Source organism: Lytechinus pictus, chromosome 12 (assembly GCF_037042905.1).
Source record: "Lytechinus pictus isolate F3 Inbred chromosome 12, Lp3.0, whole genome shotgun sequence".
In the NCBI taxonomy this organism is placed as follows: Eukaryota; Metazoa; Echinodermata; class Echinoidea; order Temnopleuroida; family Toxopneustidae; genus Lytechinus; species Lytechinus pictus.
In genome coordinates, this window is record NC_087256.1 from 10,729,829 (window position 1) to 10,801,917 (window position 72,089).

The 72,089-nt window shown below is 36.7% G+C and overlaps 2 protein-coding genes and 1 long non-coding RNA gene across 3 annotated transcripts in view; 2 read left to right on the top strand and 1 right to left on the bottom strand.

Moving 5' to 3' along the window:
• The first annotated feature begins 11,812 nt into the window (after positions 1 to 11,812).
• LOC129272926 (uncharacterized) lies at positions 11,813 to 18,254 on the top strand. Its single transcript, XM_054910008.2, has 3 exons — positions 11,813 to 12,127; positions 13,830 to 13,949; positions 16,436 to 18,254. Exons 1-3 carry the CDS (start codon positions 11,893 to 11,895, stop codon positions 16,720 to 16,722), a joined length of 642 nt encoding a protein of 213 aa, XP_054765983.2. The 5' UTR covers positions 11,813 to 11,892; the 3' UTR covers positions 16,723 to 18,254.
• An 8,010-nt stretch (positions 18,255 to 26,264) lies between these two features.
• On the top strand, positions 26,265 to 36,819 carry LOC129273297 (uncharacterized). The gene is made up of 4 exons (XM_064107672.1): positions 26,265 to 26,401; positions 28,992 to 29,300; positions 35,187 to 35,312; positions 35,880 to 36,819. Exons 1-4 carry the CDS (start codon positions 26,341 to 26,343, stop codon positions 36,128 to 36,130), a joined length of 747 nt encoding a protein of 248 aa, XP_063963742.1. The 5' UTR covers positions 26,265 to 26,340; the 3' UTR covers positions 36,131 to 36,819.
• A 34,176-nt stretch (positions 36,820 to 70,995) lies between these two features.
• Positions 70,996 to 72,089, bottom strand: part of LOC135156119 (uncharacterized) — an 8,068-nt gene continuing 6,974 nt past the window's right edge. Inside the window, exon 2 of the long non-coding RNA XR_010295247.1 lies at positions 70,996 to 72,089. This exon is cut by the window's right edge and continues 1,207 nt beyond it. This is a non-coding gene — a long non-coding RNA (uncharacterized LOC135156119).

The window sequence follows — 72,089 nt, forward strand, 5'->3', positions numbered from 1 at the left end:
AGTCACTCCCTCCCCCGTTATCCAGTTCTCTTCAGCTCCTTCCTCCCCAAACCCTTCCACCCCTTCTTCGTTGTGGGATGACACCCTGTCTGACGACGATTCGGTCGATTGGGCGTCATCTTTTCCGTCAAGTCAGGGCCCATTGTCTGACAAAGATTTGTTGAAGTTTCTAAAGACAGTCAAAGCAAGAAAAAAACCAATTGAAATTGCCCGGAAATTCACCTCGAATGTACCCGGCCTTGTTAGGCAATTGATTCCTTTACGGAATAGTTCAGCCTTCAAGAAAAGTACCCAGCAGCGGGTACAAAAATTAATCAGAAAGTTAGAAGACTGTGCTTAGTTCTTTTTTTACATGCTTGGTAAGACCCTGTATGCTCTCCACCTTGCAATGACCTTGTCATTCCTCACGCTGAACACTGGAGGATGTTCTGGTTCAGTGAAAACTGCCTCTATTCATTCTTACATTGAAAATATTGCAATTAGTCCTGATGTTATTTTTCTGCAAGAAACTTATGATTTAACGCCACGTTCTTCTTGTTGGAATTTATGGAAATCATATTTGATAAATTGTTCTTCCGGTATCTCTCGAGGTTCCGGCATAACCACCATTGTAAAGAAGAATCTTGTTGGCTCGTTTGATAGCTTAGCTATAGTTGACAGTCATATACTATATTCGAAAATTTGCATTGATGATACATTTTATCACTTGTATAATATTTTGATACCACAAGATGATAATTTTGCTTTAAAAGCCATTAAATCACTTCATGATCACTTGTGCACGATAAATAATGGCGTTATTATGTTAGGGGGAGATTTTAATTGTACCCTTAACCCCGCTCTTGATCGCCTGAGCATGCCAAAAGAACATAGACATAAAATCTCTACACAACTTGGGAAAACGATTGATTTTTTCACCCTTTGTGATGCATGGCGCAGACTCAATCCTTCTCAAAAAGCTTTTACCTGGCATAGGCGAAACCCACGAAGCATTCATGGCGTCTCGCGTGCAAGACTAGATCGCTTTTATCTGCCTGTTGGTCTCACCCCTTCTATTCACAAATGCGGCATTTTACCATGCTCTCTCTCTGACCACGATGCGGGTTATTTAGAATTAAAACCTCCCAAACACAAACATAGGGGAAGTGCATACTGGCATTTCAACAACTCTTTACTTGATGACGAGAATTTCAAAAATATTATTGTACATTTTTGGACCGATTGGAGGCTTCACAAAAATGAATTTGTGAACATTTTGATGTGGTGGGATGCTGGCAAATCCCATATTAAAAGAATTACTCAAATGTATGGAAAAAAGATAGCTGATGAAAAACGGGCTGCCTTTGTGAAAATTAATAACACTATTGAGCAGCTCCAATCCAATTTTAGTTTGTCAAGTAATACAGAACAAGAGATAATCAGAAACAGAAAGGAACTTAATAATTTGTTAAAATATGATGCCAAGGGTGCTTTGATTAGGTCACGCTTTAAACTAGTCCAGGAGGTTGATACGAGCTCGTCCTTCTTTTATAACTTAGAGAAGTCGAACTCTTCACGGAAAAGAATTTCTCAGATCCGCCTCCCCTCAGGACGCACCACAGTAAATGAAAATGAAATTAAGAACCATGTGTACTCTTTTTACAAGGACCTTTATAGTTTTTCTCCCATTGATGGTATTTCTGCTGAACTTTTTTCCAACATTAAACGCTTGGATAAGGATGAACAGAAAAATCTTGATTCGCCCTTTTCAGTAGAAGAATTAACACAAACTGTCAAACAATTAGGAAAAGATAAAACACCGGGTATGGATGGCCTCACTACGGAGTTTTATCAAACTTTTTGGCCCACGTTTAAGAATGATTTCTTTGAAGTCTTACAATTTTCTATTTCAAATGGCATTTTACCACGTTCTTTTCGTAGGGCAATCATTAGCTTGATCCCCAAAAAGGGAGATCTTGCTGAGATTACCAACTGGCGTCCTGTCTCACTTCTTAACGTGGACTATAAAATATTTGCAAAAACCCTTGCCAGTAGATTGAAACTCTGTATTGGGAGCATTATTCATGAGGATCAAACTTATTGTGTCCCAGGTCGTACCATTTATGATAACATCATTTTAATAAGGGACATTATTCATTATGCAAATTCTGCCGATATCCCTCTTGCCTTGGTGAATCTTGATCAAAAGAAAGCGTTTGATAATATATCTCATAAATATCTTTTTGATACAATGAAGGCAATGGGATTCGGATACTCGTTTATCTCGAGTGTTAAGTTGTTGTATTGTCATGCAGAAAGCTTTGTTAAAGTATGTGGTTCATTAACCGCACCCTTCCATTTCCAAAAAGGGATTCGGCAAGGATGCCCTCTTTCGGGCATGCTATACTCAATAGCAATTGAACCCTTTCTCAACTTACTTAGACAAAATCTGGCCCAGTGTAATTTTAAAATACCCGATATTAATTTGAATTTATCTGTATCGGCCTACGCTGATGATGTTACAATATTTTTATCTTCTGAAAATGGTTTTGATATTATTCAGAATGTTTATAATACGTACAGTAAGTCTTCTAATGCTTGTTTAAATTACAATAAGTCAAAGGGCCTTTGGGCTGGATCGTGGTGTCGACGAAATGATAAACCACTTGTTTGTCAATGGAGTAACGAAGGATTAACTTTTCTTGGAGTTCAATTAGGTAACACCAATACTTATTATCAACAAAACTGGGTGATTTGTAAGGATAGACTAAATAAAACACTTTCTCGGTGGACCCCTCTTTCTAATTATTTATCATTTAAAGGCAAGATTCTCGTAGCTAACCAACTAGCTGCCACAAAAGTGTTTCATTTTCTGGCTACACTATCGGTCTCCAATCACACACTCAATGAACTCCAGGACATGTTGGTCAATTTTGTTTGGTCTAATAAACGTCATCTCATTAAGAAACAAATATTGTCTTGTGAACCCAACAATGGTGGACTTGGTTTAGCTTCTCTCCAAGCACGAGTCCACACTTTCCGTTTCTGTTTTTTTCAACGCTTTCTTAATTTTTGCTCTCACCCTGCTTACCTACTCTGCTCTCTCAATCTTAAAAAATACAGGGGTCTAAACTTTGATTCCCAATTGTGTTTTATTGATTTAGACCCCAAATTTCTCACCAATCTGCAATGTTTTTACTCAGAATTATTAGTTGCTTGGAGGGCCTCAGGAGCTCACATTGACATTACTTCCCTCTCAGTTAATCATGTCTTAAACATGCCGCTCAATTATTTTCCTTTAATTCCCCCATCGCTAGAAGGCAGCACGGTCTTCCCTGCACGGCTCTTCGTGTGTCGAATCACGCTCATTAAGCACATCATTGACCCCTTCAACGGCAAGTGGCGCACAGTTGACAGCCTTCAACTCCATCCAGCCTACGATGCAAGTCGTCAACGCCTTTCTCGACGTTTGATTGGACAAGAACTTTCCATCCTGAAATATCGCCTATCTGCCATCTTCCCTACTATTTTTACTTTAGCTGGACTCAAAGCCCCTCTTCGTCCACTTTGCAGCTCACCCACCCCTTTAGTGATTAAACTGGTGAGAGGGACAGCTACAGCTGAACTATCTACAAAATATATTTATCGTGCATTGAAACGCCGAGTAAACAGTTATGATTCATCACTTCCTTCACACTGGCATGAAAATGGAACTCTCTCAAGTAACACGAAAATTAACTGGACACAAATATATGCCCCACCTACAATTAAAAAAGACGGGGACATACAGTACAAGCTTCTCCACAATGTTCTACCATCTCTACCAGTACTTCATCATTTCAACAAAGACATTCCAATTCAGTGTGGATGGTGTGGTGAGACGGGAACCATCTTCCATCTCTTAATACAATGTCCGGCCATCCAACCATCACTCATCGTTCTACATCATCTAATTAAGCGTCTCATTCCGAACATTATTATCGACTTTGAATTATACTGGGCGCTGGTTCCGCATGCTTCGGGCCGTTGCAGGGAAGCCGTGCGTTTATGTAATTTTTTGTTTATTAGTTTCAAAAGTACCATTTATTGGCTGTATCGTTCTTTGAATTTTTCAGTTCCCCTATTGGTTTGGAAATCCAAAGTGAAAAGCAGGATTCTTCTAGATTATGAGTTTCATAAGTTACAAAATAACGTCAATGCCTTCTCAAAGCGATGGTGTGTGAACAATGCTCTTTGTTCTGTCGGCACCTCTTTTGAATTAGTTTGGTCTTTTTGAATATAGGAATGTAAGCCTACCTTTACTTTACTGGTTGTTTAATGTTTTTTTTTTTCTTGGTTTGTTTATATGAGTCCTTATTTGTACTTATAAAGTATATTATTCTCATATTTTATTTGTATATATGTTATAGTTTGATTGTAAATAAAGTTTCATTTTGAAAAGTCAAAAAAAAAAGTCTTCTTCTTCTTCTTCCTCTTCTTCTTCTTAACTTCTTCTTCTTCCTCTTCTTCTTCTTAACTTCTTCTTCTCCTTCTTCTTCTTCTTCTACTTCTTTTTCTTCTTCTTCTCCTTCTTCTTCTCCTTCTTCTTCTTCTTCTTCTTTTTCTTCTTCTTAACTTCTTCTTCTTCTCCTTCTTCTTCTTCTTCTTCTTCTTAACGTGGAGGGAAGTGTCTCGTGTGAGCTCGTAAGATTTTTCGTTTTATTGGGCCTTTTCTGGTCCTATTGTTGTTATGAGTAGTATTTAGTGTTTTCTAAGGCAAAGCTTTATTTGGTCCACCATTGTTGGGTTGTATTTTTCTGTAAAATTGTGTAATTTTCAAGTGTTTTTTTTCTTGTTGTGAGTGAAGTGGCCATGGCGGCTGATGCTGGGCGGGAGCCCCGGGACCTTCCCGGGACTTCAGCCCAACAACCCTCGGGTTTTCTACCTACCCGAGTCAGTCGAAAGAATGGTATATGTTTTGTTTCGACTCCAACTATTTCAATTCATGATTATGTAAAGGAATTTGCTAACGCATGTGTACCAGCTGACTGTATTGTCTCGGCATCTCGCATCAGCCAACAGAGAATTGCAATTTATTTAAATTCTCGTACGGCAGTGCTGGATGCCGTAGACAAAGGCTTTACTTTTCAGAACTCGTTTATTGAATTGTCACCACTTACTTTGCCCACTACTCGTTTGACTCTCTCGAATGTATACCCTGAAATACCCAACGATTTGTTAGTGAAACAGATTGCAGCCTTTTGTAAGGTCGTGTCACAAATTCGTTCCATTCCATTAGGTTTCAAAGATAAACCATTTTCCCATATCTTGTCCTTTCGGCGACAGGTTCAGGTCCTTATTAATCCTAATGTTACCCCACCCGCCAATCTCGATTTCTCACTTGAGGGTGTGAATTATCGCGTCTTCGTTTCAACTGACGAAATTCGATGCTTTGAATGTGGGGAAATGGGTCACCTTAGCCGGACCTGTAAAAAGACAGACCGTCAAGGTCTTACCGAGAGAGTATCGGATAGGGGCAAGGTAGGTCCAAAACATCAACCAAAGGGATTTAAATCTCATATCACGAATAATGTGCCTCTTAATGTAGAGCCCGTTCATGGGCAGAAACAGAACATCCTCCCAGAAAGGCCCTCAAATCACGCCAATTATGTGGGTTCTGAGGGGTCCTCTGAGATAAACGAGTCGAATACCCCCAAATCGCCAAAGTCCTCAGAACCACTGTTACCTTTTCCTCCACCACCCACTAGACTTTTTTCTGATATTGTTGCTAAAAGGAAAAGAACTCCTTCAAAATCTTCTCCTGACACCCCGATTCTTACCCCCCTCACTTCGAAAACTCCACCAAGGAAAATGAGGAAATCACCCCCCTCTACACCTATTTCAACAGGCCCCCCTCCTTCACCTGTCCTCCTGTCCTCTCCTGCCCCATCGTCACCTAACACCTGGTCCTCTTCAGCTCCGCCCCTACCCGGCATCCAATCCTCTTCAGTTCCACCCTTCCCCGCCTCTCAGCCCTCTTCAGTCACTCCCTCCCCCGTTATCCAGTTCTCTTCAGCTCCTTCCTCCCCAAACCCTTCCACCCCTTCTTCGTTGTGGGATGACACCCTGTCTGACGACGATTCGGTCGATTGGGCGTCATCTTTTCCGTCAAGTCAGGGCCCATTGTCTGACAAAGATTTGTTGAAGTTTCTAAAGACAGTCAAAGCAAGAAAAAAACCAATTGAAATTGCCCGGAAATTCACCTCTAATGTACCCGGCCTTGTTAGGCAATTGATTCCTTTACGGAATAGTTCAGCCTTCAAGAAAAGTACCCAGCAGCGGGTACAAAAATTAATCAGAAAGTTAGAAGACTGTGCTTAGTTCTTTTTTTACATGCTTGGTAAGACCCTGTATGCTCTCCACCTTGCAATGACCTTGTCATTCCTCACGCTGAACACTGGAGGATGTTCTGGTTCAGTGAAAACTGCCTCTATTCATTCTTACATTGAAAATATTGCAATTAGTCCTGATGTTATTTTTCTGCAAGAAACTTATGATTTAACGCCACGTTCTTCTTGTTGGAATTTATGGAAATCATATTTAATAAATTGTTCTTCCGGTATCTCTCGAGGTTCCGGCATAACCACCATTGTAAAGAAGAATCTTGTTGGCTCGTTTGATAGCTTAGCTATAGTTGACAGTCATATACTATATTCGAAAATTTGCATTGATGATACATTTTATCACTTGTATAATATTTTGATACCACAAGATGATAATTTTGCTTTAAAAGCCATTAAATCACTTCATGATCACTTGTGCACGATAAATAATGGCGTTATTATGTTAGGGGGAGATTTTAATTGTACACTTAACCCCGCTCTTGATCGCCTGAGCATGCCAAAAGAACATAGACATAAAATCTCTACACAACTTGGGAAAACGATTGATTTTTTCACCCTTTGTGATGCATGGCGCAGACTCAATCCTTCTCAAAAAGCTTTTACCTGGCATAGGCGAAACCCACGAAGCATTCATGGCGTCTCGCGTGCAAGACTAGATCGCTTTTATCTGCCTGTTGGTCTCACCCCTTCTATTCACAAATGCGGCATTTTACCATGTTCTCTCTCTGACCACGATGCGGGTTATTTAGAATTAAAACCTCCCAAACACAAACATAGGGGAAGTGCATACTGGCATTTCAACAACTCTTTACTTGATGACGAGAATTTCAAAAATATTATTGTACATTTTTGGACCGATTGGAGGCTTCACAAAAATGAATTTGTGAACATTTTGATGTGGTGGGATGCTGGCAAATCCCATATTAAAAGAATTACTCAAATGTATGGAAAAAAGATAGCTGATGAAAAACGGGCTGCCTTTGTGAAAATTAATAACACTATTGAGCAGCTCCAATCCAATTTTAGTTTGTCAAGTAATACAGAACAAGAGATAATCAGAAACAGAAAGGAACTTAATAATTTGTTAAAATATGATGCCAAGGGTGCTTTGATTAGGTCACGCTTTAAACTAGTCCAAGAGGTTGATACGAGCTCGTCCTTCTTTTATAACTTAGAGAAGTCGAACTCTTCACGGAAAAGAATTTCTCAGATCCGCCTCCCCTCAGGACGCACCACAGTAAATGAAAATGAAATTAAGAACCATGTGTACTCTTTTTACAAGGACCTTTATAGTTTTTCTCCCATTGATGGTATTTCTGCTGAACTTTTTTCCAACATTAAACGCTTGGATAAGGATGAACAGAAAAATCTCGATTCGCCCTTTTCAGTAGAAGAATTAACACAAACTGTCAAACAATTAGGAAAAGATAAAACACCGGGTATGGATGGCCTCACTACGGAGTTTTATCAAACTTTTTGGCCCACGTTTAAGAATGATTTCTTTGAAGTCTTACAATTTTCTATTTCAAATGGCAGTTTACCACGTTCTTTTCGTAGGGCAATCATTAGCTTGATCCCCAAAAAGGGAGATCTTGCTGAGATTACCAACTGGCGTCCTGTCTCACTTCTTAACGTGGACTATAAAATATTTGCAAAAACCCTTGCCAGTAGATTGAAACTCTGTATTGGGAGCATTATTCATGAGGATCAAACTTATTGTGTCCCAGGTCGTACCATTTATGATAACATCATTTTAATAAGGGACATTAATCATTATGCAAATTATGCCGATATCCCTCTTGCCTTGGTGAATCTTGATCAAAAGAAAGCGTTTGATAATATATCTCATAAATATCTTTTTGATACAATGAAGGCAATGGGATTCGGATACTCGTTTATCTCGAGTGTTAAGTTGTTGTATTGTCATGCAGAAAGCTTTGTTAAAGTATGTGGTTCATTAACCGCACCCTTCCATTTCCAAAAAGGGATTCGGCAAGGATGCCCTCTTTCGGGCATGCTATACTCAATAGCAATTGAACCCTTTCTCAACTTACTTAGACAAAATCTGGCCCAGTGTAATTTTAAAATACCCGATATTAATTTGAATTTATCTGTATCGGCCTACGCTGATGATGTTACAATATTTTTATCTTCTGAAAATGGTTTTGATATTATTCAGAATGTTTATAATACGTACAGTAAGTCTTCTAATGCTTGTTTAAATTACAATAAGTCAAAGGGCCTTTGGGCTGGATCGTGGTGTCGACGAAATGATAAACCACTTGTTTGTCAATGGAGTAACGAAGGATTAACTTTTCTTGGAGTTCAATTAGGTAACACCAATACTTATTATCAACAAAACTGGGTGATTTGTAAGGATAGACTAAATAAAACACTTTCTCGGTGGACCCCTCTTTCTAATTATTTATCATTTAAAGGCAAGATTCTCGTAGCTAACCAACTAGCTGCCACAAAAGTGTTTCATTTTCTGGCTACACTATCGGTCCCCAATCACACACTCAATGAACTCCAGGACATGTTGGTCAATTTTGTTTGGTCTAATAAACGTCATCTCATTAAGAAACAAATATTGTCTTGTGAACCCAACAATGGTGGACTTGGTTTAGCTTCTCTCCAAGCACGAGTCCACACTTTCCGTTTCTGTTTTTTTCAACGCTTTCTTAATTTTTGCTCTCACCCTGCTTACCTACTCTGCTCTCTCAATCTTAAAAAATACAGGGGTCTAAACTTTGATTCCCAATTGTGTTTTATTGATTTAGACCCCAAATTTCTCACCAATCTGCAATGTTTTTACTCAGAATTATTAGTTGCTTGGAGGGCCTCAGGAGCTCACATTGACATTACTTCCCTCTCAGTTAATCATGTCTTAAACATGCCGCTCAATTATTTTCCTTTAATTCCCCCATCGCTAGAAGGCAGCACGGTCTTCCCTGCACGGCTCTTCGTGTGTCGAATCACGCTCATTAAGCACATCATTGACCCCTTCAACGGCAAGTGGCGCACAGTTGACAGCCTTCAACTCCATCCAGCCTACGATGCAAGTCGTCAACGCCTTTCTCGACGTTTGATTGGACAAGAACTTTCCATCCTGAAATATCGCCTATCTGCCATCTTCCCTACTATTTTTACTTTAGCTGGACTCAAAGCCCCTCTTCGTCCACTTTGCAGCTCACCCACCCCTTTAGTGATTAAACTGGTGAGAGGGACAGCTACAGCTGAACTATCTACAAAATATATTTATCGTACATTGAAACGCCGAGTAAACAGTTATGATTCATCACTTCCTTCACACTGGCATGAAAATGGAACTCTCTCAAGTAACACGAAAATTAACTGGACACAAATATATGCCCCACCTACAATTAAAAAAGACGGGGACATACAGTACAAGCTTCTCCACAATGTCCTACCATCTCTACCAGTACTTCATCATTTCAACAAAGACATTCCAATTCAGTGTGGATGGTGTGGTGAGACGGGAACCATCTTCCATCTCTTAATACAATGTCCGGCCATCCAACCATCACTCATCGTTCTACATCATCTAATTAAGCGTCTCATTCCGAACATTATTATCGACTTTGAATTATACTGGGCGCTGGTTCCGCATGCTTCGGGCCGTTGCAGGGAAGCCGTGCGTTTATGTAATTTTTTGTTTATTAGTTTCAAAAGTACCATTTATTGGCTGTATCGTTCTTTGAATTTTTCAGTTCCCCTATTGGTTTGGAAATCCAAAGTGAAAAGCAGGATTCTTCTAGATTATGAGTTTCATAAGTTACAAAATAACGTCAATGCCTTCTCAAAGCGATGGTGTGTGAACAATGCTCTTTGTTCTGTCGGCACCTCTTTTGAATTAGTTTGGTCTTTTTGAATATAGGAATGTAAGCCTACCTTTACTTTACTGGTTGTTTAATGTTTTTTTTCTTGGTTTGTTTATATGAGTCCTTATTTGTACTTATAAAGTATATTATTCTCATATTTTATTTGTATATATGTTATAGTTTGATTGTAAATAAAGTTTCATTTTGAAAAGTCAAAAAAAAAAGTCTTCTTCTTCTTCTTCCTTTTCTTCTACAAGCTTGTGGCAGCGTCATGACGCGTCGTGGTCTAGTGGTTCCGTCTCCCACCTTTCAAACAGAGCGTATATATAGTGGGTTTGAATCCTAGCCATTGCGTGTTTTCCTTCACCAATAAATGTATCCACACAGTGCTGCACTCGACCCATGTGAGGTGAATGGGTACCCGGCAGGATTAATTCTTTGCATGCACCGAGCGCTGGTGATGGTAGCTCGAGCTAAGGCCGGGGTAGGTAATATCATGATAATACCAGCGCTTTGTTTCCTCAAGCAAAAAGCGCTTTATAAATCCAACTTTTATTATTACTATTATTTCTCCTCCTCCTCTTTCTTCTTCTTCTCCTTCTTCTTCTTCTTCTTCTCCTTTTTCTACTTCTTCTTCTTCTTATTTTCTTCTTCTTATTATTATTGTTGTTGTTATTATTTTTATTATCATTATTGTTATCATTACTATTATCATATAATTATTATTATTATGCTTTTTCTCCTTCTTTGGTAAAGATAATCATTAGATCGGTTATTCTTCATTTAGGTTTGGATAAAAATTTGTATGAACATATTGGTTATTTTCCAAAACTTTCAACATTGCACAGTCACTCTGTTTTTCTTTATAAAAGATGAATGTTGTCACTTCTTTTTATGGTCTAGCGATGGTATAATTGTGCTTCCTATAATGCTGGTGGAGACATTTGACCAATTAGCCCTATCGTCACACTTTGAAACCTATCTTTAGTTTTGGTACCCCCCCCCCCCAGTGCACGTTAAGTTAATCAGGCACAGTCAGTAGCTGACCTTATATGTTATGTCACTATATTCCAATTCGTTTCAAGACCAATTAACAAAATAGAAGGAAAGAGTTGAAATGTGATATATTTTCTTATAAATGTTATGTCAAAATTTGTTACAAAATTAGATTTTTGTATTAAAAAGGTTAAAAACAAATAACTCGTTTGCTTCGCTCGCTTGCATCTTAAAAAAAAATTGGTCGGACCACCTTCAAAATGTTTAGCTCAATACGCAACTGTCAAGCATGGCATAGGCTGAAAATTTCAGGATATTTGTTGGTCTCTATCCAATTACTAAATTTCTATAGTAAGCCCCAAAGGCTGTTTTTAAATAAAAATGAAGCATTATCGATAGAGGGCGCTAAAGGCAAATATTTGAATTCTAACGACATATCGGTGCTGTGACCTGGGTGCCTGACTACACACTGGAAAGTCCGGGGTTCGATATTACATTTGTAAAATTTAATATGGTCGAATATAACTCATAATACTTCCCATTTACCAAAGCTTTAGATGGACTTTAACGCGATCTTAATTTATTTCTTTGTGTGTTTGTCATCTGTTGAATTTATAGAGGTTACATTCAAATGTGAAGAAGGATGGTGGAAATTCGAAAATAGATGTTACCGAATCCTTGGTAATGCCTGGATGCTAAAGTCGTTTGCGATTGGTTTATGTAATACTGCGAATTCTCAGCTCTTCGTTCCTTCTAATCAAGAAGAGTACGATGCTGTGACGGAATACGTAGACAATCTTGGTTCGGTTAGCACGGATGATAAACCAATGCCAACACTTATCACTGATGTATGGATAGGGTGTGATGATGAAGATGTTGAAGGGATTTTCTCCTGTATAGACGGGACGACATTTACCAACTCCAGCGGTAAGAATATATTTACTGCACCAATATCGTTGCTTCAAAACATAGTTTACACGAAATCAGGAAATATTCCTAAATACTTGACCCCCCATTTCATGCAGTGTTTTATATAGTGTCTGTTTACTATGTGTACCTATTACGCTTTGTTATTGTCTGTTTTTTTTTTTTAACTTTGTATGATTTCGTTTTTCTTTGCGAAATAAATTGGACCGAATGAATTAACTGCGTTTTTCCCCAAATTTCATGACAGATATGATATCCTTCAAGGAAGTGGTATTAAATCTCATGCTATGAATATACAGGCCTAATTTCGTTGCAAATCCAATGAGCGCAACATATTTTTGACAGGAGAAAATGATATCTCAAGTTTTTTCCTTTGATGTATTATGATATTTCTCCAACTAAAAAGTAGTGCGTAGGCTAAGTAAGCTCTTGAAACACTTTTCTTTTCGTTCTTTTATTAATCACGGAGGTAAAAGGTAAAACGTTACCTCCATAATGTTATACAGAAATATTCCCATCTTCGTTTATTCAGATAATGCTGTTGTGAAAATTGTTTTGCTTGAAAAAATGAGATATATACCAGGGGAAATATTCACTGATACAGCTGTGCTGAATACGGTCAATATAGCCTGATAACATACCAAAACAACTATATTTGGAATTAAGGTGGAGCTGTTCTGTATAATGGCATTTTATTTTGTATGACAATGCAATCCCCCACCCCCCCCCCCAAAAAAAAAAAAAAAAAAAAGCGGGTCGAATATTGAGAGGAAATGTGAATTTTATTGAAAGTCGTTTTGATAATGCATTCTAAAATTACTAAAATGGCAGGAAATTGAAGACGAACGTAATTATTTTCTTGCTTGAAGTCATAGAATTGCATCCATGGCTACAGCTCAACACTTATGTACAATCTATTGAAATTGTGTTTGATATAGCAATCAAATGATTTGATTGGCTAGATGAACATTGTCCTTCGTAAACCCAATATAATATTGCATTTATGAAGAACAGTCGACGTTGTATAAAGGTTGCAATAAGTCATTTATACCTCTTCCGCCTCTTTCATTATTCACACGGTACTCAACGATATGAATAATCAATTCATGGTTTTCAAAAAGAGGCAAAACTGTTATATAGGACGTTACTCAATTTATAATATGTAGGCCTATCTTTATACTTTCTGCTGTCGATTTGGTATATAAGTTCTAGGAGTGTATGATAAGATGAGTCGAATATAGTCAATCTTATTTTTGAGTATATTCCCCTTTAGTTCCAGCATTAATCGTTTCTTGGTATACAGCCTTCTGTAATGACATGTTTAATTTGAGTCAACGGCATAATTCGTCTAAACCCCGTTTCTTTAATGTTTTTTTAATTAAAAGTCCGAATTTGTTTAATTAGTGTTTGTGGCCATATACATGGGACAGAAGTAAGTGCCCCCTCCCCCGAATCTTTGAAAATATGTCCTTTTTTATTTCCACTTTTTATGCCCCCCAAAAAGGTGTTAAGGTAAGGTGTCCATCAAATTGTCAATTTTAAACCTTCAAAAGCAGAACAAAATCGAACTAGATATTCTTGCGTACAACCATGCAAAGTGTAATTAATTTATATATTTGTCGTAAAAGAATTATACAATTGTATTTATTTGATTCATCTTTCGCTTCGTTTCAATCACCCACCATGATTGGTGTGGATAAAGTGAATTGGTGGGACAGTGGTCACGGTGTTTCCACTACCAACAAATGTGTACGCTACTGGAAAGATTTGGGACTCAGGGAGCTTTCTTGCAGTTCAGACACGTCCCAAGTACTCTGTGAAGGTAATGAAGTTATTCCCACTGACAAATATCTAGTTTTAACAAGTCTTCATCAAATTATCACAATCACAATGATGCTATCATATACTCTATAAAATTATGAGATGCTCTTTATCACAATGTTCAAATCACATTAATGAATTGAAATACCATCTGTATCTGAGTATCTTTTATTTAACCTGAAATCAGTATGAACATAGTAATGTTCATATGCACTTTAATTACCAATATTTTGATAACCATGCATGGTTACACCTTGATTTAAAACAAGGTGCGTTTATAGACCAAGAAAATCGGTGTGCTTCTGGGTAACGTTTCATAAAAATGATCTTGAGTTACACATGACCGTATACGAACGACTGGAACATTTTCTTGGATTAGTAAGTTAGCTAGTCGTTTGTAAAGTCATGCGTAACTTTAAACCAGCTTTATGAAATGGCCCCAGGAGGTCTGAGGGTTTTTTCAAATATGTCTCTTATTTTCACCCCTTAATTCTTTCTTTCCTGAGACCATCTTAATCGATATCATGAGTGATCAGAGTAAGCAAGGAAAGTTTGAGAAAAAATTCATCAAAGATTAAGAAACTTATTAGAATTTCTAGTTTTTTTTAATTTTTATTCGTTACGTCATATACGAGCAGCTGCCCCATATGTTATGTAACATGTATGGGATATACTGGAAGTACAATAAAAAATACAATATTTGGAGAAAAATAACTTTTCATTGATTATTTTAAAATTCATGATACATGGATTACTGCTCGCATATGACGTCACAAATAAAAAAGATGAAAATTCTAACTTTTTAACATTTTAACGGGATTTCGCAAACTTTCACCAATATTTTTTATCATTTTTTCTGTTATTTTACCAATAGGCTTTTTGTCAGGGTGAAATTCCCCCTTAAGCACCCTTTTTCGTTGTTGATGTGTTATTTCTTATTTAAGTATATTCAGCTATACAGTGGTAACCTTTGATTCTGCCCGTCAATATTTTTCGGGGATAATTACGTAATTTCTTGCCAAAAGAACCACCCCCAGGAAAATAGCCACCTTTCACAATCCTCACGGACGCTAATATTAGGGTCCCCTAACACAAAAGTTAACGCTTAATCATACACTTGATTTTTAAGATTGATTGTACATTATAGTCAATAGAATCAAACGTAGAAAATTGTTCTACAATCAATGCTAAGCTTTGTGTTACAGGGGGGTTACAGGCCCTACAGATCTGCTTTTCGGGTGCAAAATTCTTTCCCGCGACACCCGCACCATACATGCATGTACATTACGACTGATGGCTTGAGATATTCGAAATGCAGGACCTACAATAAATTATGACATGGATAAGAAAGTGGTTTTTCAAACAAATCGAGTACATATTGAGTGAGAAAAAAAAGTTACTGAATTAAGGCTTAGACATAGATCATTACAGTCCATCGAATCGATATTGCATTTAATGTGGATTATTGGTGGATCTCTGGCAATTGATTCCATGGGTCAAATCACCTCTCCAGCCGAAACCATTTCGCATGCGTTGATTGTGTACACATCATGTATACGTCTGAACACGGAGCAGCCGAATTTGCGTTTTTTTTTCTTTTGTTTACTCCTACACAAACGATATGCCTCTAGCACACAATGTAATGGGCATTATGTTTTACTTTCCCCAGAAATGGGGATTAGATTCGAATTCCCGGGGGGACCACTTCCATTGATGAGTGGATACAAGGCACGACCATGCGGTTTCGAAAAGCACCCTAAACAAGGGAAGCAAGGCTTTTCCATATTATGAATATGCATCTCTTAACAAGTATTTAGCTTGTGAAACCCTACAAGTATTGAAAACATATCCTCCTTTTCAGTATTTTAAACATCGTTTTTGACACCCTTATAACGTTACATAGGCCTATATACGTAACGTACTTGCCCACTCTTTCCCTCTCTTTCCCTTTTTACGCGTGGTCGCGCCTGGTATCCACTCTTCAATGGAAGTGGGCCCCCCGGGCGGCCTCTCGAGCTCTGGGAGGAACCAAATGTGGCTTTGAAAAGTAGTCCTAAATCGGATATATCGCTGTTACCATAGTAGCAACCAGAATTTTGCAAACGAAACGCAGATTGAATGTTTCCGTTCCAGATGCGAAACGAAAAAAAAATATCATGTCACACAATTTGCATTGCAGGACAGAGTTTTACGACCATGACGCCGGGCCCAAAAGTCTCTTCCAAAATCAACTACCGTCGCAAATAAGCGTTCGCGTTCTTCAACGAAAGGTCGGGAATATCCCAAGGAAAGGCGCTAAATCTGTTCACTTCATAAATAATCACCAATTACCAAAAACATTTTGGTAGGATGGGAAAATTAGAATTATTATCATATTTCCAGTACATAACAAAGCGTTTAATTAGACACTAAATAGGTTTAATCTATTTTCACATTTCAATGAAATTCTACGGGTTTTTTTCTCTCTCTTTCTGTATTTCGAAATAGCTCCTGCAAAATTGTATAAAGTTTCACGAGACTATGGATTGATCTCGAAGCCTGATGGGTCTCCATTGAAAGGATACTGTCTAAAGGGTTACATCGCATTGTATGCAACAGTGAAGAATTTAGTGGAGTGTGCTGGACTGTGTCTTGCCCATGATCAGTGTCAATCCTTCAATTGGCAACAACAAGATGGCCGCTGTGAGATCAATCTTAATACGACATCCGCAGCTGGTGAGAACTCAATGGAGGCACGTCGTGGGTGTAATTACTTCGAGCCTGTTCAATATTAAGGGGTTATTGGGATTCTCATTTTGGTTATAAAATTAATTGTGTAAAAGGGAAAATTAAACAAATACAGAATGCTGAAAGATTCTGGTCAATTGGACAAAGATTTAAAAAGGCATGGATTTACACAAGAATGAAAAGAAAGGACTTTTTATCCTCAAGTTGTCAATTTATTGAGTATATTGTGACAATTAGAAGCCGGACACCTCCCGATACTTTTTTATTTGTCGAAAACAATTAGAATTAGATTAGGCCTTAAGCACATTTCCTCTCAGATCAGTAATAAAAATATAACATAGGAAGAATATTGCTTTATGACCTCATGACAGAGAAATTTTATTATTCTGAGTAAAAGAAAAAACATTTTTTGACAAAATTACATTATATTCAGAGTAAATGCGAAATCGTCTTCGCCCTAGTCAATTTGAAATTAACATGACTTGTACAACTTAAAAAAATAATTCGTGACTTTATTTAAGAAAGTTATGAATCATCTGTCTGACTTTGTTCAAAATTTCACATTACTACTTTTCCTTTTTTTTCTTTTGATTTGTATTTTGTTACAATATAACTTCCATTTTGATTGGATTCTTTCTTAAAGTGAAAAAAGTGAAGTGATAAATGATTGTGGGAGTGCATCACGGCTTGACCATCCATCAGGATTCCTCCATGTATATGACTGTAAGAAATATTTATTGAAAAATATGGTTGGCTTCGGTTCAATGATTATAGCACGGACTAAAGTAGAAAAAACATAAATTGTAAATAGTGTTGATATGTGGCTTATTTATTTAATCTTATATAGTTTTATCTTCTTGTTATACTAAGATGACGTGTTTCAGAGCTGCATCCGTACCAGCAAGGACGTGGGTTCAGATCCCATGGTTTCATGGTTTCATCCATCCAGATTACGGGGAAAAATTGAGGGTCAAAAGTGCACACCGCTCTCTTTAATTTCCCCTCCATTTATGGAGATTACTAGTACTAGTAATTATTTGGCGTTTGATCAGTGCGAAGCATCTGGAAATAATTTATACACCAATATATAACTTTCAAATGCGAAAATACATGGTATGTATATTTAGGGCTGATTATATGTTTATTCCAACTGGCTAATCTCGTCTCCGATTTTTTTTCCCATCGATTCCGATGATTAGCAAAGAAAAATTATAATCATTATGAAATTGTGATTCATATGAAATTATGGAACGCAGGTAAGAGAAATTAATATATATTTTGGAGAGCCCAGAAAAGAAAAAAAAGTTCATTTTTTCGAAAATCAGACAATCTGCAGATCCTTCTTAATTATGTTCATTTTACTGACGACGTTGCACAATAACTTTACATTTTTCATACGATTTATTCAGGGCCATCGTACTCAGTCTACGGTTAAAATTACGAACGCCTTGCGATTTCGTTTACTGACCCTATGTGGGAGAGACTGTACTGTGATCGAAATCATACAATAGACTTGTCTCCTAGATCGTATACTACATCTATGTGCAGTTGCCCTGCAATCTCTGTACATTGTCTGTGTAAAAAAATAAAATAAAAATAAAAAAACCGTTTATCCCAGCAGCTTGTCTTAAATGATGAAGCGCCATCTACGATCATAAAGACGTTCGCCAAAAGCTGCAAGAAGCCCTCCATGAAATCGAAATCTGGTGCTGGAGATGGAAATTAAATATTTCTCACACAAAGTCTGTAGTTTTAGTTTTTACCAATAAACAAAAGAAAGATATTACTTTGAAAATAAATGGGCATGTTTTGCCTCATTGTGAGCAGTTCAAATTTCTTGGTATGTGGTTAGACTCAAAACTAACTTGGTCTAGCCACATTAATGCGATTATTGATAAATGTAAGAAAATATTAAATTTATTACGTTGCGTTTCGGGTACGTCCTGGGGGAATAGGTATGAAATTTTGATGATGATATACAAAGGTTATTTTATCTGTTTTAGACTATGGAAGTGAAATGTATGATTCTGCCTGTACATCTCATAAGAAAAAGCTTGACTCTATACAATATAGAGCTTTGAAAATCATTACAGGAACGATATACAATGTATCATTAGAGTCTCTACAAGTTTTGACTGGTGAATTACCGTTGTATCTTCGGATAAAACTGTTTAATGATAAATTTAGATATTATTTGTTGTTTAGCAATTTATGCCATCCAAGTAGAGAAATTTTCATTGAACATACGAACAGACACGAATGGAAGGAAGGGGAAAGACCTTTCAAACTTCGAGCCTGTAGTGATGAGGTACTTGTAGAGAAGCAAGACAACGTATTAACAAGAATCCCGGAATGGCGTTTGTCCCGCCCTCCTGTGTCGTTTTGTGCTCATCGTATAATTAGAAAAAAGGATATGCTAACGGCCGAGATGAAAGCTAACGTTCTAGAAAGAATTGGAATAGTGTGGAATGGTTATTTACATATATATACTGATGGATCCAAACAGGAACATTTTAGAACGGGGGCAGCATTTTATGTTCCTCAATATAAAATAAAAAAGTATTTCAGGTTATCCAATGTAAGTATCATGAGAGCGGAACTCCTGGCCATTTTAATGGCACTTGAGTGGTTAGACTCCTTTGATAAACCATGTTCAGTTGTAATTTTTTGCGACTCTTTGTCAGCACTGAATGTGATTGATTCATATTTCATAAAATGCACTATTGTTAATGAAATTTTATTTAAAATTCATAAACTCAGTATGAAAGATATCTGTATTAATTTTGAATGGATTCCCTCACATTGTGATGTTAACGGCAATGAGATCGTCGATAAAGCTGCCAAGAAAGGAGCCGCGAAAATGTTTGTAGACATCGTTTTACCAAACACTATAAATGAACTCACATGCTCACGCATGACATTTTATAAAAGTGTCTGGCAAGCAGATTGGAATGCGTCTAGAAATGGTAGATTTTTATATGCTATTCATGATAATGTTTTTAAGCAGGCATATAGAAAAGGTTTTTCTCGGAAAGAGGAATGCCTCCTTCATCAAATCACAGTAGGTAAGTGCAAATTAAACTATTATGTTTCAAATTAAACAGCACTCTTCCGGCCTCTGTGAGGTGTGCAAAGAATTTGAGACTATTGAACATTATGTTTTATTTTGTTCAAAATATGTAAAGGAGAGACGCATTATGTTTAATAAACTTAAGATGAATGACCCGAATCTTAAACAATTGTTAATTAATCCCGATTATACACGGGAACTACTATGTTTTATATATGCCACTAACCGTTTTTACAGTTAGGTTTTTTTTTTTTTTTTTTTCAAACACAAGACATAAAAGAAGGATTTAAAAATTTTATTAATAAGAAACTAAGAAAAGACAAGACAAAAGAATAAGAAGGACGTGTAATTGTATGTGATATCACATTTGAATTGTTATTTGACGAATATTTTAATAAATTCTATAAATATATAACTAGTAGCCGAGTAGCTGGTGTGCCCTTTTTCACGAACAATCATTTAGCACGCGCGATATTTAATTTCTCTATTTGTATTGAAGTATTATTCCTCGAAGATGTTTAATCTTGTAGGACCTACTAATATAATAGGTGGATGGGTGACTAATCTATATTAATATGTCATATAATCGTCACCAATGGTTTAACGTTAGCCTTTGCCGACGACGTCCTACTTACGAAAGTGACTGGCGCGTATAATCTGGAGAGATTGAAGAGCGCCATCATATTCAACAACAACAACAACAACTAAGATTTAGGCATAAGCACTGTTAACACAATGATTACTCCCTCTTATTTGTCTGATATGAACGATATAAGATGATACTTGGTCTTTCAGAAATAATTGCTTCGCTTTTTCTGTTCCCTGGTTAACATGGTTACTGCATGTTAAATGAAAGCTTAAATTCTCTGATTTTTTTTTATTGTAAGTGATTTTCGTAATGAATATCGCATGTCCTTACATCATCGTCATTTTGTTGTATTTGTATTATTTTTAGTGTTATTATTGTAATCAGTATAGCATAATGTTATCACTGAAAAAGGCTCTATGCTAAATGCAGGAATATTATGTCCATTGTATGTTTTTTTAGACCAAGAATAAAAATTGGCAAAGCAAACAAAGATCTAAAACCACAAACGCGCTAACAATGATAATTATTTTCGATCAAATAGTTACATCGTTTCTCATAATCCGTCGGACGCCCCTGCCCCAATCGTCATATAAATCTTACATGCAAGGCCTGAATAGTTCAATATGAACACATATTTTTTTCAAACACAATAAGCATTATCATCTTTTTTATTTTCATCTCATTTATTTAATTTTCAGCAAAATTATTGAAAGATGTAAATGAAACGATACTAAACAAGAATAACTAAAAATATACCCAGACAAAGATCGAGGAAATAAAAGAAAATGCCTCCGGATCTATTTGGTATTAAATTCAGTGGTATTATAAATAAATCTCTCATTTTATAATTGCGATACTCTGTCGGAAATGTGTAACGTAGAAAATCGCATACCTGTATATAATGTGATATTATTTAATTTGCTTATTACCTCGCTTTATAGGTCGATTGGATTAACGTGTAAATAAAGAATATAATTCAAGGTCATATAGTTGCCAAAATTGTATGATTTGATTAGCTAGTATAAAACTGTTGTCTTAATTATGGTTTAATATGATATATTTTGTTAGTTGAACGTAATATATCTCAAGGGTGAAGTGATTTTAAGCGATTCAATTGATAAAGTGTTTTTTTGTAAATTTAATAAAGAAACGAAAACATAACATTAATTTGATTAAGTGATATAAGTTTCATCTGTTGAGCGTATGCCAACAACAACCTGAAAAAAAAATCCTGAAAGGTGTTTCAGGGAAGTCAGTAATGACAATTCATAAGTGGTTTTGATTGGCCGAGAAGCACTCATTTCTCCCTGATTCTATTGCAACCAGGGACCTGGGAACGAGCTTCTAACAGGAAGTGCTGGGATATAATAATCAGGGATGGATTCTTGGTTTAAAGGGGGGGGGGGGGCTTACTGTTAAAAAAAAAAATCCAAAAATAAAATAGGTCTTCACTCTCAAATAAAGGTGATTTATGTTACTTGACAATCCCTCTTCCCAAAAAGAGGGGATATTGGCAAACAGAGTCAAATGAAATACATTATTATTAGCATTAAAACAAAATCCAAGGGATGCTGCGCCCCGCTTCCCAGGTCCCTGATGGTAGCTGTCGAAGATCGACAATGTCAGTGATGATAACGATCACAAAACGGTTCCCTGAAGATGATTAAGTCCTTGAGATTCGATCAATTGTATAATACAACAGCGATTCTGATTAGATGATAGAATTTTGAAGAGTATAAAAGGATGCAAACATGATTCTGATTGGTCATTCTCTTTTCGCTATTGATTAATTAACCACATTCGCGCAAGGCATTGGGGTCATGGTGCAATAGTAATATTCTAGGGGACGGTTTTCACGTTCAATCTAGTCGCTTTCTTATTTGTACTGATCTTCTACTGATGTGAACATGGTGGAGGTAGTGGTGGTGATGGCGATTTTAGCCGCTTTGTTGTCTCTAATTATCTTCTACTAATTTGAGTATGGTAAGGTGGTGTATGTGATGGTAGTGGTGGTAATGGAAGTGGCGATTCTATAGTCGCTTTCTTGTCTGTACTGATCTTCTACTGATGTGAACATGGTGGAGGTAGTGATGGTGGCAGTGGTGGTGGTGGCGATTTTAGCCGCTTTGTTGTCTCTAATTATCTTCTCCTAATCTGAGTATGGTAAGGCAGTGTATGTGATGGTAGTGGTGGTGGTGGTGGTGATGGAAGTGGCGATTCTATAGTCGCTTTCTTGTCTGTACTGATCTTCTACTGATGTGAACATGGTGGAGGTAGTGGTGGTGACAGTGGTGGTGGTGGCGATTTTAGCCACTTTGTTGTCTCTAATTATCTTCTACTAATCTGAGTATGGTAAGGCGGTGTATGTGATGGTAGTGGTGGTGGTGATGGAGGTGGCGATTCTATAGTTGCTTTCTTGTCTGTATACTGATCTTCTACTGATGTGAACATGGTGGAGGTAGTGTAGGTAATGGTGGTGATGGTAGAGGTGGTGGTGATGGTGGTGGTGATACTAGTTGTTGTGGTGGTGGCAGCGCCGGCGGTGAAGGTTGTGATGGAGGTGGGGGTGGCGATTGTGGTTGTGGTGGTGGTGGTGGTGGCGATTCTAGTCACTTTCTTATGATATTCTACTGATGGAACATGGTGGAGGTGGTGGTGGGGGCGGTGATGGTGGTTTTAGTGATGGTAGTCGTGGTGTTGATGGTAGTGGTAGTGGGGATGGTGGTGGTGATGGTTGTGTCGGTGAGCAAATACCTTTTATCGCAGAGATAAGCGGCGTACCTGAAGAGTCAGATGGGTCAATAAATAATGATGATGACAGGGGCGGCGGAGCGAAGTTGCAAGTGGGGGGGGGGGGGGCGGAGGGCACATAGAAAAAAGGCACCTTTTCTTTCGAAAAGGGCACTATCTTAAACATGGCCGGATGCAGAATTTTTGCTGGGGGCAAAAACTCAAAAGCGAGGGAGCGAAGCGACCGAGCTTATCATTGACGCGCTTTTGCATTTTGTTAAGTGAAATTGATTGATTTTGTGCATACATTTGGTGAATTTTGTGAAAATCTGCAGTAAAGAAAAATGTTTTCAAATTTCGGAGGGGGGGGGGGGGCAACTGCCCCCTGCCCCCCCCCCCCGCTGTTTACGGCCATGATCTTAAAACAAAGGAAAACATTACATATCTACCCCACTCACATGAATCATGAAACTTAAGGCACGTAGGATTTTTTTTTTCATTCATTATGCACTTGCAGAAGAAAGCAGTTCTAACGGCGCTAAATTAAGAAACCGGGCGCTCATCGGGCACGAAAAAAGTGGGTTTTCAGGACAACTTATCTGATATAAACAACAGGCATCTGAGAAGGCAAAGGGGCACTCGTTAACGCATAACATGTCCTTCCCAGGCGAAAGGGCCACAGAACACGTTCGTGGGGGGCACTTTTCTGTTTTTTAATGTAAACAGATATTTTATATTGAGATGCCGCAGAATAGCATGAGGCATGACGCAAAATGCAAGAGCATCATTAATTGCATTTTAATAACAATACGTTTCATCCATCCTACTTTTCAACACGTCTCTAACAATGCCAAAAAAAATCATTATGGAAGTTTCAGGGTGATGCAAACGATCAATCATAAAAGTGCAAGTCTAAAAATCTTCCCCTTTGGTTTGGGATTCATTCATCAAAGAAGATTAAATCTGCTCTACTTATTTCTGCATTGATTAGTTCTGATTAAATAACATGATGAATAATTGACCCCGAATCTTGGTTGTCATGAAACATTTCAAACATGTATTATAAAAAATATATCTCAAATCAGGACATTGCCTTATTTCATTTGTAATATCAGAACGGAAAGAATACATAGATAGGGATATTATGCTGTGTAAAAAATTCAAAGTAAAGGACCCTATTACACTGTAAAATCGCTGTTTCAAAATTTTAATCACGTTGTTTAAGCCCATCACTCTAACTACTATTGTTTAAACCTTTTTTAAACAACTGTTTAAAAGGTTTAAACAGTTACACAATAAAGTTTTAACAACTTGTTGTTCGAGTGACAGGCTTAAACAATGTGTTATTCTTTTTATGTACGGTACATGATAAGGAAACTTACACATGGATGTGGGTTGGAGGGGTATTCTCAAACAACATCGTAAACTTACATTCAATACTTGCAACTATAATTGTTTGCATTTGTGTATTTAGAAATCAATAAATATATGGCATAGCACTTACCCATTCACGAACATGTTTATAAGATCCCGATTCACTACACATTGATATCGTAAAGGTATTAGCATAATGAAAATGGAACTCTTTTCTGATGATAAGTTGGTTTTAATAAAGCAGAAAACAGAGAAACGTAATCATGTAAATAGTGAAAAGAGGTATGTTATGTTATTTTATTTTTCTATTTGTAGCGTCATCTGCGAGCAGCGTTCCATAATGATATAAATTCCATAAATTCATATTTTTATGAAACATAGGAAGGATATGTAACCATCTGTCAGATGAAATATCTACCCCACAAATAAAATCACTTTCATTTCTTATAGAAAATTACATTTACTGGAATTTATATCACAGGACATAATAGCTGCACGTTTGTGACGTCATAAAAATCAAACTAAAAAAAATAACATTGATATCCTATATAGCTATTCTTTGACTGATTTTATTCAAACCTGCACCTAAATTTTTCTCAATTTTTCATTCAAACTAACTTATCTTCAGGGTGCATATTCCCTCTAAAGCCATTGACTTGTGATCAAATCTGATTTACGATTAGGGGAAGATAGCGATGTATAGAGAGAGAGAGAGAGAGAGAGGGGGGGGGGGTAAAAAGAGAAAGGGGAGAGAGAATGGGTGAATGAGGGGGGGTGGGAGGGAGTGAGGGAGTGAGTGAGAGGCGGAGAGGGAGAGAGACAGACACACATACAGGGGAAGGAGATAGAAGTAGAGCAGATAGAGAATAAATGAGAATAAAAGATTGGGCAGAAAAAAACAAGAGATTAAAGAGCCAAGGTAATCTGGAGTGACCATGACATATGAGATATTTACTTACCATCCCCCGATAATATTCATATCGCTCCATTCTGCTACGTATTTCACGATATTTCATAATAGGATAGTGACGTTTTAGCTCAATTTCACGCGAAGTGAACGGATAAATAACATTTATAGAGACTATAATCCTATCGAAATTAGTTAATCAAAAGCGCTTCATTAATTTTCCTTGCCCCATGTTTGCATGCAGAGGTATCTCTCGTACGTCCAGTTCTCGAAAGTGAAAAAAGGGTTTGCTATTAAACCTCCCATTCTAATTATGATGCCATTCTGTCCTTTGTCTTCCATATAATTCATATTTCACTCCAATGCTAAGAGAGATATATTGTAAAGAATAAAGGTCGTTATCATAATTAGAGAAAAATATATATTTCATTTTCCTCATGAATAAAAAAATAAATGCACACCCCCACGTACACCCTCATCCTCACTCCCGGATGGATACACGTCCAATCCACCTCTCATAGCTCTCACAGTCCACTCAAATGCTCAACGCAATTCATTTTCTCTGGCATTCTGCACGATGGTAAAGTTGTTTCGTATATCAGACGGTTCAGACCCCCCCCCCCGTCCCCCTCACTTTACTCACTTTTCTCCACGTTTGTTTAAAAACGAATGCATCACAAAAAATGTACCCTAATCCACCCCCTCCTCAACCCCTCCCTATATAGCTTTAAATTTCATGCTATGATAAATTGACACAATTAACTGGTTAGATACGGATGAATTAGCTGTGGTATTAATGAATGTGCTTGTTGTCATCCAATCCCCTCCAGCGATAGGGGATTTGACTGTTAAACCCCAGTCAAAATTAATTTCATACTTTCCTGTGCATGGTAGAAGTAGCGGGAAACTGATTGAAAACATATCACGGTTTATCAAAGTCACGAGAGGATCGATCATAAGAATTTTCTGAAGCCTTGGTAAAAATTTGTTCCAACATGATGACTGCAATCTTGCTTGCAGTCCTAGTGGGATTTTTGTCAAATGTTCGCGCACAAGGTATGTTGTATGTTCTTATTTTATTCATGGTTGCTTTGAAAATACCACTTTGAATGAAATACACGCTAAGAAAAAAAATGCAATTCTTACCAATGCAACTCTGGGAGTCCATTTTGGGGTGTAACTTTGCGCCCTAAGAAGTTCCATGCACCTGTAAAGGTGAAGTCGGTTATGACTGTTTTGCAACCCTTCAGCATTTTAGGTTGCAGAATTTAACCCCTTCCATCAAGCAAACTTGCACCTTTTTAGTGTGAAAAACGAACATTTCTGGGTGCAAACAGATGTCAATATTGTATTTAGATATTGAGGGTGCTAATTTTTTTTTTTCTTAATCTTATTCAAAAAGAATTTTTAATCAAATTTAAATTCATTTTATTCAATTGCCCTTACTCCTCCTCCACCACCACCACCACCTCTTCCGCATCATTATCATCACCATCATCATCATCTGATCATGATCATGATCATAATCATCATGATCATCTGATCATCACCTGATCATCAGATCATCACCTGATCATCGTCATCATGATGTTTCAACTGAAGGCTATCAAAAATTGTCAGTGGATATGATAGAAGAATTGTAATTGTTAAACTCACTCCTAATATATATTAAAAAAATATTCTTTAAAAGAGCAAGTTCACCCCCCCCCCAGAAAAAAGGGAGATTTTAATAGAGCAAATCAAACAATAACAATGTCAATTTTATCAAAATTTGAGGTAAAATTAGAAAGTTATGAAATCGGTTACATAACATTTGCTCCAAAGGATATCTGAACGTTAAGCCAAACATAAAACCTAACCTCAAAACCTAAATAAACCCTAGTCCTTATCTTTACATTATTCTGAACCAAAAACTCTATAATCCTTTGAAATATTAAGACCGGATCAAATGTCGCAGGAGCAAATGTCGTGTTACTCTGAAATCACAAATTTTCTTTTACATACAGCATGCGTTACACAGGGTGACAACCTGAATGAGAGAGTCGATGTTGTCACCCATGCACTCGCTATACAGTGCGTATCAAAAAAAGTTTACACTTTGAAAAAGCCGTTGGAATTGAATATTATACAACATATAAGCAATTTTTTACATATATTCTTGGGTTTGGGTCTCATCTATCCAATGAAAGTAAACGTTTAGACAGAATGTTACACTTGAGAGAGCACCGTCGATTTTCGTAAAGCTCGCAGAAATCTGTTTGCGCAGAAATACTCGTTTTCACGCTGTGTCAAGGCATTAGGTCCATAGTCAAGAGGAAAGGGCGAAATCTAATTTACCCTGCGAAACATTTCTCATACATTTCCCTTGCACCTTTAGTCAATTGAAAGAAAACGGATACATTCAAGCATTTTGTAACAATTTTGCAACTCAAATTGAAATTTCAACACTTACTAAGCACAACCTTTACCCTTTTCGTGCCAGCTGGATCTGAGGACATAACTGAATCTGAACAAAAGTTTATATATCACACATCTCCAGCATTTTTCACTAAGTTTTTATTATTTAAAGTGGGTTTACATTTCATTTTTCATTTAATACTTGTTTCTCCACACTTTTCCCAAGCTTGACAATGATTAACAAAATGAAAATCAAGCCAAAGACATTTCATGTAAATCACAGCTCAGTGTAAAACAAATATCGTCACGATGGCCTCGGTGTGTGGGCGCAATGAACTCTTCAAAGTGTTTTGGGCAAGGAAACGAGTTAAACAAGGTAAAAGATATCTTCAAATCAATTTTAGTAGCTAAATTCCATGTGTTCTTCATGATTAAGGTCTACTTTTATTCGAATAACTATTTCAAAGTTCTGCGCAAATCATTTTTCACTAACTTTTCAAAAGTAAGTGGTGCTCACTCAAGCGGAAATATTTTTCGACAGTTGTATCGTCATTTGCTTAAATTGATCTGTACCAATGTTAAAATGTAAAAATATCTTCAGGATATTACAAATGTATAATTTTACAGAATTTTTTTCTAAGTGTAAACATTTTTTGATACGCACTGTAATTATTTTGTATTATTTTTATTATTAAATAAATATTCTTTTGCATATTTGACAATAAGGAAGTATTTCTATCAAATGACATAAGGTTGAAGCAATACATTTTTAAAGAGGAATCAAGCCTTGCTTCATGAATGAGGAAGAAGTTAAACTATATCTCAAGACTCATAGTAATATACAAAAATGTGAATGGGTGTCGTCATCAGTGTCCTCATTTTTGTCCTAATGATTTGATAAACTAAGCAAAATTTTAAAATTTCGTCACCCTTATTTTATAACTAATTTTGATAACATTTTACGCGTCATGTATGTTTAATTTTTCTTATCTTTTTTCAGTCAATTTGAGTTTTTGTTGGGGTGGACTGTAGCCTCCAAACTTTAACCTTTAAACTTTAGCCTTTTATTGGACCTCTAGAAAGAACGGAGCCATTATATCAATGGCTCTGAATAGTGTGATCCATCCGTATCTTATTAAGTGTTTATATAATTCTTAATAGTTTGTACTGATAATTTTGTATTGATTTTTATACGGTAAATAAAACCAAACAAAACTTTAACCTTTAAACTTTGAATCAAAATTTACAGAGATTACCTACAGATGCAACGGAGGTTGGTGGAACTTTGGAAACCGATGTTATAAAATATTGGGGAACAAATGGGTGTCCAAACCGGACGCAATAGATATCTGTAGCCGAGCGAATTTTCAACTCTTCGTCCCTTCTAATCAAACTGAATATGATGCTGTGACGGAATACATCAACAATCTTGGTCCAGTTAGCACGGATGATAATCCTACACCAAAAGATATTGACGATGTGTGGATAGGGTGTGATGATGAGGAAGTCGAGGGAACGTACCAATGTGTAGACGGAATATCCTTCACCACCTCTAGTGGTAGGTATCAATCAATCAATTAGATGAAAGAAATTATATTATAATGCGTTTGATTTTCATTAGGGATAAAGCGAATAGTATATAACATAGCAAAGAATTATCGATAATTTTACGATATTTGGGGATGTTTCAGGTAGAAGGGACGTTCTCCTATCGTGCCCAGAGGATCAATGGAAATTCAAATCGGGTCATTGCACGTCTCCCGTGCAGCCTTCTGAATGAAACAAGTTTTGAGGAAAATAATTTGAGTATAATTTTTATGAAAAATCTTAACGGCGCCTTGCGGTGATATCGGCTTATATACGTATGCGTTTTCTTCAGCTCCCTCATGGCCCGTTAAAGCAGAAAGTCACCATGACGATAAGTTGGTTTTAATAAAACAAACAAAATATTAGTGTAATATTGACCTAAATATATAAATAAAAAATTCATGACTTTTGAAAGTTTTGATTTTATATATATATATAAGCATCTTGGTTTTCCACGTATTGGCAATAATAATAATAAGACATCAGAAATGCGAAACAAATTCACGAGTAATGCAGTTTTTGAAGTGCCAACAATTCACGAATCTTCCCTGAAGAAGGTAGATGTCTACCGAAAATTTGGAGAGTGAATAAAAGAACTTAATTGTTGGCACTTCAAAAACTGCATTACTCGTGAATTTTTTTCGCATTTCTGATGTCTTATATATATATATATATATACATATATATATTTGTGTTTTTATTGAATTACAATATTTACAAGAGATGGATAATAATAAAAAGAAATCAGGCAGAATATATTTTAAACATACTTATTGAGAGCTAACTTCGAGACTGACAACAGATGGTTTATCGAAAAAAGCAACAAATCGAAAGGGCCTCATCACCTATAATACAGAGCCCTCACTGACAACCTATAAAAATTAAACAAAAGAAAGACGAAAGCATATTGCCTGGCTTGATGGAGCGGAGCCGAGCAGCATGGTGATACCTTCCACCAGGGGCGGATCCAGGATTTTCCAAGGGGGGGGGCACATTTTTCGAGGAAAAATTTGACAAGGAAAATAAAACTACTATCTTAACGGCGTTTTTACATTAAAAAAATTAATTGTGCCTCTCAAAGGGGGAGGGGCACGGGTCGACTTTGCCCCCCCCCCCCTCTCTCTCTCTCCCCCTCACCAAACACACACAACTCAAACACACAGCCTAACTAGCCTCAAGCACGCTCACTACTGTATTGAGATCACAATACCGCCCGATTCGCCCGATCAAGGAATGGGCACTAAGCCCAGCTGGTTTGATTAATTTTCATTATTATCATTATCATTATTATTATTGATTATCAATATTATTAATCATTATCATTAATATTACCATTATTATTTATTCGGTCATAAAAACATACAAATCGTACAATATAAATACAAAAGTACAATTTTAATAATTAGATATAATATACAAATAATGCACGTAAGTGCGTGTATGCAGGACCAAATAATGAAAGATGTGCGAGAAGAGCCAATGGATATACCACTCCGAGGTTCGCGCAGGACCGAGTGCGGTATATCCATTTGGCGAATCGAGCAGAGTTCATTATTTAGGTCTCTACCCTTTTTATACCCTTTTTACACAGGATTTTCTTAGCCCCGGACTATCGCTAACCCCGTACTATCCTTAACCCCGTACTATTTTTTTTCCTTTTTACACATGCCAAATTGTGATTGCTAACCCCGGATAAGGAATGCTTGCTTTTCACACACGAAACTCGCTAACCCCGGACTAGTGTTTTTTGTCGATCATTCGTAGTACAATTAAGTACTTCACTCGTACCTTTTTACACACGCTACAATTTCCTTAACCCCGTACTATAGGTGGGGCCAAATTGCCATTTAGCCCCACCTATAGTACGGGGTTAAGCTGAGCCCACTTTCGTTTTACACTAGCGATCTTAACCCCGTACTATCGCTCTAAGCACCGCAATTGCTGGGATAACCCTGCTTTTTTGCAGGGCCAAATAATCCCGTACTAAAGGTGGGGTTAGCCCACTTTGCAAAAATGCTGTGTAAAAAGAAAGTGGGCTAAGCTTAACCCCGTACTATAGGTGGGGCTAAATGGCAATTTAGCCCCACCTATAGTACGGGGTTAAGGAAATTTTAGCGTGTGTAAAAAGGGTATTAGACACGCTAAAATTAGATGTAGGGTGTCGCGGGAAAGAATTTCGCACACGAAAAGCAGATCTGTAGGGCCTGTAACCCCTCTGTAACACAAAGCTTAGCATTGATTGTAAAGCAGTTTTCTACGTTTGATTCTATTGACTATAATGTACAATCAATCTTAAAAATCAAGTGTATGATTAAGCGTTAACTTTTGTGTTAGGGGACCCAAATATTAGCGTCCGTGAGGATTGCGAAAGGTGGCTATTATCGGTTGTAACAGGCCCCAGCACCCACTTTTACGTCAGTCATATCCCAGTCTGATTTTAGGTTTATGATGTACTTGCGATGTGTTTTTTTGCCATTTTGGACTCTTTGCGGGTCGGACACCCTTGATCATCGTACGATGGCCGGGCTCTCGGGTAGCATCGGTTGGTTGATCGGACAAAGCAAAGATAATGGCGCAGTCACATTTCTCCTACGCTGGCGGCGTCGGCGTCAACATTAAAATCTTAACCAAGGTAAAGTATTTGAAGTGTCATCATAACTATATATAAGAAAGTATATGGACCTAGTTCATGAAACTTGGATATAAGGGTAATAAAGTATTACTGAACATCCTGCCTGAGTTTCAGGTCACATGACCAAGGTCAAATGTCATTTAGGGTCAATGAAATTAGACCATGTTGGGGGTATTTGTGGAATTGTCATCATAATTTTGAAATTTTATGGATCTAGTTCATGAAACATATATAAGCATGATAAGGGTTATCAACTATATTTTGCACACGTCTTAGTTCACATGATTATGATCAAAGATCATGTTGGGTCAATGGACATTGTATTTTGAGATTTTTGCATAAAATTGAAGTACAAGTCCTACTCTATTCATAACTAAATTTTTAGGCAGCAATTTATTTTATTTTCTGAGATATGAGAAAATTTTCACGGCGATGCCATACAAATTTTTAATAAAATGCACAAATCCCATTGGAAACGACGTTTAGATTGACCGCGATTTCAATCCGCGCGGTCAACCAAACCGTCGTATCGGCACTGGGCACTGCATTAATGCACGTGAAAAGCGATACGACGTTTTGACTGATCGCGTGCATTGAAATCGCGGTCAGTCAAAACGTCGTATCGCGTTTTCCCTATGGCGTTTTTGTACAGAGAAAATCTAAGTCGGTCAAACCGAAATTACAAGCATGTAGCTCTTTGCCATAATTTCTCGGATCCTTACTATTGTGTAAAAATAAAGATACCAATGTCAAGCAATTTTCTTGGTCTTTCCAACCATGTACTTTTCAAGCAATGAATATGTTGTAAGGCTGGGGAACTAAATGTGAAAATTATGGTAAACTTTGAAGTCGATTTTCTCTGAAATGGGTTTGCACCGTCGTATGTGTGATACGACGGTTCGGATGACCGCCGACGAATTATTCAATAGATGTTTTCAAAGTCAGCACTGTGCTATATTAAATTGAGTAATGCGGGCGAGACTGCCAGAGGCGTTCCACTTGTTATTGTTTGCATCTTGTGTATTAAATTAACTAAGTTAACTTTTACAATTTTGTCCATCAAATTGAATGGGAAGAAGTTTATCAAGTACTTACAGGAATCCTTTTCATAATTTGGCATTTCTTATATGATAAAAACTCACTTGAAAATTATTTTATGAATTATTGAATGCATCGCAGCCTGACAGCTAACGTCAACAGTACTTATTTCACAATCAAAGCTTCGCCTGTACACCAGCTCAGCCCGGTAGAGCGGAATCGCTCGTCGCTTCCGTCCATTTAAACGCTGCCATGCATTTCAGGTCACATGACCAAGATCAAAGGTCATTGAAGGGCAATGGACTTTGGCCATGTTTGGGGTATTTAAAGTTGAATTAAGAAGACGATTCCAAATATTGAGATATTTACATTAATAGCAACCTTACAACCCCCCAAACACTAATAGGTGATTCGACCCCCAATTTTCTTTTTTCAAAATAGTGAATTTGAACGATTTATCCCTACCCATTTCCCCTGAGTTCGCTCCTGCAATGCCTACCGAGACGGGTGTTCTTTGAGTGTGACGTCACCGGGGAGGTATTCGGTCCCGGTTTAGTAAACAAGGCAGTGCCGTTTTGTGTACTATGCACGTACTCCTTCATAAGGAATAACTGCAGTTGAAGTTGTATCTGCGAGCCATAGAACTTGCAAAGAGGAAATGATTAAAATATTTGTGGCCGTACTATTATTCCAAATATGTGAATTCCCTCAGAATGATACCATAGACCCTAAAGGAATAATTCCAAGGTGAATAATATGAAATTTGATCGAGATCTTCTCACCAGTCGATAACGTAGCAGACGTGTTATTATGACATATTTATCCGCGTGTGACGCGGCTCTTGCAAAAAAACACAGTTGGTTGCGGAATTGCTTTGTGCCGACCGGCCGCCCGCTCCGGCGCAGCTAGCTGTCGAGCTACCGTACCGTTCTTGTTGTCTTCAACCATAGAGATGTATACTAATTACTATATATCTTTCTGTCTTCAACTCACTTCCGAATTGCGTTTGTATGTGTGACGGTGACCCCTAGCGTAATTAAATATAGAAAACAACTCAGAAGGCCGAGAAAGAATACTATACGTTTGGTTCAAGATTGTTCTGTGGAATGAGCTATGAGTGGAAATGATCCAGAGGATATAAAAGTGGAGTCAAAGACAAAAGAAAAGAAGAAAAAACGCCAGGGGGTCGCTGCACGGCCATGAACTAAGTCGACATACCAGACCATAACAGTACACTCAATGCCTGGGTGTTGTGTGTACTAGTATTATGCGTTCAGCGCGCACTGAGCTAGCCGCCGGAATTACTTTCCAGCTACTCACTTGATTGATCATCGTGATAAAATAAATGAGAAATAGTGAAAATATCATTCAATAACTCACTGTTTGCTATCTTACATCATGATTGAAGAGTTCATGGTGGTTATTCATACTGTTTTTTATACAGGGAAAGTAACGATTTGTACATATCAGTCCTATTTGTTTGATTTGAGTTGCTTTGAAAAAAAATTGTAAAATATCTTTCTCTCTCTGCATAGCATTTCTGTATGACATTCAGGCACCTCTTATACTAAATTCCCCCCGGTGACGTCACACTCCGAGTGACTTTTCTGTACACTCGTCTCTCGGGCTCTGACAGGTGGCTAATTTCATAGACTTTCAAAGCAAAATATCGAGAAGGCAGAGGATTATTGTGACATGCTATGTGTTTGAACAACTTATATATACTATATATTGTATGTAGAACCTATATTTATGGAAACTCACCCCCTTCTTAATTCAACTTTAACTACTGGTGAAAATATTCACTTTGACATTTCTATCGAATGTCCACAAAAAATGCCGAAGCATAAGTTATTTCCTGAGTAGGCCTATTTTATTGCTTAATGAATTTCTTATGTATATCTTTGCATTTTCGAACTTTTTTTCATTGAACTTTGTCTGTTATCCTTTTACGATTATTAGCATAATTAATTACTTTTTTAAAATACAAAAAATCAAGTATTTGAAAATGTTACTATACAGCTTGTAGTTTAAATCCGGCTTTGCGTGCGTGCAAATTTTCACGGTTGGTCGCGTTTTAGGTAGCCGAGATATGTTGTTTGAAATCAAAGTCCGTGTGTAAAGCAATATCGTTCATAATTTTATTTCCATTGGATTATGTCATCATATTTTTTTCGAATACAATAGGATGGTTTGCGAGTGGAACCGGTTCTGGAGGTACCTCTTTTAATTGTGTGACGTATATTAAGTCTTCTAGCGGACTTGAGGACCAGCCCTGCGGAGTTAGTGTTACTTCCCAAGTACTATGTGAAGGTAATACTAGTGTTTTTTAGATGTTCTAGACAGGGGCCGCGGAACGGTTTTCAAAGTGGGGGGAGAGATTTGTTGTCTGACCTTAATTTTCTTTGGGGTACATACTGTTCTAAAGCCCCTCCCCCACCCCCCCCCCCCCCGGTTTCGCGGCCCCTGCTAGAATCGTTTTGTATATGACACATGAATCTATGACTATCAGGTTATCAATAATCTTTATTCATAAGGAGGCGAGGCGTGATAGCTCGGTCGTGAGCGGTGGTTTCGAAATCCGGTGGCCAGGGGCCTGGGAACGAACTTTGAAGAAGGGGTGCTGGTGCTATAATGAAGGTGATTTTTTGTAATGACAAGCGAAAAAAAAAAGGTTTCGAACAGAAATGAAAGTTATTTTGCTTGTAAAAAAAAAAGACAAGCAAGGTCCCAAATCGTTATTCATCCCCATTTAAAAATATATATATTTTGCCAGGTTTATTGCTCTTATGTTACGACTGATATGTTGCCGCCATTGTCTTCCAATTGTGAAATTGAATCGAATCAAATTCAATGTAATTTTCCATTCCATACATATAGCTCCAGCCGCCATCACCCGATCCAGTTCTTACAAGGCTTCATCTCTCCCCGACCGATGTCTTCGTGGATACACACAGAAGACTGTCAATAAGAAGTCTAAGACCCGCTGTGCTGCTGAGTGCTTGAAAGAAGACTACTGCGTCTCATTTAATTTCAAAGATGGCGTCTGTGACCTCAACTACAATACCAGAAACCAAGTCCATTATAGTGCATTCCAAGAGGAAGAAGGATGTTCTTATTACGAACCGTAGAGTGTCTTGAAATTTTAATGTGAAATTCCCAATGCGTTAAAAGTGTTTCTTAAAACTCAAACTTTCTTGACGAAATTGATGAATAACATATTATGAGGTTTAAATTTTTCTTTTGATATTTATGGAGAATATAGACCTTATAGACAGAGGCGTCAATCCTAGGGGGCAGGGGACGGTCGCTCCTCATGAAAATATTTATCAATATGCCCCTCAATGACAACTTGACACAATAATGCAAGTATCTGTTTAAAACAGTGTTATATAATGACTTTACAAAAGGATATTAAGAGCAAAAATACATCTCTATCATTCCCATCTTAAAAAATAGAACATTAAAAAGTGATAAAAGTAACAATTTAACCGAACCTCCGCATTTCAATAATAAAAAAATAATAATGTGCATTAACATTGATGTACTGTGTTTCTGGTAAAATAGATCCTATCTTCTTCGTGATTAGTAAACCATAACTATATTTATAAGTGTGTAAATCCAAATCGTATATAAATATTTTTACATTTTGCAAAATTGATATTTTCGGGGAGTCGAATGCATGAGTCATTAATAAATTAAAATTGCTATGAATATTTTTGATTCACTTACGAACGGTAAAGATATTCTTTTATGTGTGCTGGGGGTGTACTCTAATGTCAACTTGGGTTCAATAAAAGCAAAATTTCGAGCAAACGTTATAAAGTATTACATTTTACTTCAAGATATGTCTCCAATACACTACCTGCTCTAACTGTCATTGTGGATGGAGTTAATCTACCTGCAGTCAAAAAAGCCCGTAACCTTGGTGTTATCATGGACAAGCATCTATCAATGGTAGAACACATCACCAAGACTTGTCAGTCAGCTATCATTGTAATTCGTAAAATTGGTCAGATAAGGCATTTTCTTAATCAAAAATCAGTTGCACTACTTGTTCACTCACTAATTATATCTCATGTTGATAATTGTAATTCTCTTTTATATGGCCTACCCCAAACCCACTTGAACCGTCTACAAAGAATTCAGAATACAGCGGCAAGGCTCATAACAGGCGCTCGCGTACGTGACTCAATTGCCACCTTTCGCAATCATCACAGACGCTTCCTTAAAAGAATGGTTAAACGTAAATAAACTAAAACTTAACACGGATAAAACAAAGTTTATGTTAATAGGGACACCCCAAAAGCTATCTAATATTTCTATGGAAAATGTAATTATCAAATTTAATGGAGATGTTATAGAACGGTGTACAACGATAAAATGTCTTGGAGTCATAATTGATCAACACCTATCTTGGTCATACCAAGTTGATAATGTATGTAAAAAGGTGTATGCCAGCCTAAGTATGCTAAGAAGGGTTAGGCCTTATGTTGACCAAAATACCCTCAAGACTCTATACCTATGTTTAGTCCAATCACACCTTGATTATTGCTGTGAAATCTGGGGGTTGCGTTTCAATATGCACACAGATCGTATAATCAAACTTCAAAAAAGAGCGGCTAGATTAATCCTAAAATGTAATTTTTATACCCCCTCAAAAGAAATGTTTCGTGAACTCCAATGGCTCCCCTTCAACGATCGCGTTACCTATTTCAAGTGTATTTTTATGTATAGATGTATCAATGGTCTGTCATCGGAATTCTATCGTAATGTGTTTACTTTTGCAAGTGATTCTCATTGTTTTAACACTAGATATGCAGCAAAAGATAATTTGATCACCCCAAAAACTCATACCGAAATTTTTAAACACTCTTTATCTTACTCAGCGATTTTACTTTGGAACAACTTGCCATTTAATTTGAAACAGTCAAAATCTCTATCAATCTTTAAACAGAAACTGAAAGTGCATCTTTTTAAATTTTAAATTTTATTATTGCCTTTTAATTTGAAATCAACTTTTCTATGTCTATCTAATTTATTTTATCTATATATACATTGCTTTGTATGTAATTTGTTAATTAGTATCATGTTTTTAAGGATGCCGTATGCTTGCTACTCTGTTTTCTGTTATGATATGAGTTAAGTTATTTAGAATATTTCTGTGTATATTTCATATGTATTTAAATATTTTTATACTTGTTTTTATCATGTATTCCAGGGCCCCACGGGAGACCAGTTTATTGCTGAGTGGGCTACCCTGGTTAAATATATTGAAATAAATAAATAAATAAATAATATTAGGGTCCCCTAACACAAAAGTTGACGCTTAATCATACACTTGATTTTTAAGATTGATTGTACATTATAGTCAATAGAATCAAACGTAGAAAACTGCTCTACAATCAATGCTAAGATTTGTGTTACAGGGGGGTTATAGGCCCTACAGATCTGCTTTCGTGTGCAAAATTCTTTCCCGCGACACCCACGCGCCATACATGCATGTTTTACGACTGATGGCTGGAGATGTTCGAAATGCAGGACCTAAAATAGAATATGACATGGATAAGAAAGTGGTTTTTCAAACAAATCGAGTACATATTGAGTGAGGAAAAAACTTACTAAATTAAGGCTTAGATATAGATCATTATAATAATAATAATGATAATAATACAGGTATATTTACCCAGGGAAGCCGCTTCAGTTCCGAAAACTGTTCTCCCAGCGGGCCCTGCTTTACAGTCCATCGAATCGATATTGCATTTAATGTGCATTATTGGTGGATGACTGGCAATTGATTCCATGGGTCAGATCACCTCTCCAGCCGAACCCATTTCGCATATGTACACAGCGTATGCAATACGTTTGAACATGCGGGTTTCTTTTGTTCACTCCTTCTACACAAACGATACGCCTCTAGCACACGATGTAAAGGGTATTATGTTTTACTTTCCCCAGAAATGGGGGGTTAGATTAAAATTCCGGGGGGACCACTTCCATTGATGAGTGGATACCAGGCACGACCATGTGGTTTCGAAAAGTACCCTAAACAAGGGAAGCAATTCTTTTCCAGATTATGAAAATGCATCTTTTAACAATTATTTGGCTTGTGAAACCCTACAAGTATTGGAAATATATCGCTTTTTTCATTATTTTAATCATCGTTTTTGACACCTTTATAACGTTACATAGGCCTATTCGTAACGTACTTACCCACTCTTTCCCTTTTGACGCGTTGTTGCGCCTGGTATCCACTCTTCAATGAAAGTGGGCCCCCGGGCGGCCTCTCGAGCTCTGGGAGGAACCAAATGTGGACTTGGAAAGTCGTCCTAAATCGGATATATCGCTGTTACCATAGTAGCAACCAGAATTTTGCACACGAAACGCAAATTGAATGTTTCCGTTCCAGATGCGAAACGAAAAAAAATCTCATGTCACACAATTTGCATTGCAGGACAGAGTTTTAAGACCATGACGACGGGCCCAAAAGTCTCTTCCAAAATCAACTAACTTCGTAAATAAGCGTTCGCGTTCTTCCAACGAAAGGTCGGGAATTTCTCCTGTACTAGGTTGCCCGTTGAAAAACGTATAATCTTTAAGATACTCATCCTCTGTTATAAAGCCCAGAATTGCCTCTCCCCACAGTACATATTAGAACTCATAGAACCATATAAACCAAGACGTGACCTTCGATCATCCTCACAACATCTTCTCACTGTTCCCTCCTCAAATACAAATACATATGGTCAAAGAGCCCTTTCTTTATCTGCCGCTGTACTCTGGAATTCTCTACCAATAAATATAAGAACTGCACCATCCTTCCCCATCTTTAAATCAATGCTCAAAACTCACTTATTTTCAAAATGGTCTTTTTATACTGATAAATATATTATGTTGTTAAATATTGTAAGTTTTCATTTCATTAGTGATGTAACTTTATGTATTGATTTAATTTGTTCTAATTTGTATAAAGTATTTTAGGATTAAGGTTTAGGTTTATTGTATAATAATTTCAGATAAGATTTAATGTATTATTTATTAAATATATTTTGTAAAGCGCATATAGAGAGTCTTTTTGACTATTATGCGCTATATAAATGTCAAATATTATTATTATTTATTATTATTATAAAATTCTTGTCATGATGAATATATTCTTTTTTAATCGAGGAGAGTCTTGTCGACATTTTGACCCCAAAAATACTCAATTTTTAAGAAAAGTAGCCCTTTTCAAATTTAAGTAGATTGTTTTTTTAATGCATGGTGACTGCTTAGAAAAGAGTCATTTTAACATGGTGATTATAATTCTTTTTATAAGGCCAAAGGAGAGTTAACTTCACACGTTAAAGGTTCTTATTACAGTAGAAAATGTATTTGGTCAGTGATAAAAAAAAGCATTTATAGATAAGAAAACACATTTATATAAACTTGCTTTATGACGGCGAAAATCGTCATTTTCATTTCCAACCCATATTGTCAGAAGGAAGTATAAATAATCCCGTCATATATTATTTGAAGTTGCATAACATTATACTTAAATGAAAAGAAAATACATTAATGTCCGTCCGTGTACATAATCCAAGTATATGCAGTACAACTGAGCAATACATGTATATGTCGTGTAAATAGTCCAGTATCCTGATTATGTAGCTGTTTCAGATTTGTTATTATAACGATGATAGTATGTGAAGATTACGTCGATCTATGCAAACCAAGCAATATGTAAATAAACACTAAAATGCAACAGCGCCCCTGCATGACATTTTGGTAAATTGCCTATTCGCTTGTCAACTCGTCCACTCATCACATTGTCCATCTTTAGTTTAATGCCATTTCGTCCATCAACATTTCGTCTAACAACCATTTGGTCCAATAACAATTTAGTCAAATCATCTCTTTGTCTAATCACCAGTTCGTCTTTGTCCGTTTCGTCCCATAACCATGTTGGTCTATTGCCCATATTATTTTCATTCATTTCGCCCGATTAAAACTTAGTCCAATTAGACCAACTGGTATATGGACTAAATGGTGAGTGGACGAAATTGCAATCAGACCATGTGGATAGTGGAAGAACTGATGATACACCAAATGATAGTAGACGAGTTGGTAATTGGACGAATTGGCATTATACCAATTGGAAATAAACCGGTACTTTTATCTTTCCATGTGACTTAGTTCAATCACCTAAATTACTCACTAATTCTCCCCATGCACTCTCTCTCCATCTCTCCCTCTCCCTCCTTCTTGATGCCCCTCTCTCTCCCCTCCCCATCCCCTTCTCTCTCTCTACCCCCCCCCCCTTCTCTCTAATTATTCCTGCCTTACATGCCAAATAGTAATTTTTGCAGGTTCCAATCGGTTAAGTAAAATGTAAAAATTCATCCCGACAAGATTTTTTTCTTGATCTCACGCTTATGATCAGGAGTTGGAAACTAGCGTGGAATATGAATGTGTACAGTGATTTGCATTCCACATCCACTAATTTTGAAAATATTTTTTTATCACTTGGTTCGATTAGCTATCCTTATTTTATTAATATGCTAATTTGGATATTGATCTCCTTTTAGTAATCTGTGATAAGAAAATTTGGGAAAATATATACTGAAGAGAACAGACAGCGATAACATAATATAAATATATTTAGTGTTTATGAGTCAGAGTGTGATCGCTCCTTATATTATATTCATGAGCGTGCAAGTTGAATAGACCGCTTCAATTTTCACCGAATGTAATATTCGAACGGTCACAAGAATGTCAAAACATTGAATATTTGTTTCATACAACATCAAATAACTAATATAGATCCAAAGTATTACAGTACCAGGCCTATGAAGAAGTAGGGATGGGAGTATAGATCTACTCGGGTCTAACTTAAGCCTTTTACTAGTATTTTGCCAAATTTTATCTTCGCGTGATATATTCAGCGCAGTGATGTGCATACGCGCATTTATTGAGTTGGGATCTATTGCACTGCCGGCTCTTTCTTTTGCTGGGGCGTGAACTAGTCGGCTATTGCACGGGTCTCATGTTTGGCATGCTATAGCTGATTCCTCTGAATGTCATGTGACGCGCATTCATCCAATCAGCTGTCAAGAATCGATATATGTGTTGTATAATGATATGATAATGTCTGAGTGTGCCTGTCAATATGTAGTGTGTTAATAAGCCACTAAAATACTAATAATCCTACGATACGTACGAAGAAGCGGTGAGATATATTAAAGCCTTTTAGGTGTGCAAAATGCAACCCTCTGTCTATGTTGGTCATCTTTTTTATTCAGAGAGGGGGGATGTTAAGAAAATAATCGAGAGCAACGTAATTATATTAATTGTCTGATTGTGCCTGTCCATAATGTGGTATATGCTTAAGCCACGACAAAGCTGTAATCGTTTTATCATTATAGTAATACGAAATTAGTATATATATTAAAAGGTTTTAGGCGTGCAAAGTGCCCTCTTAAATCATTTGTATAGCTAGTCATCTATAGAAGAGAGCGGTATTATAATGATGCACGAGCTTTGAAGTGCATGAAGACCATCTAAAAAATTAATTCCAATATGCCGCAACCACTTTGAAACACACTACCTCTTATTGTTGCTGTTTGAGCTGCAATGACGTCCCTGTAAATGATTTTCGCCATATGACCTTCGCCTTAAAACCCAAACTATATTTATATAGTTTCTGGATTCTTATCGAGTATACACACACATTGTATATAAAACAAACATTTCCCCGCCACTTATGTTTATTAATACCAATATATTCGTCAAAACTGGATTGACAGTATGATCCCAAGCAGTTTCTTTCTCAATGAAAAATCAAATGACTTATAATCATAATGGTTTGAGCAGGACAGTGTTGACAGTTCCAGTAGTTACAGTCAGACACTCGCGTTTCTAAGCCAATTCAAGGCAAGTTGTTAGATCTGACAGCTTGTTAGACAACATAATGTGTAATGCTCTCCAGACCTTTATCTGATTCTTTGTAATATAACTGACTTTTTGTTTTTACTTCTCGTAAAATCTAATTTTCGGTCGAAACAAGGGATGTACCCGTATTGCCTTAATGGCAATTCGTGACAAGATTAATATCAATCAACTTTATTATAATTTGAGTTTCTCAGCCAACTGTCGTTTCATTGTATACTAGTTGGTATGATTACTAAACTCATCAAATATTAATATACTTCATCAACAAATTGAAATCCACATGTAAAATACATATGGGGCATTCATAGGACACTCTCAGAATTGAAAATTCTGTCTGATTCTGACTGAATATAATTGTTTTCATGACAAACGCCTGCAATTTAATAATAGCTGAATAATGCAATGAAAATATAAATTTCAGTATATCGTTTTCTTTGCCTCGAGTCGCCATATACTCTATAGGTGTGAGTCTAGAAAAATACCACGTCTTTATAGAACGTTATCTGCCATCTGAAGACCGTTTCCGAACATCTTATCAACAAAGATAATAACACCTTCAAATGGCATCAAAACGTCTAAGACGCCATAACGTGTTTTTAATAGTTTGTTTATCCGTATTGGTGGGTAAAGGTAAGTAAATTGACTTTCTCTATACAAACTAATACTATTTTGTGTTGTTGAATGATAAACTTTTATGAAGAGGAGTTCACAAAGGACTTACCAGAGTTACTTGTGCAATTACCAGAGTATAATCTTTAGCAGGCAAAACAATCTTTCAATATCAATTGTAATATACCTATTTTTACCACCTTACAATCATCAAAAGTTAGAAAATGTTGAAAATGCCCATCAGCCCGAAGTAATCACAATCAATTTTATAAAGGGGCGTATAGTTGAGAATTTCGGTAGGAAATTTTAGGACATTGGAAGTGAAAAAATAAGACGGATATATAAGGGATGTGATAAAGGATAAAATGGGGAAAAAAGATTAATAATAAGAGATTATCTTCTGCAAAGGGCATTGTCCATTATTGTGATAATCACCCTGAAAGACAACAGATTCATACAAATACTCGCATACAGAGGGGGAAAAAAGGGATGAGGACAAGAATATGTTGTGTTCAAATTTGTGACATAATTAGATGTTCTTTTTTTAAATCTTTTTGCTCGTACGCTTTGCCATCTCGCGAGCAACTTACTGTCCCCTGCAATATACCTAATATTATTTGCCGCTCAATTAACACGGTGATGCCTTTGGCATGTTTGGGCATGTCTACTTCGTTTAGTCAATGTCGTTTTAAAAATATTGTTTCATAAATAGATACTCCCTATTCCTTTCCAATTAACATTTGAAACGATATCGACTGCCTTTAGGTCAAGCTCTTGTGGGGAATTACCTCAGTAGATTTTGAAATTATTTTCAATTCATTTAGTTAGGTCCCACTGCTCTAGATAGGGAAATACGCTGCTAGCCATCCTCGTCTTGAGCGTCAGTATGATTTTAATTATGATTCTTGATATTTATTAACTAGGAATCACGTCGACAGAGTCAGAAGTTAACTACAGGTGCGACGGAGGTTGGTGGAAATTTGGAAACAGATGTTATAGAATATTGGGGAATAACTTCGTGTCTAAATCGGACGCAATAGATATCTGTAGCCGAGCAAATTCTCAGCTCTTCGTCCCTTCTAATCAAGATGAATATGATGCTGTGACGGAATACATCAACAATCTTGGTCCAGTTAGCACGGATGATAATCCTACACCAAGAGATATTTCCGATGCGTGGATAGGATGTGATGATGAAGACATTGAGGGAACGTACCGATGTAATGACGGAACATCATTTACCACATCTAGTGGTAGGTATCAATCAATCAATTAGATGAAAGAAATTATATAATAATGCGTTTGATTTTCATTAGGGATAAAGCGAATAGTATATAACAGGGGTTCTCAAACTTTTTATTTAAGGGGCCAGATGAGACTGCAACTAAACCTGAAAGGGCCAGGATGAAGTGGATACTTAGAAAAAAATGTGCGCGAAACGCAAAGACCCTTGCGGTCGGGGTCCTAGATGCTCTCTTGTCCTTATTTGGGGAGCATTTAATCCAAACAAATGATAACAAGATTGTGGTACTTTGTTAAACATGTTAAAAGGAATCTAGATTGTACCTATACATACCTGGTATTGGGGAGACAGATGTCTTGATTCTGAAGTATCAATATTTATTGTCGTCAAGGTAGATTGACTAATAAAGCATGTCTGTAGTAGACTCTAACAAGGATGTCAGTCTCCTAGTCACTTTCAATATGGGAAACCTGGCAGTCTGTCAGCAACAAGTTGCTTGAACCTTGGCACAAAAGGTGTAATTGCCAGACGAAAGCACTGGTGCAAATGTTCACTGGTCAAGCAGGGGCCGCGGAAGTGGCGGGAGGGAGAGCTGAAGCCCCCCCCCCCCCACTTTTTTTTCCCAAAACCATGTACAGAAACGTAATGACCATATGATTGTGATTTTTTTCATGGACAGCCCCCCCCCCCCCACTTTGAAAACCGTTCCGCGGCCCCTGTCAAGGTACATTGGTATGAGTTAGTTTTTTTAAATGTTCATTGTGGAAAATGTACTTTCGCACCTGTATGAAGATCCAATCATGTTGAGAACAGCGCTCTAATAAGAAAGTAGATCGAACAGACAGACAGCTACAGACTCCACTAAACTTTGTTTAAAAGTCAAATTAATTTGACTGCCATTACTTTTATTACGGTTAGGTCTACATGGAAATAAATTATAATGTAATCATATTGAGGTATGTTTCATATTGTGACTTAAAAGTGATTGAAAAACTCCAGCAGAGTCACGCGGGCCGGATTGAGAAGCTCCGCGGGCCGGATCCGGCCCGCGGGCCGTAGTTTGAGAACCCCTGGTATATAACATAGCAAAGAATTATCGGTGATTTTACGATATTTGGGGATGTTTCAGGTAGAGGGGATGTTCTCCTATCGTGCCCAGATGATCAATGGAAATTCATATCGGGTCATTGCACGTCTCCCGTGCAGCCTTCTGAATGAAACAAGTTTTGAGGAAAATAATTTGAGTATAAATTCTATGAAAAATCTTAACGGCGCCTTGCGGTGATATCGGCTTATACGTATGCGTTTTCTTCAGCTCCCTCATGGCCCGTTAAAGCAGAAAGTCATCATGACGATAAGTTGGTTTTAATAAAAGCAAAAAAATATATATTAGTGTAATATTGACCTAAATATATAAATAAAAAAAGTTTTAAATTTTGAAAGTTTTTGTTGTTTTTTAATATATATATATATATATATATATATATATATATTTGTGTTTTTATTCAATTACAATATTTACAAGTGATTGGCTGGATAATTAAAAAAAAAGAAATCAGGCAGAATATATGTTAAACATACTTATTGAGAGCTAACTTCGAGACTGACAACAGATGGTTTATCGAAATAAGCAACAAGTCGAAAGGGCCTCACCACCTATAATACACAGCCCTCACTGACAACCTATAAAAATTAAACAAAAGAAAGACAAAAGCATATTGCCTGACTTGATGGAGCGGAGCCGAGCAGCATGGTGATACCTTCCACCAGGGGCGGATCCAGGATTTTCCAAGGGGGGCACATTTTTCGAGGAAAAATTTGACAAGCAAAAAAAAAAGGGTTTTAACCAAAAATTACGGACATTTAGTCCACGAATAAGTTTGAGAAGCAAAAAAAAAAAAAAGGTCTTCACTTTCAAAAAGGGGGGGGGGGCACACTACTATCTTAGCGGCGTTTTTACTTTAAATATTTTAATTGTGCCTCTCAAAGGGGGGGGGGGGCACGGGTCGGCTTGGCCCCCCCCCCCCCCCGGATCCGCCAGTGCTTTCCACACCAACGAACAACACTCCCCAAGCAATCGCGTCACGCCCCCTTTTCTTTCTCACTCTCCTTCTCTTTCTCTCCCTCTCCCCCCCCCCCTCACCAAACACACACAACTCAAACACACAGCCTAACTAGCCTCAAGCACGCTCACTACTGTATCGAGATCACAATACCGCCCGACTCATCCGATCAAGGAATGGGCACTAAGCCCAGCTGGTTTGATTAATTGTCATTATACAACTCCCAAGAATGTTCTGTAATCTGATTGGTCCAAATCGGATCACATGATATTCAGCGAATTGCACTATTGCATCCAAAACGCACTATCCTGCACTCTGACGTCATACCAAAAGTACTATCCTGCACTCTGACGTCAGAGTGCAGGATAGTGCAAGGTCTGGAATCATCTAGAATTATATAGAATTTAGATAAAATATAGCATTTGGGGCAACTCAGTAACATGGGGGTGCATAGAGGACCTGAATAATGAACTCTGTGCTCGACTCGCCAAATGGATATACCGCACTCGGTCCTGCGGACCTCGGTGCGGTATCTACTGGCTCTTTTTTTCTCGCACATCGTTCATTATTTGGCCCTGCATGCACGCGCTTACGTACATTATTTGTATATTATTATCATTATCATTGTTATATTAATTATCACTATTTTTATTATTATCATTTTCATTATTATCATTAATATTATCATTATTATTATTATTTATTCGGTCATAAAAACATACAAATCGTACAATATAAATACAAAAGTACAATGTTGATAATTAGATATTAATAATGCACGTATATAAGCGCGTGCATGCAGGACCAAAATAATGAACGATGTGCGAGAAGAGCCAATGGAAATACTGCACCGAGGTCCGCGCAGGACCGAGTGCGGTATATCCATTTGGAGAATCGAGCAGAGTTCATTATTTAGGTCCTCTATGCACAATAATGCGTGCGTTGTTTGTTTTATACAACCCCCCCCCTCCCCCATGTTACTGAGTTGCCCCGAATGCTATTGATCTAAATTCTAGATATTTCTAGATAATTCAAGACATCGGCCCTATCCTCCACTCTGACGTCAGAGTGCAGGATAGTACTTTTGGTATGACGTCAAAGTGCAGTATAGTGCATTTGGATGCAATAGTGCAAATCGCTGAATATCATGTGATCCGATTAGGACCAATCAGATTACAGAACATTCGTGGGAGTTGTATAAATAAGTATATATATATATACAGTGCGTCCCACAAAAAACGAAACCGAGATTTATCGATGATTTATCATAACTTAATCACAAATACAATAGGCAAATGACCTATCATTGTAAAGCTTAGAATCTCTTCTTTCATTTGAAATTACTTATATTATTTCTTATTCACGCATGAGTGAGCAAAAACAATTCGAAGAGGGGATATCAAAAAGTCATTTGGCGGGCTGTATCTGGGTTTCAAAAAGAAAACTACATTTTTAGATAGTTCAATATCTGCTCTTTAATTTGATACCTCAATTACAGAAAATGGTCAAGAAATAAAAAAGTTCTGGTTATTTGAAATAAGGCTTGAATTTTAATAATTTCATAAAATGAAGAGGATTTTCAGGTTAGTGTTCAAACTCGCTCGAACTCCGTTTTATTGACGATCAGCCATGCATTAAGTCTTTTGTTAACCATGCGATAGCTTCTGTGTGAAACCGGTGAAAACATGTTTATTTGATGAAATTATGAAAATACAAGCATTATTTCAAAGGACTATAACTTTTTTACTCCTTGACCATTTTTTGTGATTAAGGTATCAAAAGAAAGAGCAGATATTGAACTTTTCAGGCATGTGATTTTATTTTTGAAATTCAGACACCCCCCGCCAAATGAGTTTTTGGTATCCTTTCTTCAAATTGTTTTTGCTCACTCATGCGTGAATGCGGAATAATCTAAGTAATATCAGATGAAAGAGGAGATTCTAAGCTTTAGATTGGTAGGTCATTTGTCTATTGTATTTGTGATTAAGTTATGATAAATAATCGCTAAATCTCGGTTTCGTTTTTTCTGGGACGCACTGTATATATATATATATATATATATTGGATTTTATTGTGATAAAACTATCAAAATACAATCACAAGCAGTCAAAGACTGAATGTGCGACTGTTTACATGTACAAATACAATCATAACAGAATATGAAGTAAATATTATAATTAAATATTCAAATACAATAAAGATTAAAAAGAAATGTATCATACGATAAATGCCAAAAGCCATAACATAATTACTACATGGTGTAAAAAAAGAAGAAAAGGGGGAGTGAACGATTTAGGATGAAAGAGGAAAGAGAGGAGAGGAAAAGTATGAAAAAAGGGAAGCAAATAGAGACAAGTCAAAAGAAAAGGGAAAGCAAGAGGTGGAAGCTGGAAAGAGAATAAGAGACAACCTTAAGAATAGTAACTCATTATACAATACAAGACATTTACCAATGGTCACTAAAATTAAAGTTAAGTAGTAATTGAAGCAAGTACAAAAAAATTGAAAGTAGAGATGAGGATACAGACTCCATGGAAACTGACAAATATTTTACCACTGTCATTATTATCACCATTATTATTTTCATGCAAGAAGTGTAAGCATTATGTTTATTCTTATTATTATTTGCAAGGATTACAAGTGTGCAAGGCATTAATTCAAACGTAAAACAGTATAGCAACAAATATTTCCCAAAAGAAAGATAGGGGAGGAAAGGCAGAAAGAGAAAAAGAAGCAGGTACGGAAAAGAAAAGAAAAAAAAGAGGAAGTGGAGTGAGAGAGGGAAAGAGAAAGAAAGGAATAAAAAAAATGGAAAGAGAAAGAGAGGGGAGGAAAGGGGAGAGAGAGAGAGAGAAAGAGGGGGAGGAGAAGGGAGAGGAAGGAGAGAGAGGAAAGGGGGGGGAGAAAGAAAGAGGTTGTAGAGAATTCCAAGAGAGGAGAGAGAAAAGAAAGAGAGAATAATAGAAGACTAGGAAAAAGAAGGAAATATAGAAAAAAGACAGAAATCGGGAGAGAGAAAAGGGAAAGAGGGAAAAATGGGAAAGTAAATGAAATTAAACAAGTTTCAGGTCATTGATTATCTTCACTGCTTGAGGTAGATAGGAATGAATTTTTGTACCTAGAAGTACGGCAAGGTATGCGGCAAAGACGGTCAGAATTCCTCAACTGACGGAAATTTGGCAAGGAATCTCTACGTTGTGGAAGCATGGATGCATGCCTTGATTGTACAAAAGATCTGACAAAATTGTAAGCAACTGTAAGCGTCTATCTGCAAGGTATGTCCAAACACTCAAGGGCATGAAGATAGTCAATATGTATAGTTACCATAACCTAGTATTATACGACAGGTCTCATTTTGTACACGTAAAATAACAGAAAAGAATTATAAAAGGTGTAAAAATTGATTTCCATGGACCAAGGCGGGCGAAAGTAAAATCTAACATAGTTGCCCAGAGGCATACAAACCTTCGCAGAAAAACTCCAAACCACTCAGGACAAGTTGTACATTTGCCGGTCAATAATTCAAATTCAGTTTAAAAACGTTCAACCAATTCAATGGGTCGAAGCCTCTACAGCCAGGCATGGTAATGAAAAGTAATGTAAAATTAAAAATCAAGGGTAGGAATTTGCAAACCCATGCCGGGCAGAATATATTACTTAACATAATAGCATGAATTATTTGGTGCTGGAACCGGATAAATAACAACAAGCTTGGGAGGAATGCTCTTAGTCAATAACAACAATCCTGTGTACTCATCAGGCAACAGCACCCACTTTTATGTCAGTCATATATCCCAGTCCGATTTTAGGTTTATGATGTACTTGCGATTTGTTTTTTTGGCCATTTTGGACTCTTTGCCAGTCGGACACCCTTGGTCATCGTACGATGGCCGGGCTCTCGGGTAGCATCGGTTGGTTGATCGGACAAAGCAAAGATAATGGCGCAGTCACATTTCTCCTACAGCGGCCTTACGGCGAGTCGAAAATAGCCGTTTTGTTCATTTTTTTAACATAGCAGAGCTAGACTATAGGTGCCGCTTTTCCGACGCTGGCGGCGTCGGCGTCAACATTAAAATCTTAACCAAGGTAAAGTTTTTATATAAGAAAGTATATGGACCTAGTTCATGAAACTTGGATATAAGGGTAATAAAGTATTACTGAACATCCTGCCTGAGTTTCAGGTCACATGACCAAGGTCAAATGTCATTTAGGGTCAATGAAATTAGACCATATTGGGGTATTTGTGGAATTGTCATCATAATTTTGAAATTTTATGGATCTAGTTCATGAAACATATATAAGCATGATAAGGGTTATCAACTATGTTTTGCACACGTCTTAGTTCACATGATTATGATCAAAGATCATGTTGGGTCAATGGACATTGTATTTTGAGATTTTTGCATAAAATTGAAGTACAAGTCTACTCTATTCATAACTAAATTTTTAGGCAGCAATTTATTTTATTTTCTGAGAAATTAGAAAATTTTCACGGCGATGCCATAAATTTTTTAATAAAATGCACAAATCCCATTGGAAACGACGTTTTGATTGACCGCGATTTCAATCCGCGCGGTCAACCAAACCGTCGTATCGGCACTGGGCACTGCATTAATGCACGTGAAAAGCGATACGACGTTTTAACTGATCGCGTGCATTGAAATCGCGGTCAGTCAAAACGTCGTATCGCGTTTTCCTTATGGCGTTTTTGTACAGGGAAAATCTAAGTCGCTCAAACCGAAATTACAAGCATGTAGCTCTTTGCCATAATTTCTCGGATCCTTACTGTAAAAATAAAGATACCAATGTCAAGCAATTTCCTTGGTCTTTCCAACCATGCACTTTTCAAGCAATGAATATGTTGTAAGGCTGGGGAACTAAATGTGAAAATTATGGTAAACTTTGAAGTCGATTTTCTCTGAAATGGGTTTGCACCGTCGTATGTGTGATACGACGGTTCGGATGACCGCCGACGAATTATTCAATAGATGTTTTTAAAGTCAGCACTGTGCTATTTTAAATTGAGTAATGCGGGCGAGACTGCCAGAGGCGTTCCACTTGTTATTGTTTGCATCTTGTGTATTAAATTAACTAAGTTAACTTTTACAATTTTGTCCATCAAATTGAATGGGAAGAAGTTTATCAAGTACTTACAGGAATCCTTTTCATAATTTGGCATTTCTTATATGATAAAAACTCACTTGAAAATTATTTTATGAATTATTGAATGCATCGCAGCCTGACAGCTAACGTCAACAGTACTTATTTCACAATCAAAGCTTCGCCTGTACACCAGCGCAGCCCGGTAGAACGGGATCGCTCGTCGCTTCCGTCCATTTAAACGCTGCCATGCATTTTAGGTCACACGACCAAGATCAAAGGTCATTGAAGGGCAATGAACTTTGGCCATGTTTGGGGTATTCAACTACTGGTGAAAATATTCACTTTGACATTTCTATTGAATGTCCACAAAAATGCCGAAGCATAAGTTATTTCTTGAGTAGGCCTATTTTATTGCTTAATGAATTTCTTATGTATATCTTTGCATTTTCGAACTTTTTTCATTGAACTTTGTCTGTTATCCTTTTACGATTATTAGCATATTTAATTACTTTTTCAAAATACAAAAAATCAAGTATTTGAAATTGTTACTATACAGCTTGTAGTTTAAATCCGGCTTTGCGTGCGTGCAAATTTTCACGGTTGGTCGCGTTTTAGGCAGCCGAGATATGTTGTTTGAAATCAAAGTCCGTGTGTAAAGCAATATCGTTCATAATTTTATTTCCATTGGATTATGTCATCATATTTTTTTCGAATACAATAGGATGGTTTGCGAGTGGAACCGGTTCTGGAGGTACCTCTTTTAATTGTGTGACGTATATTAAGTCTTCTAGCGGACTTGAGGACCAGCCCTGCGGAGTTATTTTCCAAGTACTATGTGAAGGTAATACTAGTGTTTTTTAGATGTTCTAGACAGGGGCCGCGGAACGGTTTTCAAAGTGGGGGGGGGGGGGCTGACCATGCTAAAAATCACAATCATATGGTCATTTTTACGTTTTTGTACACGGTTTTGGAAAAAAAAACAATAAAACATTGCTTATATAGCGCATGTATGTCTCTATGCGCTTTAGAAAGAAGAATAAAAAGAATGGAGAAGAAAGAAAGCCTGTTCACAGAGGAGCAAATATATAATCAATTAGTAGGTACATGTATATCTTATTTTACAAAAAAGGAACGTCTTCAAAAGGGACTTAAAGGATTCTACATTATTAGCTTGTTTAACAATATCGGGTAATTTATTCCAAAGTTCAGCAGAGGACATTTTGAATGAACGAGCGCCGTAGAATTTAGTGTTAATTTTGGAAACTACTAGGAGAGATTTGTTGTTTGACCTTAATTTTCTTTAGGGTACATACTGATTTAAAGCCCCTCCCCCACCCCCCTCCCCCCGGTTTCGCGGCCCCTGCTAGAATCGTTTTGTATATGACACATGAATCTATGACTATCAGGTTATCAATAATCTTTATTCATAAGGAGGCGAGGCGTGATAGCTCGGTCGTGAGCGGTGGTTTCGAAATCCGGTGGCCAGGGGCCTGGGAACGAACTTTGAAGAAGGGGTGCTGGTGCTATAATGAAGGTGATTTTTTGTAACGACAAGCGAAAAAAAAGGTTTCGAACAGAAATGAAAGTTATTTTGCTTGTAAAAAAAAGACAAGCAAGGTCCCAAATCGTTATTCATCCCCATTTAAAAATATATATATTTTGCCAGGTTTATTGCTCTTATGTTACGACTGATATGTCTTCCAATTATGAAATTGAAACCAAATCAAATTCAATGTTATTTTCCATTCCATACATATAGCTACAGCCGCCATCACCCGATCCAGTTCTTACAAGGCTTCATCTCTTTCCAACCGATGTCTTCGTGGATACACACAGAAGACTGTCAATAAGAAGTCTAAGACCCGCTGTGCTGCTGAGTGCTTGAAAGAAGACTACTGCGTCTCATTTAATTTCAAAGATGGCGTCTGTGACCTCAACTACAATACCAGAAACCAAGTCCATTATAGTGCATTCCAAGAGGAAGAAGGATGTTCTTATTACGAACCGTAGAGTGTCTTGAAATTTTAATGTGAAATTCCCAATGCGTTAAAAGTGTTTCTTAAAACTCAAACTTTCTTGACGAAATTGATGAATAACATATTATGAGGTTTAAATTTTTCTTTTGATATTTATGGAGAATATAGACCTTATAGACAGAGGCGTCAATCCTAGGGGGCAGGGGACGGTCGCTCCTCATGAAAATATTTATCGATATGCCCCTCAATGACAACTTGACACAATAATGCAAGTATCTGTTTTATATAATGACTTTACAAAAGGATATTAAGAGCAAAAATACATCTCTATCATTCCCATCTTAAAAAATAGAACATTAAAAAGTGATAAAAGTAACAATTTAACCGAACCTCCGCATTTCAATAATAAAAAAATAATAATGTGCATTAACATTGATGTACTGTGTTTCTGGTAAAATAGATCCTATCTTCTTCGTGATTAGTAAACCATAACTATATTTATAAGTGTGTAAATCCAAATCGTATATAAATATTTTTACATTTTGCAAAATTGATATTTTCGGGGAGTCGAATGCATGAGTCATTAATAAATTAAATTTGCTATGAATATTTTTGATTCACTTACGAACAGTAAAGATATTCTTTTATGTGTGCTGGGGGTGTACTCTAATGTCAACTTGGGTTCAATAAAAGCAAAATTTCGAGCAAACGTTATAAAGTATTACATTTTACTTCAAGATATGTCTCCAATACACTACCTGCTCTAACTGTCATTGTGGATGGAGTTAATCTACCTACCTGCAGTCCAAAAAGCCCGTAACCTTGGTGTTATCATGGACAAGCATCTATCAATGGTAGAACACATCACCAAGACTTGTCAGTTAGCTATCATTGCTATTCGTAAAATTGGTCAGATAAGGCATTTTCTTAATCAAAAATCAGTTGCACTACTTGTTCACTCACTAATTATATCTCATGTTGATAATTGTAATTCTCTTTTATATGGCCTACCCCAAACCCACTTGAACCGTCTACAAAGAATCCAGAATACAGCGGCAAGGCTCATAACAGGCGCTCGCGTACGTGACTCAATTGCCACCTTTCGCAATCATCACAGACGCTTCCTTAAAAGAATGGTTAAACGTATATAAACTAAAACTTAACACGGATAAAACAAAGTTTATGCTAATAGGGACACCCCAAAAGCTATCCAATATTTCTATGGAAAATGTAATTATCAAATTTAATGGAGATGTTATAGAACGGTGTACAACGATAAAATGTCTTGGAGTCATAATTGATCAACACCTATCTTGGTCATACCAAGTTGATAATGTATGTAAAAAGGTGTATGCCAGCCTAAGTATGCTAAGAAGGGTTAGGCCTTATGTTGACCAAAATACCCTCAAGACTCTATACCTATGTTTAGTCCAATCACACCTTGATTATTGCTGTGAAATCTGGGGGTTGCGTTTCAATATGCACACAGATCGTATAATCAAACTTCAAAAAAGAGCGGCTAGATTAATCCTAAAATGTAATTTTTATACCCCCTCAAAAGAAATGTTTCGTGAACTCCAATGGCTCCCCTTCAACGATCGCGTTACCTATTTCAAGTGTATTTTTATGTATAGATGTATCAATGGTCTGTCATCGGAATTCTATCGTAATGTGTTTACTTTTGCAAGTGATTCTCATTGTTTTAACACTAGATATGCAGCAAAAGATAATTTGATCACCCCAAAAACTCATACCGAAATTTTTAAACACTCTTTATCTTACTCAGCGATTTTACTTTGGAACAACTTGCCATTTAATTTGAAACAGTCAAAATCTCTATCAATCTTTAAACAGAAACTGAAAGTGCATCTTTTTAAATTTTAAATTTTATTATTGCCTTTTAATTTGAAATCAACTTTTCTATGTCTATCTAATTTATTTTATCTATATACATTGCTTTGTATGTAATTTGTTAATTAGTATCATGTTTTTAAGGATGCCGTATGCTTGCTACTCTGTTTTCTATTATGATATGAGTTAAGTTATTTAGAATATTTTTGTGTATATTTCATATGTATTTAAATGTTTTTATACTTGTTTTTATCATGTATTCCAGGGCCCCACGGGAGACCAGTTTATTGCTGAGTGGGCTACCCTGGTTAAATATATTGAAATAAATAAATAAATAAATAATATTAGGGTCCCCTAACACAAAAGTTGACGCTTAATCATACACTTGATTTTTAAGATTGATTGTACATTATAGTCAATAGAATCAAACGTAGAAAACTGCTCTACAATCAATGCTCAGATTTGTGTTACAGGGGGGTTACGTGTTACAGGGGGGTTATAGGCCCTACAGATCTGCTTTCGTGTGCAAAATTCTTTCCCGCGACACCCACGCGCCATACATGCATGTTTTACGACTGATGGCTGGAGATGTTCGAAATGCAGGACCTAAAATAGAATATGACATGGATAAGAAAGTGGTTTTTCAAACAAATCGAGTACATATTGAGTGAGGAAAAACTTACTAAATTAAGGCTTAGATATAGATCATTATAATAATAATAATAATAATAATACAGGTATATTTACCCAGGGAGGCCGCTTCAGTTCCGAAAACTGTTCTCCCAGCGGGCCCTGCTTTACAGTCCATCGAATCGATATTGCATTTAATGTGGATTATTGGTGGATGACTGGCAATTGATTCCATGGGTCAGATCACCTCTCCAGCCGAACCCATTTCGCATATGTACACAGCGTATGCAATACGTTTGAACATGCGGGTTTCTTTTGTTCACTCCTTCTACACAAACGATACGCCTCTAGCACACGATGTAAAGGGTATTATGTTTTACTTTCCCCAGAAATGGGGGGTTAGATTCAAATTCCGGGGGGACCACTTCCATTGATGAGTGGATACCAGGCACGACCATGGGGTTTCGAAAAGTACCCTAAACAAGGGAAGCAAGTCTTTTCCAGATTATGAAAATGCATCTTTTAACAATTATTTGGCTTGTGAAACCCTACAAGTATTGGAAATATATCGCTTTTTTCATTATTTTAATCATCGTTTTTGACACCTTTATAACGTTACATAGGCCTATTCGTAACGTACTTACCCACTCTTTCCCTTTTGACGCGTTGTTGCGCCTGGTATCCACTCTTCAATGAAAGTGGGCCCCCGGGCGGCCTCTCGAGCTCTGGGAGGAACCAAATGTGGACTTGGAAAGTCGTCCTAAATCGGATATATCGCTGTTACCATAGTAGCAACCAGAATTTTGCACACGAAACGCAAATTGAATGTTTCCGTTCCAGATGCGAAACGAAAAAAAATCTCATGTCACACAATTTGCATTGCAGGACAGAGTTTTAAGACCATGACGACGGGCCCAAAAGTCTCTTCCAAAATCAACTAACTTCGTAAATAAGCGTTCGCGTTCTTCCAACGAAAGGTCGGGAATTTCTCCTGTACTAGGTTGCCCGTTGAAAAACGTATAATCTTTAAGATACTCATCCTCTGTTATAAAGCCCAGAATTGCCTCTCCCCACAGTACATATTAGAACTCATAGAACCATATAAACCAAGACGTGACCTTCGATCATCCTCACAACATCTTCTCACTGTTCCCTCCTCAAATACAAATACATATGGTCAAAGAGCCCTTTCTTTATCTGCCGCTGTACTCTGGAATTCTCTACCAATAAATATAAGAACTGCACCATCCTTCCCCATCTTTAAATCAATGCTCAAAACTCACTTATTTTCAAAATGGTCTTTTTATACTGATAAATATATTATGTTGTTAAATATTGTAAGTTTTCATTTCATTAGTGATGTAACTTTATGTATTGATTTAATTTGTTCTAATTTGTATAAAGTATTTTAGGATTAAGGTTTAGGTTTATTGTATAATAATTTCAGATAAGATTTAATGTATTATTTATTAAATATATTTTGTAAAGCGCATATAGAGAGTCTTTTTGACTATTATGCGCTATATAAATTTCAAATATTATTATTATTTATTATTATTATAAAATTCTTGTCATGATGAATATATTCTTTTTTAATCGAGGAGAGTCTTGTCGACATTTTGACCCAAAAATACTCAATTTTTAAGAAAAGTAGCCCTTTTCAAATTTAAGTAGATTGTTTTTTTAATGCATGGTGACTGCTTAGAAAAGAGTCATTTTAACATGGTGATTATAATTCTTTTTATAAGGCCAAAGGAGAGTTAACTTCACACGTTAAAGGTTCTTATTACAGTAGAAAATGTATTTGGTCAGTGATAAAAAAAAGCATTTATAGATAAGAAAACACATTTATATAAACTTGCTTTATGACGGCGAAAATCGTCATTTTCATTTCCAACCCATATTGTCAAAAGGAAGTATAAATAATCCCGTCATATATTATTTGAAGTTGCATAACATTATACTTAAATGAAAAGAAAATACATTAATGTCCGTCCGTGTACATAATCCAAGTATATGCAGTACAACTGAGCAATACATGTATATGTCGTGTAAATAGTCCAGTATCCTGATTATGTAGCTGTATCAGATTTGTTATTATAACGATGATAGTATGTGAAGATTACGTCGATCTATGCAAACCAAGCAATATGTAAATAAACACTAAAATGCAACAGCGCCCCTGCATGACATTTTGGTAAATTGCCTATTCGCCTCTTGTCAACTCGTCCACTCATCACATTGTCCATCTTTAGTTTAATGCCATTTCGTCCATCAACATTTCGTCTAACAACCATTTGGTCCAATAACAATTTAGTCAAATCATCTCTTTGTCAAATCATCTCTTTGTCTAATCACCAGTTCGTCTTTGTCCGTTTCGTCCCATAACCATGTTGGTCTATTGCCCATATTATTTTCATTCATTTCGCCCAATTAAAACTTAGTCCAATTAGACCAACTGGTATATGGACTAAATGGTGAGTGGACGAAATGGCAATCAGATCATGTGGATAGTGGAAGAACTGATGATACACCAAATGATAGTAGACGAGTTGGTAATTGGACGAATTGGCATTATACCAATTGGAAATAAACCTGTACTTCTAAATTATTCACTAATTCTCCCCATGCACTCTCTCTCCATCTCTCCCTCTCCCTCCTTCTTGATACCCCTCTCTCTCCCCTCCCCATCCCCTTCTCTCTCTCTACCCCCCCCCCCCCTTCTCTCTAATTATTCCTGCCTTACATGCCAAATAGTCATTTTTGCAGGTTCCAATCGGTTAAGTAAAATGTAAAAATTCATCCCGACAAGATTTTTTTCTTGATCTCACGCTTATGATCAGGAGTTGGAAACTAGCGTGGAATATGAATGTGTACAGTGATTTGCATTCCACATCCACTAATTTTGAAAATATTTTTTTATCAATTGGTTCGATTAGCTATCCTTATTTTATGAATATGCTAATTTGGATATTGATCTCCTTTTAGTAATCTGTGATAAGAAAATTTGGGAAAATATATACTGAAGAGAACAGACAGCGATAACATAATATAAATATATTCAGTGTTTATGAGTCAGAGTGTGATCGCTCCTTATATTATATTCATGAGCGTGCAAGTTGAATAGACCGCTTCAATTTTCACCGAATGTAATATTCGAACGGTCACAAGAATGTCAAAACATTGAATATTTGTTTCATACAACATCAAATAACTAATATAGATCCAAAGTATTACAGTACCAGGCCTATGAAGAAGTAGGGATGGGAGTATAGATCTACTCGGGTCTAACTTAAGCCTTTTACTAGTATTTTGCCAAATTTTATCTTCGCGTGATATATTCAGCGCAGTGATGTGCATACGCGCATTTATTGAGTTGGGATCTATTGCACTGCCGGTGTAGCGGCGGATTCGGTTCCACCGGCGGATACCGTATCCGCCGGCAGATATCGTTCTTAATGGCCGATATCGTTTTTAATCGGAACCATATCCGCCGGGTTTGACGCGGCTTGATGTTTGCAGATTTGGTTCCTCGGCGGATTTGGTTCTATTGACGATACGTGTAATATTTATTTGGACAGACGTCCAACCTCGGCAGCGCGCGCATGCGCGGCTCTGGCAATGTCGTTACCAATGGGGGGAGGGGATTTTCGTCCGCCTTTAGACTTTTAGTGAATTTTTATTCAGGGGCGGATCCATACAGCTTTTGACGAAGGGCTCGATGGGGGTGAGGGAATAGGAGAAACAATGACTCGATATATCATGTATACATAGACCTGGCACATGCGCCAAAACTTTGCTATTTATTATTATCAGATTTTGATGACATTTTCAGTCCGCAGTATGCATCGATATCTTTAACTGTGCTTTTTCACACCATGATTAGTGTAAGTTTGCCAGACTGGCGAAAATTTGTACCCCCATATAGGCCTATGGTTTTTATAAAACTACAGATTTTCAACGAGTTAAAACTTCATAATTTCAAAATAAATGAGGCAAATTAGTTTATGAATATATATTGCTGTTAACTCATATTATTGCTTGTAGAGTGCTAATTTTTTGTGAAAACATTTTTCAAACAAACATTTAAAGAAAGAATTTCAAAACATGATTAATATCTTATGTAGTTTATTGTAGGCCTATTTTTAATTTGTCATGTATTTTTCTTTTTTTTTTTTTAATTCCTTTTTTTTCAATATTTTTCTTAAGAAATCTGAATTAAAGGGATGGTCCGGGCTGAAAATATTTATATCTTAATAAATAGAGTAGAATTCACTGAGCAAAATGCAGAAAATTTCATCAAAATCGGATAACAAATAATAAAGTTATTGAAGTTTAAAGTTGAGCAATATTTTGTGAAAACAGTCATAATGAATATTCATTAGTTGGGCTGATGATGTCACATCCCCATTTTCCGTTTTCTTATGTTATCACACAAAACCATATTTTTTTCATTTATTTCATACTTGTGTGAATAATATGTCTCCCTTATAATGAAATAAGTTGCAGCAATAAATATCTAATGCACTAAATCAGTTGTCAATCCAAATTTTCTAGTTCTTGGAGGAAAAAATTTGAATAAACCTAATTTCATATAATAAATTACAAAAGAACAAGTGGAGATGTGACATCATCAGTCCACCTAATGGATATTCATGACGTAACAGGCGGGGGGGGGGGAGTTGCCCCCTGGCGGATTTAACCAGGAATAAAAGAAAAACGGGAAAGGAAAAAAAAGGAGGGAGAAAGAAAGGGAAAGGGGAATGAGGGGAAAAGGAAAGGAAAAAGTGAAAAGAAAACGAAGAAAAAAACCCTTTTTAATGGAAAAGGAAGGAAATCGGGAAAATGAACGAAAGAAGAACATTTGAGAAAGAACAAATCATTCCAAAACAGGCATATGTAATGTAATAGCACGGTGGGAAATAAATTAAAAGATGACAAAATGGCAAACAATAGCGCGAAACGAAGGTAAAATGCAATTAGTCAAAAGCTAATTTTTGGAAAACAAAGAAAAGGGTAGGCTGCCTTCCTCTTCAATGCCTTGGAAATTATGTAATTAGAGTCCAAAAGGTAGCTCTCAATGAGAGCTACCTCTTCTTCGAACTTCATGATAACGTAATTATATCGCGCGGTCTCATACCACGTGACGTCCCTGAAGACCACCTTACGGGGCCAACGTTGTGATAAGCTGGCGTCTCCACTAGAACTTAGTTCCAACCTAATGCAAACTTAATCTCTGATTAACGTCAGTCTGAGTCTGTCCCTAATCATCAGAATAAAGGCAAAATGTTGAGGCTTTCCTCTTCAAGGCCTAATGTAACTAGAATCCGAAAGGTAGCTGGCTCTCAATTAGACTAAGGCTAACCCACCTCTTCTTCGAACTTCATTTCGCAACGTTATTCACGCGCGGTGCGCGTGCATGCATGACGTGTGAACGTGATGAATGAAGGATATCGCGATAGCGCAAGAACGATATCTTCCGAATCTTCCGAAGGGAGTGGCCTTTTTTGGTACTGAATCCGCCGGAGGAGAACCATATCCGCCGGCGGATTTGGTGCCTAGAACGGTATCTGCCAGGCGCAGGATCCGCCGGTACACCGGCTCTTTCTTTTGCTGGGGCGTGAAATAGTCGGCTATTGCACGGGTCTCATGTTTGGCATGCTATAGCTGATTCCTCTGAATGTCATGTGACGCGCATTCATCCAATCAGCTGTCAAGAATCGATATATGTGTTGTATAATGATATGATAATGTCTGAGTGTGCCTGTCAATATGTAGTGTGTTAATAAGCCACTAAAATACTAATAATCCTACGATACGTACGAAGAAGCGGTGAGATATATTAAAGCCTTTTAGGTGTGCAAAATGCAACCCTCTGTCTATGTTGGTCATCTTTTTTTATTCAGAGAGGGGGGATGTTAAGAAAATAATCGAGAGCAACGTAATGATATTACTTGTCTGATTGTGCCTGTCCATAATGTGGTATATGCTTAAGCCACGACAAAGCTGTAATCGTTTTATCATTATAGTAATACGAAATTAGTATATATTTTAAAAGGTTTTATGCGTGCAAAGTGCCCTCTTAAATCATTTGTATAGCTAGTCATCTATAGAAGAGAGCGGTATTATAATGATGCACGAGCTTTGAAGTGCATGAAGAGCATCTAAATTTTTTTTTTTCAAATATGCCGCAACCACTTTGAAAAACACTACCTCTTATTGTTGCTGTTTGAGCTGCAATGACGTCCCTGTAAATGATTTTCGCCATATGACCTTCGCCTTAAAACCCAAACTATATTTATATAGTTTCTGGATCCTTATCGAGTATACACACACATTGTATATAAAACAAACATTTCCCCGCCACTCATGTTTATTAATACCAATATATTCGTCAAAACTGGATTGACAGTATGATCCCAAGCAGTTTCTTTCTCAATGAAAAATCAAATGACTTATAATCATAATGGTTTGAGCAGGACAGTGTTGACAGTTCCAGTAGTTACAGTCAGACACTCGCGTTTCTAAGCCAATTCAAGGCAAGTTGTTAGATCTGACAGCTTGTTAGACAACATAATGTGTAATGCTCTCCAGACCTTTATCTGATTCTTTGTAATATAACTGACTTTTTGTTTTTACTTCTCGTAAAATCTAATTTTCGGTCGAAACAAGGGATTTACCCGTATTGTCTTAATGGCAATTCGTGACAAGATTAATATCAATAAACTTTATTATAATTTGAGTTTCTCAGCCAACTGTCGTTTCATTGTATACTAGTTGGGATGATTACTAAACTCATCAAATATTAAAATACTTCATCAACAAATTGAAATCCACATGTAAAATACATATGGGGCATTCATAGGACACTCTCAGAATTGAAAATTCTGTCTGATTCTGACTGAATATAATTGTTTTCATGACAAACGCCTGCAATTTAATAATAGCTGAATAATGCAATGAAAATATAAATTTCAGTATATCGTTTTCTTTGCCTCGAGTCGCCATATACTCTATAGGTGTGAGTCTAGGAAAATACCACGTCTTTAATAGAACGTTATCTGCCATCTGAAGACCGTTTCCGAACATCTTATCAACAAAGATAATAACACCTTCAAATGGCATCAAAACGTCTAAGACGCCATAACGTGTTTTTAATAGTTTTTTTATCCGTATTGGTGGGTAAAGGTAAGCAAATTGACTTTTTTATACAAACTAATACTATTTTGTGTTGTTGAATGATAAACTTTTATGAAGAGGAGTTCACAAAGGACTTACCAGAGTTACTTGTGCAATTACCAGAGTATAATCTTTAGCAGGCAAAACAATCTTTCAATATCAATTGTAATATACCTATTTTTACCACTTTACAATCATCAAAAGTTAGAAAATGTTGAAAATGCCCATCAGCCCGAAGTAATCACAATCAATTTTATAAAGGGGCGTATAGTTGAGAATTTCGGTAGGAAATTTTAGGACATTGGAAGTGAAAAATAAGACGGATATATAAGGGATGTGATAAAGGATAAAATGGGGAAAAACATTAATAATAAGAGATTATCTTCTGCAAAGGGCATTGTCCATTATTGTGATAATCACCCTGAAAGACAACAGATTCATACAAATACTCGCGTACAGAGGGGGAAAAAAGGGATGAGGACAAGGGTATGTTGTGTTCAAATTTGTGACATAATTAGATGTTCTTTTTTTAAATCTTTTTGCTCGTACGCTTTGCCATCTCGCGAGCAACTTACTGTCCCCTGCAATATACCTAATATTATGTGCCGCTCAATTAACACGGTGATGCCTTTGGCATGTTTGGGCATGTCTACTTCGTTTATTCAATGTCGTTTTAAAAATATTGTTTCATAAATAGATACTCCCTATTCCTTTCCAATTAACATTTGAAACGATATCGACTGCCTTTAGGTCAAGCTCTTGTGGGGAATTACCTCAGTAGATTTTGAAATTATTTTCAATTTATTTAGTTAGGTCCCACTGCTCTAGATAGGGAAATACGCTGCTATAGCCATCCTCGTCTTGAGCGTCAGTATGATTTTAATTATGATTCTTGATATTTATTAACTAGGAATCATGTCGACAGAGTCAGAAGTTAACTACAGGTGCGACGGGGGTTGGTGGAAATTTGGAAACCGTTGTCTGGTTGTTATAGAATATTGGGGAACACATGGGTGTCCAAACCGGACGCAATAGATATCTGTAGCCGAGCAAATTCTCAACTCTTCGCCCCTTCTAATCAAGATGAATACGATGCTGTGACGGAATACATCAACAATCTTGGTCTGGTTAGCACGGATGATAATCCTACACCAATAGATATTGAAGATGTGTGGGTAGGATGCGATGATGAAGACATTGAAGGAACGTACCAATGTATGGACGGAACCTCATTTACCAGTTCTAGTGGTAGGTATGATTGAATCAATCAAAATAAAATAGTAAAATGTGTTATTTTCATGTAAAACATCTGCGATTTATGAGATTTTGTGTCTTTTATAGGGAAGATGAGTTGAGTTTCTCCCATCATGCCCGTATAAAAGGCTTTGTGATATGCATAGTCCCCATTCTCCCGCCATTTTCTTCCCGGCCACGGTTAGGCCGTCCGCCGTTGATAGCCTATCCCGGTCGCGAAATCATTTTTTTCAAATATTATGTTTAAAAATCCAAGATGGCTTCCAAAAATTGATCTTAAAATGGCTGATGATAATTAAAGCGAACATAGCTCGTTTTTCATATCGGCCTGTGAGATCTGATTTTGGTGTCTAAACCATTGGTTTCCAGGGTCAAGTAATACATAAGGACAAATAATTACAAGGACAGTTAGTGGACTGGTATGTCAAAAAATCCAAGATGGCTTCCAAACAGTGATCTTAAAATTGCTGATAATGAAAGCGGACATAGCTCATTTCATTTCGGTCTGGGAGATGTGATTTCGATGTATAACCCACTTGTTTCAAGGGTAAAAAAATACATTATAGGAGAAATTACAAGGACAGTCAGTGACCTGGTGTGCCAAAAAATCCGAGATTGATTCCAATTTTTTTTTTAATTGGCTGCTGATATTTAAAGCGGACATAGCTTATTTCATATCGGCCTGGGAGATATGATTTTGGGTATCTAAACCACTGGTTGCAAGGGTCAAATAATACATTAGGACAAGTTATAAGGACAGTAAGTGGTTTGGTATGTACAAAAATACAAAATGGCTTCCAAAAAATTATTCTAAATGGCTGCTGATACTTCAAAGTAGCTCATTTTATATCTGCTGTGAGATATGATTTTGTGTCTAAGGGTCAAATGAACGGTCAGTATGAAGGAGAATTATTCTTTCAGGTAAGCTATTTTTTCATTTTTGGTTTTTGGAGACAATATCAATATTTTGGCTATTTACAGAGAACCTTACCTGGCGACTTATTTGTGGTCTTGGGGTGGTAGGTCACAAATTATACAATAGGACAAGTTGAAATGACAGTCAGTTGTCTTTTATGTCCAAAATTCCCAGATGGCTTCCAAAAATTGAGTAAAAATTGCCTGATGTTACTTATTAATGGACATAGTCAGGAGAATATGAGTATGGTGTCTAAACCACGGTTTAAAGGGTCACGTAATGTACTAGGGCATTCTACAAGAACAGTCAGTGGTCTGGTATATTAAAAAATCTAAGATGGATTTCAAAAATGGGGTCTAAATTGAATCTTGCAAAAAGTAGACATAGTTCATTCGAAATCCACCTTTGGGATATGATTTTGGTGTTTACACTAAGGTCAAATAATACATTGGGGTCAAATAATACATTGGGTCAAGTTGAAAGGACAGTCAGGTGTCAAGTATTATATGTCAAAAATCTAAGATCGCTCTTAAAAAATGGGGACTTGAATGACTGATCTTACTTAAAAGTGGATATAGGACATTAACAAATACACGTGGGGATATTATTTTGGTGTCTACACTAGGGTTCAAAGGGTAAACAAATGCTTTGGGACTGGTTACAATGATAGTTATCTATTTTGCCTTAAAATCCAACTTGGCTTCCAAAAATGGGTTATAAATAATGATTGCTGTTACTTAAAAGTGGACATAGTTCATACAATATCCACCTTTGAGAAATTATTTTGGTGTCTACACTTAAATGCATCGGGATAAGTTAACATATTGTTTCATGAGTTGGTAACAGCACCCATTTTGATGAAATTTTGGAACAAACCTTGGATCTTTGGACAAAATGGAAAAATAACAATCCTTGATACTTGTCCGAATGTATTATATGACCATTCATACCAAAGTGTGGACACGAAAATTATTTCTCACAGAAATATATTGTCAAAAAGGGGCCTAAGCTTTCGATCCTAGCAGAATCTTCGTCGGAGGCAAAATTTTGCCTCCGACGAAGATTCTGCTAGGATCGAAAGCTTAGGCCCCTTTTTGACTTTCTAATTTACTCCATTGGCTCCCTTTTATTAGATAAGCAGTTTTCAGCAGCTTCTTTTTGCCAGAAATATATTGTATGAACTCTGACCTAGGAGTCATTTATATGCCATTTTGAAAACCCTCTTGGATTTTTAGGCAAAATTGACAACTGCACATCATTGTAACCAGTCCAAACGTATCATTTTAACCATGACTCATAGGTGGGACACCAAAATCATATCTCTTTGGTGGATTTTAAATGAACTATATGTCCATTGTAAGTAACAACATTAGACTCTATTTTTGGAAGCCATCTTGGATTTTTCGACATACTGGACCACTGACTGTTCTTGTAACCAATTTTCTGACTTTTAGAACCATGGTTTGGACATCAAAACCATATGCCCTTGATGGATATTACATGAACTATGTCCATTTGTAAATAACAGCGGCTATTTTACACTTAACTTCTGGAAGCCATCTTGGATTTTGGACACACCAGACCACTGGCTGTCCTTGTAGCTTGTCCCGATGTATTATTTGACCATTGAAACCATGGTCTAGACACCAAAATCATATCATATCTCCCAGGTGGATATGAAATGAGCTATGTCCACTTTAAGTATCAACAGCCATTTAAAACTCAATTTTTGGAAGCCAATTTAGATTTGTTTTTTGGACACACTTGACCACTGGCTGTCCTTGAAACTTGTCCTGATGTACTATACTGCACCCTAAAAAAACATTGAAATGAAACGGAATTAAAGCCACTTAATAGATGAATTGTGGATTTTTAGCTTACGGCAGCCATTTTGGGCACCCTCTTGGATTTTCCAGGTACCCTGGAGTGCTTTTATTCACTCTGATAATGAGTGAGTTATATCCATTTTTCAGCGAATGGCGGCCATCTTGAACGCCATCTTGATAATAACTACTTTCCGTGGTGCAGATTTTGGTAGATTTAGTATGTTTTTCCCTGAGGTCAAATACTGCCAGAAACCGTTGAACAACCTTTTGCTGCAATTTGTTCCGGGTCAAACCGTATATTGACCCATCTATCTGCTTGCTTTATTACATTCACGCTTTCTTAGCATCCTGGGCTCCGTAACACAAGGTTAGCGATTAATCGCTGAATAAAATGAAATGGCCTATCAAGATCATCCTTGCATGCGCATTTTGCTCAGTAGATTTTTTTATACCAGCTACATTATAGGTGGTTTAAATAGAAATGAATAAAAAGGCTGTTTTGAGCCAAACGACCACCGAAGGGCAAATGTGACTGCAGCATTTCGGTTATTAAACCTTTTATTTGTATTATGACAGTCCTTACGACTATATATAGCGGGTACCTTTACTTTTGGGGGACATAAAAGTGCACAATATAACAAAAAGAAATTGAAATGGGGGGGGGGGGAAGAATGTTTATATGTATTAGTCGAGAGGTTTTTTCACCTCTGCATTTTTTTTGCACTTGTCATCATTTTATCTTTACCATATTTACCACTATAATTGTAATCACTACCATTTTTACGACTGCGTTTTTACCCTTGCATTTTTCATCCCTGGCATTGTAATTATTTAATAAATAATGATTATATAACAAATAAGTGTTCTATATAATATTGGTACCACTGCCATTTTACCTCTGTCATTTCTTTGCCACTGCAATTATTATTATCATTATTATTGTTGTTAGTATTGTTATTACTGTCATTACAATTGTTATTATTATTTCAATCATTATTTTTTATCAAATAAACTACTTAAAATACATTATATTATAATTAAAGAACTGTGTGAAGCGACATCTCTAATTTGACCTCATCTTCGTGTGCGTGTGTGTATATATATATATATATTATTTATTTATTTAATACTGTAGGGTGGTTTAAGAGTGGATTCGGTTCTCCAGATACTTCTTTCAATTGTGTGGCGTATTTTAAACCTGACGGACTTGAGGACCAGGAATGCGAAGTCGGTGGTTATTCCCAGGTACTCTGTGAAGGTAATAACAGGGAGATAATACCAATGTTTTGTATATTACACCTGCTATCACAGATGTATCTCGGATGTCTCCTTTCGAGAGATTCAATATTTAACTCTTATCAATGATTTTCACTCATGTAAGAGCCACAAACGAACATTGGCTGGGGTGTAATATTTGTAACGATTATTAGAATGAACTTGTGAAGGAATGCACCCTTTTCAATTTCTTTAATTCGTTTGTTCTTTGTCTTAAACAATGAGTAATCATTCTGTGTTTGTTTCTAAGGAAGTGCATGAATGTTTTAGATCTCATTTTCCCCTTTACCTAAACATGTATACACGATGCATGTTTGTGAGAAGTCTCCGATATTTTTTTAGAAATTTATTGTCCTCTTTTGTTTACCAAAATTAGAAGTCACAACTGCTTTTATGATACATAAGGCAAATGAGTGTTAGTTCCTTATGAGTCAACGAATTTGCCGTCAATCTTTTCCAATTATTGCGGAAATGAAACAAATTTAATTCTAATGTGTTTACATAGCTCCAGTCGCCATCACCCGATCCAGTTATTACAAGGCTTCATCTCTCTCCAACCGATGTCTTCGGGGATACACGCAGAAGTAAGACTGTCAATAAGAAGTCTAAGACCCGCTGTGCTGCTGAGTGCTTGAAAGAAGACTACTGCGTCTCATTTAATTTCAAAGATGGCGTCTGTGACCTCAACTACAATACCAGAGACCAAGTCCATTATAGCGCATTCCAAGAGGAAGAAGGATGTTCTTATTACGAACCATAGACATTTTTAATTGAAGAACTGTGACACTTTGAGGAGTTTCTTGTATCGTTAATATCCTCATCAATCATGTCAATAATATAACAAAACAAGGGAACTCGTATCCGACTAAAATTGTGACGTGAAATTCTAATTTACGATTTATTCAAGAATCTTCAGGTACGGATTGTACAAAAGGGAAATTGGTACGATACACTCTTAAAATGTTGGGCATCATACTGTCCACACAACAATCATTGGTTAAATTGTTTAACCACCTCGGGTAGTTTTGAACCAGTACTGTGTAGTTTTCCCCCAAAGCACACATTATTGATTTAAAACTACCCAGAATGTTTTAACCAATTGTTGTGTGGACAGATGACGTTGCCCAACATTTTCAAGAGTAAAGCAAGAGTAATGCATTCGGAAATACGTGTAAATGAACAATAGAAAAGAGCAGCAGGTTGCATAACCTCTAAGAGAGGTTAGAGGTGATTTCTCCTTTCTATCGCACCCATTCCTTTGAAAATGCAAGTGAAATCACAATGGAGAGCTGAGCGGCTTTTGTCGAAGGTTGGTGGACCGGGACAATATCGGAATTTCTGGACAACAACATATTTGCAATGGTTCGTCCGGTGCAAATCTTCGGATGATCTGCTATCCCAGCTCCACCAACTTTCGACAAAAGTCTCTCAGCTCTCCGTTGTGATTTCAATTGCATTTTTAAAGGAATCGATGCGTTGTAGAGAGTTTCCCTTTAGTAAATGCAAAAACTCTCTATTGATACACTCGACATGTTCAGCGAGGAAGTTATAAAATCAAATGATATATTGCATTTGTAAAATGTGTTATTGCGAATTCAAATATAAAATATTTCAGTTGACAAATACGGAATGAGGGCTTCATTTTAAAAGCCAGTGTGATTCCATACTAAAACAGATTCGGAAGCAATCAACACTTCATTTTCCCCGATCTTGATGCAGGGTTTATGTATTTTGTTGATCCTCTTGTTGTCTTAGTTTTTTTTTCATTTCTTACATATTCATTGGATTATTATAACTGAAATCATACATAGATTTTTGAGAGTTTCTGAGAGGTTGTATAAAGTTGTGTGATAATTTACTCTCAGTTAATAATATATTTCCCCGTATGTGAAAAAGCATGTTGTGTCGTGCGTCTGTAATCCAAGCTACGTTGGGAAGTTACAAATTGATGCAGAGGATCGAACCCTGGTCACGTCTTTCGGATAGTAACGTTAAAGATCGGTCCAGACGTAAATAATCATATCTGATTGATACACGTCTGACAAAAATAACTCAATTACACACATGCATAGAGCTGGGAGGGGGGGTTAGTCAGTACGTGATTATCATTGACAACCCTGAAAAACTACAAATCAACAATATTCAAGACTCAAGAATTTTATTTCAAATCAAATAATGATAATAAATGAACATGCAACATTCATTAAGGAAAATAGATAAAAACGGCAAAAAAGGAGGATGAAAACCCTCAATCTCTCTCTCTCTAATTTAAACTATAGTATCCTATCTTACAGGTCAAGTCCACCCCAGAAAAATCTTGCGTTGAATCAATAGAGAAAGATCAAACAAGCATAACACTGACAAATTCACCAAAATCTTAAGTAAAATAAGAAACTTATGACATTTTAAAGTTTCGCTTATTTTTCACAAAACAGTTATATGCACAACTCAATGACATGCAAATGAAAGAGTCGAAGATGTCCCTAACTCACTATTTTCTTTTTTTTTATTGTTTTAATTATACAATATTTCACTTTTTACAGACTTGACAATAAGGCCCAACTTGCCTGAAATATAAAATGTTAAAACAATGGTAATTCCACATGTTTGAGGGAATAAAACTTCGTTTCATAGGACAATGAGGAGAAAATGAAAACATTTCATATTTCATTATAATAAAATACAAAAGAAATAGTGAGTGGGCGATCTCATCAGTTCCCCCATTTGCATACCGACCAGGTGGTACAAAACTGTTTGTGAAATTAACGAAATTTAAAAATGTCATAACTTTCTTTTCTTACATCCGCGCGATTTTAATGAGATTTTCAGTGCTATGTTATGGTTGATCGGAATTTATTCAAATCAACTCCAATACTTTTTACTAAAAAGTCATTCTTCTTAAATAGCTTTACTTATACAGAATCACATTTATGAAGGAAATAGCAATACGCAATCTGTGGTATATGCCTGCGGGAGAAATGGTGAAAGAAAAAAATAGAACACCAATTTGCTGATAAATAAGTAAACGACAAATAACAGATTTGTCCCATTGATACATGTCACGATCTGCTTCACCGAATTGCCTGTTTGAGATTTGCAGTACTTTTCTTATTGTAGCCCGATTTATTTCAAAATTTCAGCATTATTCAACACAAATACTTTTTAACACCAAAATTATATTCACCCGAATTTAATATTAGGTAGCTTTAGATTTTGTTACCCATGTTTTTTCATT

Bases quoted from the DNA above. Each gene is read 5' to 3' on its own strand.
- LOC129272926 (XM_054910008.2), top strand. From the start codon at position 11,893: ATGCTAAAGTCGTTTGCGATTGGTTTATGTAATACTGCGAATTCTCAG. The intron at 12,128-13,829 runs GTAAGAATATAT...GTGTGGATAAAG, and splicing joins GACATTTACCAACTCCAGCG to TGAATTGGTGGGACAGTGGT. The intron at 13,950-16,435 runs GTAATGAAGTTA...ATTTCGAAATAG, and splicing joins GTCCCAAGTACTCTGTGAAG to CTCCTGCAAAATTGTATAAA.
- LOC129273297 (XM_064107672.1), top strand. From the start codon at position 26,341: ATGATGACTGCAATCTTGCTTGCAGTCCTAGTGGGATTTTTGTCAAAT. The intron at 26,402-28,991 runs GTATGTTGTATG...CAAAATTTACAG, and splicing joins GTCAAATGTTCGCGCACAAG to AGATTACCTACAGATGCAAC. The intron at 35,313-35,879 runs GTAATACTAGTG...CCATACATATAG, and splicing joins TTCCCAAGTACTATGTGAAG to CTCCAGCCGCCATCACCCGA.